This window comes from Sesamum indicum, linkage group LG5 (assembly GCF_000512975.1).
Source record: "Sesamum indicum cultivar Zhongzhi No. 13 linkage group LG5, S_indicum_v1.0, whole genome shotgun sequence".
NCBI classification, from domain to species: Eukaryota; Viridiplantae; Streptophyta; class Magnoliopsida; order Lamiales; family Pedaliaceae; genus Sesamum; species Sesamum indicum.
Genome location: NC_026149.1, coordinates 14,761,410 through 14,829,680, shown reverse-complemented (window position 1 = coordinate 14,829,680; position 68,271 = coordinate 14,761,410). Strand labels below are relative to the sequence as shown.

At 36.0% G+C, this 68,271-nt stretch overlaps 2 protein-coding genes and 1 pseudogene across 2 annotated transcripts; all 3 read left to right on the top strand.

The window, feature by feature from the left end:
• LOC105162766 lies at positions 7,757-10,898 on the top strand (annotated as a pseudogene).
• LOC105162652 (transcription initiation factor IIE subunit alpha) lies at positions 15,944-29,070 on the top strand. The gene is made up of 10 exons (XM_011080735.2): positions 15,944-16,348; positions 16,440-16,562; positions 18,377-18,497; positions 19,352-19,480; positions 20,899-21,008; positions 21,097-21,280; positions 25,083-25,280; positions 25,571-25,804; positions 27,702-27,909; positions 28,458-29,070. Exons 1-10 carry the CDS (start codon positions 16,323-16,325, stop codon positions 28,550-28,552), a joined length of 1,428 nt encoding a protein of 475 aa, XP_011079037.1. The 5' UTR covers positions 15,944-16,322; the 3' UTR covers positions 28,553-29,070.
• On the top strand, positions 50,259-51,095 carry LOC105162765. Its single transcript, XM_011080886.1, has one exon. The coding sequence runs from the start codon at positions 50,259-50,261 to the stop codon at positions 51,093-51,095; it is 837 nt and encodes a 278-aa protein (XP_011079188.1).

The window sequence follows — 68,271 nt, the reverse complement described above, 5'->3', positions numbered from 1 at the left end:
AAGACTTTTCAGTTTCTTTTTTTTTCGATAAACGTAAATTTCATTAAACAGAGAAAAGTACAAGAGTACAATACAATCATAAATCATAATGAAGCTTCACCCCCGACAGGCTAAGGGATCCGCCATAAGCGATATAGACCACATAAGCTAACAGAAAATGGTAGTTCAATATAAATAATTCGTTGCTTAACATCATCAAGAATAGTATTAGAAAGAGCACGTGCATCGCGGCGCACATTCTCAAACCGGCGCCGATTGCGCTCCATCCAAATGTGATAGACCAGAGAAGCAAGTAATTCTCTGTAGGCCGCATTAATAACATGTTTCCCTCTCCATCTCGTCGACGCCCATGTAACATCTGTAAACCAAGAACGGTTAGGCTAAGAAACCCGCATATGACGTTGAATCTTTGCCAAGCAGTGCGGGAATAGTAACATCGGAAGAATAGGTGGTTGAGCGTTTCCAGAGAGTCATCATCACACAAGATACAAGAGGTGCCCAAGTGAGAAAGCCACGGTTTGTCCAATGTGGACAGCCTGTCAAGGATAGCCAACCAAAACACAAAGGTGTGTCTTGAAATTTTAAAAATTCCCAAAAATAATGAAAACCATCCTACCGTGGGTCCGGATGAGAATAAAATGCGAACCAATGAAGATACAATCGGCGAGCCTGCGCCAGCAGTTTCCTTTTATCCTCAATAGAAGTTTTCGTATAATCCCTTGCAACTGTGTGCCTATAGGGATGTTCAAAACTTGGTCCTAGAGCTAGAGAATAAGCTCTAAAACCTTCCCCCTCGACAAACTGAAAAGGCAACTCACCAATGATAACCATTCTGGCAAGAGATAATCTAATTTCTTCAACATTTAGAACATTTCCTTTAGTGGAAGACTATCCTCAAAACCTGTATAACCATGCATAGTCTTTTGAGGCTTTTCTTTTCTGTATGGATATTTTTTACATGAATTCTCCAAATGTCCCCACAATGCACTAGTCTCATTATATTTTGGATGTGCAGCATAACTCAAACCATAATACTTACATACAATTTCTAAAGAAATTTCGGTATCAGAAGTTTGTTTTGAAACTACCTTTCATTCTATTTAACGTTAAAAAATAGAAAAAGAACCATCTAAATTAAATATCAACACTAACATATGAAGAAAAACATCAAAATCAGAAAAAATGATTAATAAATAAATAAAAACTTACTGAAGGACAAGCAATATTCTCCATGTTCTTCACCTGCCTTTTACTTGTATTGTCATGAGAAAGTAATATATCATCCAAACCAAGAACAACATCAGTATGTTCATGAGATTATAAAGGGCGATGCTACAACATCGAGCCGGTTCCTGGAGAAACAGATCAATATATCTGTTATGTAGCTTACCCTTTAGACCTTTTTGAAGAAGGTTCTGTTACTAACATGTTTACTTCCATTGTAGGAAATGTATTTGGATTCAAAGCCCTGCGTGCTCTACGTCTGGAAGATCTGCGAATCCCTACTGCTTATGTTAAAACTTTCCAAGGCCCGCCTCATGGGATCCAAGTTGAGAGAGATAAATTGAACAAATATGGTCGTCCTCTGTTGGGATGTACTATTAAACCTAAATTGGGGTTATCTGCTAAAAACTATGGTAGAGCATGTTATGAATGTCTTCGCGGTGGACTTGATTTTACCAAAGATGATGAGAACGTGAACTCCCAGCCATTTATGCGTTGGAGAGATCGTTTCTTATTTAATTTGGAGAAGTAATTATCAGCTGGGAAAAGTATTATTTTAGTCCGCTAAGTATGCCTAATTTTAATTTTAATCCGATAACTATGTTCATTTTTATTTAGATCCATTAACTTACGAAATTGCTTACTTTTAGTCCTTTGGCAGATTTTCGGACAATTTTATCCCTATGCAACATCTGAAAGGCAGTTTTAGTCCATATACACTCAGAGAGGTAAAATTGTCCGAAAATATGTCAGGGAACTAAAAGTGAGCAATTTCGTAAATTACTGGACCTAAACAAAAATGAACATAGTTATTTGACTAAAATTAAAATTAGACATACTTAACGGACTAAAATAATACTTTTTTCCTTATATGCTAAAGAGCATTCTATTATTAGTTGAATACATAATAATACAATTATTAGTTGAATACATAATAATACACACGCACACGCACTCAAATCACTTTACAAGCTTCAAGTCATAAAAATTAGCATACCGGGGAGGAAAGAACTAAAGACTGTAAATTAACACGCAAGCACTCCATCAATAACCCATAAACTTTATACCCGAAATTAAGATGGCAAATCCGTCAAAAGATATTCACAACTACAGACAAGAAGTAAATTGGTGTCTTCTTCTCCGCTGACTACATGCCAAGCAAGAGAATGGGAAAGTTCATTACCAGATAAAAAATTGGAGAAAAACGATAAAATATCATGGGCAATTGGTCCAATGGTAGAGGATAGGACCTCAGGGTGAACTAGCTAAGAATGCAGAGAAGCACACACACTCTCAAGAAAAATACAATTCTAGCTAAAAGGACACCTATTATTGTGACCCAGTCTTTAACCACTTTAGGAGTCAAAGGTCTATGTTGTCGAACTTCAATCCAAGTGAGGTAATGGGCATTAGAATCTGGAGCAATCACAACAACTCCAATGCCCCCCACTTGTTGAAAGAAAGTTGCATCAGAAGTTCAATAACTCCAGGCTAAAGAGCAGACCATGCAACATGAGCAGGGGTGTTCATCAAGCTGTGGTGCGGGTAAAAAATGACAAGAAATGAGTGGAGATAATTACAAGCAAATGAGACCGTCTGTTCAGGTTTCAGTTTATTAGCAATACACTTTGTAGCAATTTTCATTACTACATTGCATAGGTTAATCGGTCGGAAGTGAGCAATTAACTCAGATTTTTTGCATTTAGAATAAGAAGTATATAGGTAAAGTTGGGTGTAGGTTCAAGAGCATGATCATTCAGAATACTAGAACATATCTAATGACATCATGCTTAACGATATGCCAATATTGTGAGATGATCGGGGTCGTACCATCAGGACCAAGAGAGTCAAGCGAGGCCATATGAGAGATGGCTTTTATGATATTTCCTCGACAATGTATGGTTTTAAAGTTTTGAATTCATGTCCGAGTCCACTTTACAAGACAAAGCCTCAACTCCATGGATCGATGGCCCAGTTGCGCTAAAAACTCGTCCATACTGTTGGTTAATATGATGTTCAATATCTTAAGCTTCCTCAATCCAAATTCTTAAGTTGCTTAATTAGATTACACTTGAATGCTCTATTGGCTGGTGCATGCAAGAATTTTGTGTTACCATCACCCTCTTTAAGCCAATGAGATTTGGCCCGTTGCTTCCCAAAAAAAATGAATTGAATATAGAATATGTAGGTGAAACGGAATACGAGAGGTGGAAAAAAAATCTAAGAACTGAGAATGGAAAATATACTCCATACCTAATTTAACCCGAAAAAAGTTAAAATATAACAGAGCATGTACCAGGTAGATTTGTATAAATATGGTACTTGTCCCGTTACGAGATTAATTAACCTGAATATTCCGCCATAGGTCATCTAGACCCATTGCCATGCTTACCTACTTATACGAGGTGTAAGACAATTGAGCCGACATGACTTGAGCTTTTTCAAGCTTGAGCCCTGATACTATTGTTCACAAGCTCACGAGTTTTATTATTATTATTATTATTATTATTATTTTAAAGTTTAAATACAATATATTAGAATCACATTCAATTAATATTTTAGATTTTCAACCTTTTAATGGCTAATGAGATAACTGAGTGATAGGATAAGTTGATATTAAATTAATGATAAAAAAAATCTCAATATTAGTTGTAGGGAGTTTACTTAGTTTGGTATTATATGTGGGAATTAAATGAAACTCGTGTTTACTTCCTTTTATAACTTGAATGATAAGTGATTGTTTACTTGGCCTCATCTATATTGAGGGAACAAAAATATAAAATTCATGAGTTAAATCATCAATTTCACGTTTGGCCATTTGAAAAATCCTCATTTGCATCAAAGCCATTGAGGTTCAACTCCTCAGCCAAATGAATGAATCCGCTACGTTCAAAGTAAAAGGGTGTTCATTTTGATTAATCGAACAGAAAATTCGATTGATCGACATTTCGGTATATCAAATATCGAACCAAAAATTAGTTCAATAAAAAGCAAATTTGTTCGCTTATATTTTGTATCTAATTAACCAATTTAAAAAACTATAATATAATGTTAATTTGTTAGTTATAAATTATTTATTAATCAATAATTATAAGTATGTATTAATCATAAAATTATCTTTTTTTTATGAATACCGATATTAAGAATTTAATATTTAGCTATTATATTCTTTTATTATATTTTATATGTTTTAAAGTTCAGTGTTCAGTTTGGTATGATTAACCGATATAAAAAATCAAAATCGAACTGAATACCAATTGTTTTTTTTTAAAAAAAAAAAGATTATTGAACTGAATTTTTAGTTTGATATTCAATAAAAGTCGAACTTTCAATTCGGTCGATTTTCAATCGGTTAACTGAAAATTGCACGCCCCTATTGAAGTATTCAGTAAACGAAGATAAATTGGCTTCGTTCAACATTTAGTAGCTTTGAATCAAGGATCCACAATCGACCACTGGGTAAACGAGGCACTTAACACAGGAGGAGAGAGTAGAGAGGCAGTTGACAAAGGTCAACAGAATCAACAACATATCGTTAGTGTCAGAAGTGTTCCCCAAAGACTACACAATCCGATGTGTGGTGGCCAACACCTTATGATGGCCTTCGATTGTTCCCTCCATCTTCTTCTCTTCCACTATCTCATCTATCAATGAGAGCATATATGTCTATATATAGATTGATTGGGTGAATTAGGGTTTGGAATTTGAGGGAGATATAGACGGGAATTTGTCCTTAGTAAATCAATTGGTGTGTCCATTTCTCTACTATATAATGAAAATAAATGAATGGAAGATAATAGAAGACTGCAAGGCAAGTGGGTAATTTGGCAACAAAAATTTTTTGAATAAGATGGTAATTTCACCGTCTTGGTCAGTTGAGCTATTCCAGGCCAATACATAAACCCACCTAATGAGTCAGAATAGAAAATAAGCCCAAGTTTGGGCCATGAGCCCGGGCTTCCACCAATTAAAGTAACCATTAGCTTAAAGTGGATTGAGCTGGTTAAAAAACCCATTCCACAAATGGCACATTAATGGTTGAGGATTCACAATTTCATAGTTGAGGTGTTAGATTTAAAGCCAATTGGAACGTGTGTGATTTAAGTTAAAAATAGTATTTCTTAAATTAATTTCATATTACTTATTAAAAATTTAAATTTTCTTACCAAATAAGCTTGAGCTTGAGTTCGAAAAAGTGTCAAGCTCAAGGTTTTGTTTCGAACTCCAATCTTAAAATTTTGGTGAGCTCCATTCATTTGTACTCGTACATGTATGTTCTAAAGACTGCCATGTACTTAGGCCTAAACTTGTGTGCACATCAAATATATAATTGGATGATAATATCTTACCGACTAGATTAAAATATAATTTCAAATATTTCTCTCTCACACTAAAAGCGGTGAATTCTATGTTGGATGATCGCTACTCTTCCTATTACATTTGTATTACTTTGGCCGAATCCTGAACTCTCCCCATTTAAGTTTAGTTGGACCCGAACTCATCCGGACCCTAAACTTAGTGGGTCTAACTCGCAAGAGTAGATTAATTTTTCTTTTCTTTTTTTTAATAAATTGGGTTTTTTTAAAATAGATTATTGTTTATAAATTATCTAAATGAACTGTTGTTATGTTAAAAATATAATTTATTTACAAATATGTATTAAGTAAAACTATTTTTTTAAAAAAATAAAATATATTTGTAAATATAATTTGGAGTAGGTTTGGGAGCAAGATTTGAGACTCACCCCAAACCTATCATATTCAAAAGATTAAAATCAAATTCAATAATTTAGATTTGAATTCACCTAATTCGGAGCAGATCCCAATCTACCGGCCCCATATGCCATCCTCATTGATCCCATTAAAAATTGGATAAATTGCAATCAAATCCTCTGAAATTTGACATAATTATAAATATTTTTTTTTTGTTTGGAAAAATTATAAATACTCCTCTAATTTCAACATCTGTCAAACAACAAGCTCATTTTATTAGCCCCCCAATTTTCATCTAATTTTTGTGATAAGTTGGCCAAAATGTCCTTTTTGAATTATAAAGTATATGTTTATATGGTAATTTCACCGTCTTGTCCAAATGCACTACTTCAGTCCAACAAATAAACCCACCGAATGAGTCAAAATAGTAAATAAGCCCAAGTTTGGGCCATGAGCCGAGCCTCCATCAGTTGAAGTAACCATTAGCTTAAAGTGGACTGAGATGGTTAAACAACTCAATCCACTATAAGTAAACGACACCTTAATGGTTGAGAATTCAATATTTCATAGTTTGAGGTATTAGATTTAGAACCAGTTGGAGCGTGTGTGATGGGTGTCAAGACCACCAAAAAGAATTCCTACTACACTTGTAAAAGTGGGAGTAGGGTCGATCCACAGAGATTGATTTTAAGTTGATTTCTTTAAGAAAAAGGAAATAATGGGGGGAGATTGATGATAAAAAGAAGTAATCGAAAACTAAATAAACAATTAAAAATACCTGGTGAAGATACGAGAGAGATTTTTCGGTTAAGGCTAGGATCATGCTTGATTCTTATGGATTGATCATTGATGCAAGAATAACACATGTATAGACAATAAACCAGTTATGGTTGTTGGTACGACCTAACAACCTCACCTTTCCTTACCTTTTCATTAGCCAAGGTACGATTGTTGGCTAGATTCCTAATTAACAGACAACCCTGAGAACGTCCACAAGATTTAATCTATTAACAGTATTAAGAATTAGAAGGGCCTGATTCTAATCAACAAACTCCTACGAGGATAATTCGTTTAAACTAGATCATGCATTCCCCATAACATAACTAATTACTATGACATAATTAATCATACTACGTTGCTACTAAGCATTGAACTAAATAAACAATTACATGGATTTATAAAGTCCAATTAGCCAAGCAAACCTTCTTGATAATGAACAACCGACGGAATCATTCATAAATCAGACGTTTGTAATTAAAGCACAGAGAATAGCATGAATATTCATTTGATAAGTGTAGAACACAGATTAGATCTTACAACATAATGGGAATCAAGCAATCACCATACCTTAACTAGAAAATAAGGAATTTTTAATTGTTTATTTAGTTTTCGATTACTTCTTTTTATCATCAATCTCCCCCCATTATTTCCTTTTTCTTAAAGAAATCAACTTAAAACAAATCTCTGTGGATCGACCTTACTCCCACTTTTACAAGTGTAGTAGAAATTATTTTTGGTGGTCTCGACACCCATCAAATTTTGGTGTCGTTACCGGGGATTGGCGTTTTTAAGTATATTTCTTTATTTTTAGTTACTTGATTTTATCACCATTGATGTCAAGGTCTCCTCGTACAGGTAAATTGGTATACGACCCCGAAATCGAAAAGACCGCACGAAGACTTCGTCGAGAGACTAAGCAACAATTGGAAGGAATTATTTTTTGTGGTCTCGACACCCATCAAATTTTGGCGCCGTTGCCGGGGATTGGCGTTTTTAAGTATATTTCTTTATTTTTAGTTACTTGATTTTTATCACCATTGATGCCAAGGTCTTCTCGTACACGTAAATTGGTATACGACCCCAAAATCGAAAAGACCGCACAAAGACTTCTTCGGGAGACTAAGCAACAATTGGAAGGAACATCCGCTCCCTACGAAGACGAAAAAGTCACAACTTTGGAGTTTGAGGAATCCCTAAGCGAATCCGAAGAGGAGATAATGGCTTTGATTCCTGAAAGATCGATCAATGACATGACGTTGCCCGATCTAAACCAGCAGCCACTGTGCATTGAGTACCCTGACTTGGAGGTAAATTTTGAACTGAAATCTGGATTAATTCATTTACTTCCCACTTTCCGTGGCCTCGCAGGTGAAGATCCACACAAGCATCTGAAGGAATTCCATGTGGTATGCTCCGGAATGCGACCACAAGGCATAAGCGAGGAACAAGTCAAACTGAGAGCGTTCCCCTTCTCTCTTGCCGATCAAGCGAAAGATTGGTTGTACTTTCTACCTTCAGGATCCATTACAAGATGGAATGATCTCAAGAGACAGTTTATTGAGAAATATTTCCCTTCCTCAAGAGCCACAACGATCCGGAAGGAGATCAGTGGGATTCGACAATTCGCGGGAGAGAGTCTTTTCGAATATTGGGAAAGATTCAATCGACTAGTGGAAAGTTTCCCCCATCATCAAATCCCGAACCACCTGTTGATCCAGTATTTCTATGAAGGTCTATCAAATATGGATAGAAAACTGATAGATGTGGCAAGTGGCGGAGCACTGTTCAACAAAACCCCCATCGAAGCGCATAACCTAATCTCGATTATGGCGTCCAACACGCAACAATTTGGGGTTAGAAAAGATGATCCACCAAAGAAAAGCAACGACGTAAGTAATCTTGAATAACGTTTAAATCAACTCACATCTATTGTTGAAAAAGTTGTTGCAGAGAATTATCAACAAGTCAAAGCGTGTGGTATCTGCACTTTAACGGGGCACACTACCGACATGTGCCCAACTCTTCAAGAGTCAACTACCGAACATGCCGACGACGTAGGAGGATTCGTCGGACAACAACAGAGAAGATATGATCCTTTCTCCAACACATACAACCTCGGATGGAGGGATCACCCGAATCTGAATTACGGTAACCAACACTTTCAAAAACCCCAATACAGACCACCTTCGCAACCTAATCCCACGCCTAGCCCATCTCTCGAATACATGATGAAAGCACTAGTGACCAACACACAACAATTCCAGCAACAGACCCAGACGAGCATTCAACAGTTCCAGCAACAGACCCAGACGAGCATTCAACAGTTCCAGCAACAGACCCAGCAGTTCCAGCAACAGACCCAGATGAGCATTCAAAACCTAGAATTTCAAATCAGTCAACTGGCGTCGTCTGTTGGTAAGCTAGAATCTCAAGGTAAGCTACCTTCTCAATCTGTCATTAACCCTAGACAAAATATTAGTACTATTGTGCTTCGTAGTGGAAAAGAATTGCAGGAAAATGTGAACGAAGATGGCACTAAACGTGGGCACGGTGTGAAAAGAAAGCCGAAAAAGGAAATTGAGGTCCAACAAGAGCGAGCCGAACCCGAAGCGGACCATCCGAAGCCTTTGGTAACCAGACCCCCCTTCCCAAAAAGATTCACCAAATCAAAGAAGGAAGAGGAGGAAAAATAAATTCTTGAAACGTTCCGCAAAGTGGAGGTAAACATCTCGCTGCTCGATGCCATCAAGCAAATACCCCGCTACGCGAGATTCCTCAAAGAACTGTGCACTAGAAAAGGAAAACTCAAGGGAAACGAACGGGTAAGTATGGGAGAGAATATATCTGCCATTCTTCAAAGAAAACTACCTCCTAAATGCAATGATGCAGGTACGTTTTCTATCCCTTGCAAAATTGGAAAGATTGGAATAGAAAAAGCAATGTGTGATTTAGGTGCTTCTATCAATATTATGCCTCTTACTATATATGAATCTTTGAATGTTGGCCCATTGAAAGAAACGGGGGTCATTCTTCAACTTGCCGATCGTTCCGTAGTTTACCCCGAAGGAGTTCTTGAGGATGTACTTGTGCAAGTTAATGAATTGATTTTTCCTACTGATTTTTATGTGCTTGATATGAGGGGAGATATTTCTCCCAATTTTACATCCATCTTTCTAGGAAGACCATTCCTTAAAACCTCAAAAACTAAAATTGATGTTTATGCCGGAATTCTCTCTATGGAATTTGATAATGAGGTTATGAGTTTTAAAATTGATGGTGCCATGAAATATTCTAATAATGTACATTCTATTTTTCTCATTGATTCTATTGATCCTTTGTTGCAAAAAAATGCTATGTTCAATGGTAGAGGAGCATTCAAGACAACAATTGCCAAAAGATCGAGTCGAAGAACTTACAAGAAAAAAGTCTTTCATGACAACATAAGTTCAAGGAAGAAGTCATCCATGGACTGCCAAGTTCCCCTAAATCCACACCATCACCGGGTGCATTACATAGAAAAAGTGGATTTAGAGTGTCCAACTTATTTAAGTTGAGGAACAACAATGTTTAGCCAAAGACGTTAAAGAAAGGCGCTACATGGGAGGCAACCCATGAATTCTCTATCTTCTCCTTTCCTCTTTCGTTTGATTTTAGTTTTTGCAATTTTATTCAAGTTTTGCGATGCATGTCACGCTTAATCAAGCATCCAAATCTGTTTGGATAGCTAAATTGGAGAGATTTGAAGTTTCCACTAAGTGTGTCCACGCTTAGTCGATCTTTCAAAACTGTTTTAACTCACTTCACCAAGACAGATTTGAAGCTTCCACTAAGCGTGCCCACGCTTAGTCGCACTTCGTAGACTGTTATTCACTTTCATTTTCCTCCATTTATTTATTTATTTTAGTTATTTTTATTTATTTAGAAAAAAAAATCAAAAATTTGAAAAATCAAAAGAAATAAGGAAATCAGTCAAATCTTTCCATCACACTTCAAAATATTTGACCGATATTTTCTTTTTATCTTTCTCAGCTCATCCACAGCAACTTCAAATCCGCCAAGAACTCTTCATCTCTGTCAACAAAGCCATCTCACCGGAAAAGCTCCCCGTCGTCGTTTGTCGTCGTCGCTCGCCGAAAATTTGAACACTTCGGGCTGACACTAAGGCAACCACCCACACCATGACCTTTTCGCGACATGCGCTCAGGGACGCTTCCTTAAACTCTCTCTCATTTTAATTTTTAATCCTTGAGTTTAATGTCAATGTCCACATTGAGGACAATGTGAATTTTAAGTGTGGGGGTGTGGTTCTTGAGCTTATACATGATAATTTTTGTTGATGTGCTTGGTGGTAGATGAATTTTCTTTGTGCCTAGCAAAAATTTTTGCTTTTTCTTTTTCAAGTTGACTTGAAAAGAGAAACTTTTTGACAAGTTTTGGTGAAAAAACCCTTTCAATTTTGGACTAATCTTGGCTTGATGGTGCTATGTGTAAAAAGAATACATGTTTTATGTTTGAGGATAATTCACTAGTTGAAAGCTTGTTTTTACCAAAATTGTTTTATGTTTGAGGATAATTCACTAGTTGAAAGCTTGTTTTTACCAAAATGACTTGAGTTAAAATCTTCGAGCGTAGGATTAGTGGACTAAAACATACCTCATGAGATTTTGAGCTTGATATATCCATAAACAAAATTTCATTCTTTCTTGAGAGAATAACACTTTTATGGCTTTGTCTTCTTAGAACTTGCCTTGAACCACATCGAGGCCACACAAATGTGCATTTATTTGGATATGATAAAGGCATTAGAAACCACTTTCGGCCTTCTTTAACCACCCAACACATTTTAACGTTAGAGAACCCCTTTGAGCCTTTTGACCTATTTTATTGAATAACTCGTCATATACGAACCTATCCCGTTGTTTGTTTAAAACCTTGATTTTGATCCCTCTAAGAACTATTAGAGCATCAAGGGAAATGGGTTTATATTCAAAAGAATAAGTTCTCAAGATAGGGAATTGACATTTGTGATTTATGTGCTTAAAAGATGTATCTCGAAATGAGTGTAGGGGTTCTAAAATTGTGTTCTTCTTTACTTTGTGGGAGCCGACATCAATTTTCTTGGTCTATGCCTATTACAAAAAATGGAGAGGAGAAAAAGGAAACAAAAAAAAAAAGAAAAAAAATGTATGAACTCTCCAAAAGGAATAAGAAAGGCATAGTTTAAAAAATTATCGAAAGATCTTGAAGGGAGATGAGTAAACTTTGAGAGCTTCGAATTATTGTTCACTCAAATTTTTTGGTGCTCTAATTAGTTTCTTGGAATTTAACCTTATTGTCCTTTTATCCTACCCCAAACCAAAGCCCCATTACAACCAAAATTAAAAACCTTTTGATCCATATATGTGCATATTTCAAAAGTGGTGGAGATGTGGTGTATAGGCAAGCCTATGGTGAAGCATTGTCATAGTAAGTGTCGAGAGATACACTTGAGAGAATGAAAAGTGGAGAGAAAATAGTCCACTAGTTTTATGCGATTGGTTTTGATAATGACCATCACGTGAAAACTTATTTAATACATGTTGAATTACCTCCTTCATAAAGTATGTCATTTACTTTGCACATGATTACAAATTTCCTTGAGTAGTTTAAAATTTAGAGAAATTTTTGAATGCATCTTGATTTTCCTTGAGGACAAGCAAATTGCTAAGTGTGGGGGTATTTGATAACTCTGCAATTATCATGATTTTATAGCGATTTAATCTTTCTTTTTAAGCCAAAACATCCATAATTATGTGATTTTATTGCATATTCAGCAAAAAAGGAGATATGAGACAAAGATGGCAAAAATCAAGCCAAAATCGAAATTGAAGGCATCAAAAAGAAAAAAAAGGAAGATTACAAGGAAATTTCTGCAGAATTGACTAAGCGTGCCCACGCTTAGTGGAGTGGTCAACTTGGGATAAGGATAAGCACGAGCAATTTCCGCAAAAGATAAAGGAATGAAGTGTTTAGGTTTAGAAAGAATTCTTTAAAGCTTATCTCTTGTGATTTATTTACCTTTTTAGAGTTTATCATGTATTTACCCCCCTACGTCTAGATTCGTAGGAGACTTTTATTATAAATAGGGGGGTCTCTGCATTTGAAGGGGTCGTTCAGTTATTGATTAGAACTCTATAGAATTCTTTGTTCATCTTTTCTCTTTTATTTTTATTTTATAACCGGAATTAATGGAATTCCACTTTTTAGTGTGTTCTTCCATTAATATGTTTGGCTAAATTCCTTATTTTCTGATTAAGGTATGGTGATTGCTTGATTCGTAATATGTTGTGAGATATAATTTGTTTTCTTTATAATTGTTATATGAATATTCATGCTATTCTCTGTGCTCTTATTACAAACGTCTGATATTTGAATAATGTGGCCAGTTGTTCACTATCAAGAAGGTTTGCTTAGCTAATTGGACTTTATAAATCCGTGTAATTGTTTATTTAGTTCAATGCTTAGTGGCAACATAGCATGATTAGTTATGTCATAGTAATTAGTTATGTTATGGGGAATGCATGATCTAGTTTAAACGAATTGTCCTCATAGTTTAAATGGCGCCAAAATTTGATGGGTGTCGAGACCACCAAAAATAATTCCTACAACACTTGTAAAAGTGGGAGTAGGATCGAATCCACAGGGATTGGCTTTAAGTTGATTTCTTTAAGAGAAATAGAAAATAATGGGGAAGATTTGATGATAAAAAGAAATAATTAAAAACTAAATAAGCTAGAAAATAATTGAAATTACCTGACGAAGATACAAGAGAGAGATTTTCTGGTTAAGGCTAGGATCATGCTTGATTCTTGTGAGTTGATCATTGCAAGAATACGAATAAATCAGTTATAGTGTTGGTACGACCTAACAACCTCACCTTTCCTTACCTTTTCGTCAGCCAAGGTACGACCGTTGGCTAGATCCCTAATTAACAGACAACCCTGGGAACATCCACAAGATTTAATCTATTAACAGCATTAAGAATTAGAAAGGCCTGATTCTAATCAACAAACTCCTACGAGGACAATTCGTTTAAACTAGATCATGCATTCCCCATAACATAACTAATTACTATGACATAATTAATCATGCTACGTTGCCACTAAGCATTGAACTAAATAAACAATTAGACGGATTTATAAAGTCCAATTAGTTAAGCAAACCTTCTTGATAGTGAACAACTGGCCACATTATTCAAATATCAGACGTTTGTAATAAGAGCACAAAGAATAGCATGAATATTCATATAACAAGTATAAAGAAAACAAATTAGATCTCACAACATATTACGAATCAAGCAATCGCCATACCTTAACTAGAAAATAAGGAATTTAACCGAACATATTAATGGAAGAACACACTAAAAAGTGGAATTCCATTAATTCCGGTTATAAAATAAAAATAAAAGAGAAAAGGTGAACAAAGAATTCTATAGAGTTCTAATCAATAACTGAACGACCCCTTCAAATGAAGAGACCCCCCTATTTATAATATAAGTCTCCTATGAATCTAGACTTGGGGGGGGGGGGATAAATACATGATAAACTCTAAAAAGGTAAATAAATCACAAGAGATAAGCTTTAAAGAATCCTTTCTAAACCTAAACACTTCATTCCTTTATCTTTTGTGGAAATTGCTTGTGCTTATCCTTATCCCGAGTTGACCACTCCACTAAACGTGGGCACGCTTAGTCAATTCTGCAGAAATTTCCTTGTAATCTTCCTTTTTTTTTCTTTTTGATGCCTTCAATTTCGATTTTGGCTTGATTTTTGCCATCTTTGTCTCATATCACCTTTTTTGCTGAATATGCAATAAAATCACATAATTATGGATGTTTTGGCTTAAAAAGAAAGATTAAATCGCTATAAAATCATGATAATTGCAGAGTTATCAGTATGTGATTTAAAAATAGTATTTCTTAAATTAATTTAATATTACTTATAAAAAATTTAAATTTTGATACTAAATAAGCTTGAGCTTTGAGCTGGAGTTCGAAAAAGTGTCATTCTCAAGTTTTTGTCTTGAGCTCCAACCTTAAACTTTTGCTGAGGAACATGTATGTTTTGAAGACTGCGATATACTTAAACCTAAACTTGTGTGTGTACATCAAATATGCAATTAGATAATCAATATCTTACCTACTAAATTAAGACATAATCTCAAATATTTCTCTCACACACTAAAAGTGGTCAATTCTATATTGGATGATCTATATTGGATGATCGCTACTCTTCTTATTACATTTGTACTAATTCTGTTGCACCCTAAACTCTCCCCGTTTAAGTTTAGTTGGACCGCGAGCTCATCCCGTTTCCAAATTTGATGGTCTAACCCGCAAGATACGATTAATTCCTTTCTTTTTTTTGATTAATTGATTTTTTTAAAAAATAAGATTATTGTTTATAAAATATCTAAATGAATTATTGTTATGTTAAAAATATATTTTGTTTTACAAATATGTATAAATAAACTTTTTTTTAAAAATAAAATATATTTATAAATATAATTCGAAGCAGGTTCGAAAATAAGACTTGAGACTCACCCTTAACCTAACCACATTCAAAAGATTAAAATCGAATTCAATAATTTAAATCCGAGTTCACCTATTTCATAGTAGATCCCAATCTGCCCACCCCATATGCCATCCTTATTGATTATATTAAAAATTGGATAAATTACAATCACGTTCTCTGAAATTTGACATAATTATAAATACCTTTTATTTGTTTGAAAAATTATAAATACTCTTTTGATTTTAATGTCTGTCTAATGTAAACCCATTTTGTTAGCCCTCGATTTCCATCAAATTTTTATTATAAGCAGACTAAAATATCCTTTTGAATTATGAGGTATAAATTTATATAATTTTAAAAATTTTCTAAATAATTCTATGGACTAATGTGTCCTATAATTTATTTATTTTATCCATCCCAATGTTTTTAATATTCAAATATTTATAAAAAATAGTAATTTTTCACCCCACCTAATTGTTTAGGGATTATATAACTATTTTTTCATTCGAACACAAATTTGTAATATTTTAAATAATAAAAAGTATTTATAATTATGTTAAATATCAGAAGAATTAACTCAGTTTACCGCAAAAATTTAAAATTTGGACATGTTGTTGGCGTTTCCAAGTACCCAGCCCACCTATGTCACTTGGTCTAGTATTTAAATACACCGTTTTGTTTCTTCCTCTGCTTTCCGTTCTCTTTCGTCTCCACCAAATCAGAACTTGTGCATTTCCCTTCACCCTTCAGAAACCCAGCACTCAAAGCAGGAAATAATCAAGAAACCAATTTGAGAAAACCCTTAAACCCTTCAAACCGATTGCTAAAACGTCAAATCGCAGATATTTCGGCCGATCCATCCTCGTGGCGGTCATAACCTGGAACTTTGCATCGCCGTGTTGCGCCGCCGCGTAATTAGCGGCGATCCGGCTAACCCATGGTCCCAATTCGATTCATGGTCGAACGGATTGGGTTTTGAAGACGACAAGTCTGAATTTGGTTGAACACTTAAGAAATTTTCGATTGTTCTCAATCTTTATAGAAATCTTGGGAAATGGCTAGCATCGAACCATTCAATCGGTAATACGATAATCAATGTGATTGAAGTTTTAGTTTTGTTAGTATTGTTGATTGACACTTGTTCAATCTATTTTTTAACATATGTAAATAGCTTGGTGAAACTTGCGGCAAGGGCATTCTATGATGACATAACAACGAAAGGGGAAAACCAGCCTAAGGCTGGAAGAAGTGACAACAGAGGGATTGCTGTTGTCATTCTTGATGCTCTCACTAGGTAATTTCCTTTTTTTCTGTTTGAGATTCTTTGGCTAAAGTGATGGGTTATCTAAATTTCCTTCGAGTAGTATTACATGTTTGGTAGATTCATGGGTTCATTTAAGTGGTATTTTGAAAGTTTCTGCATTACTCTAAGATATGCCTGGTGCCTAAATTAAAATGAGACAAGAAAGATAGAATGAGAATCTATGTCCCAAATTGTTCTTTACATCAAACTGGAACACTGCATAATGAACTCTCTTCCTGGTGGTGACTAACTATTTTGTATTTACAGAAAATTGTTTTAAACTTATTAATCCCTTTTAGCTAAATGTATTTAGCATGAGAAGATAAGGATATTATGCCAACTTGTGGTTTGTCTATCAATTTGTAACACATTCTTTCACATAGTAGTGATGATGTGTCGCACCCTCATTTAAATGGAGAAAAAGTGAAATGAGGCGGATAAAGAGGATTGCAATGTGATATTTCCAATACTATTAGTCTTGAGCATCCGAACATCTAAAAAGCACTAGCATCAGAACTCAAAGGTTTTGGCAAAATTTTATTTAACAGCAGTGTGGTCTCATGCAATGGAGGTGAAGTTCTGAAAATCCACACGCGAAATTGTGTCTTTTTCACAATTTTAGGTAGTTTATATGTAGTAAATTTTGCAGAAGCACGGAATGCTCATACTTTCTCTTTCAGAAAACTTAAAAATTTGTAACCTTGTTCCTCCATCTGGGGTTGTGTACCATTCGGCCTTCTACAAAAGAGAAACATTACTTTATGAAGGGTGCTTAAACGATCCAGGTGAGAAATAAGGATGTTCCTGTGGCATGTAGTGCGTAGAGAGCATGGGTAGAGACCCTTTCTCCGGTTTCATTGGTTATAGGATCTAGAAACTTATTGGATCATTGACAAATGTAAGTCATGTGAACCTGGTTTTTGTGGACTAGAGGCTAGAGCATCAGAATTCTATTTCATTATATGGTTCTTTGAGGGCACAGCTGCAAAATGATCCTGGAAACATATTATTGCACAATCACTCCTGCATACAGAAGAATTAAAAAGATGATTTCTTATGTTATAGGTGAAAAGTAATGGAGTAGTAGTCTTTCCCACATGCTTACTTTCCATTACTTGACCAAATAATTCTGAATTTATCTCTTCAGAAGTCCTGCTAAAAAAGTACAGCGGAACAAAAACTAACCAAGGTGGTCTTTTCCTGAGGGACTCAAAAGACATAACTCTTCACAGCACTATCTTCTCTTATACCATTGATATGCGTTAAAAGAAAAAGAAAAAAAGGTCTAGTTCTGAAAACCTTCGAACTTTTGATAGCAACAACAAGTTGCATTATTTTACAGTACAATATATATGAAATGTTTGATTTAACTCTAAAAGGTGTTAAGAACTTTGGTGCTACTTAAGCCTTGTCCACACGTCCAAATTAAGCTCAAGGAATTCTTTCGCAAGTCTTATTTGAGTATATGTCTTCTTTAAGATTTTATTTATTTATATGGAACATGAAAGACATAAACCAATGCTAGATTTGGTATCATCGGTATCAAAATGAAAAAGAAAGTCTACATATTAAGTTCGAGGCAGTTTGAATGGCTTGTATTGAACTTGGCTCTTTTATTAAATCACTTACTGTTTGTGTTTTCTGTGATAGTTCAAGTAGAGAATTAGTTATAAGTTATTGCTCATGCAATTAGGATTGAAGATTAACTTTATCATGAAATTGATTAATTCAACCTTTGGATTTTATTTTGCCTTTAATCTTTCTCTTATGAACAATGGTTGGACTTTATATGATTTTTCTTCTAGACGTCAGTGGATTAGGGAAGAGGATTTGGCTAAGGACTTGAAACTTCACACGAAGCAACTTCGTCGGACTCTGAGATTCTTTGAAGAAGAAAAACTAGTCACTCGTGACCACCGCAAGGAGGTTTATTCTGCTGGTTCAGCATTGTTGCCTAGATTTTTGTCTCCTTCTACATTATTTTCTGGTCATTTATTACACTTTTCTGATTGCTAAATCTCATGCATTTGTTTTACTTTTGATTTTGATAATGATCACTCCAGATAATTGACGTTCAGCCTGGAGTATAAATTTCTAGAGTGTGTGAATATATTATATGCACATGCACACAAACATATGTCTGCTGTTTATACTTAAACTCATGCACTTCGACAAGCTATTACATGCACGAAAGTGTGGCAATCTATTTTAATTAGTAATCTGGTGTTTTGGAATTCACTCCTCCAGCAATTGAAAGGAGAAGGGTAACAAGAATGTACCAGGTACAATCTACACAATTATTGAAAATGAGTGCCAATTGTGAAAGAGAACAAGTCACCTATTCCTCCATTATTATTGTTGACGATGGAATATCTTTGCTCTTTTTAAGGGAATGAACCATACCCATGATTATCTTTTTCTGCTTGTTCTGATCATATCCCAAAAGGTAGATGGTAGAATATTGGAATTACCATCTTGGAATGGCCACCCTGTAGTACCAAATATGTCTCTAGTTTTTTGCAGCATCTGGAAATTATATTTGGCAAAAGTGATTGCTTTGAAGTGTGTTATGTTACCTGGAATTCATGTTCTCATTAACCTTATTTTCTGAAATAGCTCAGACTAGAACTAAATTTTATTACTAGATGCAATCTGCTTATTAAGAGACGTGATTTGTCACCAAAACCTGATTCCGTGGTTAGTAGGTTTTTGATGGTAGTTCTCCTTGGTTATATTTCTTGTTTCGTTGTACCCTCATTGGTATTGTTTATCTCCTGCAGTCTTCCAAAGGTGCAAAAATTTACAATGCTGCAGTGGCTGCCACAGTTGATGGTCAAAAAAATGGACGAGAAGGCGATGAAAAACTTAAAATGCACACACAGTCCTATTGTTGTTTAGATTACTCCCAGGTTTTTATCTTTTCTAAATCTCCGTAAACAGAAAAATACATTGTTGTAGACTGATAATGCTTGCTGTACACAGACACTTTAATATTAGTGGAATTCGTGATCTAATTTTGTATAGACAGTGCATATATTTGCATATGCCAAGTTAAAAGCATTACATGCCTAGGGAAAACAGCTAAGTAAATATTATATCAAGAAGTCTACATATTTGTGAAGAAATTACGTTTGTGAAAAAGATTACTATGGGGAAGTTTAGTTGCTGACCTTTCTTTAATAGAGATTGGAGAAACAAGGGTTTGCTTCATGGTGATTAGAAAGAGCGGGGAAGAATTTACAAAGGAGAAAAGAACTTAGACCAGTGGAGGAGTGGGTGGAGAAAAAGTAGGATCAAGGTGGAAGGTTGATAGGAAGCAGTTTGTACACAGAAGAAGAGGCGGATGGTTTCCTTCTAGGACTTGGGCAGGAGCAAGGGGTAATAGGTGGGTCAAAGAGTTTTAAGTATACCATGACTTTTATGCCAAATGTTTTCCTTAATGTCTTTTTTGACAAAAGCTTATTCAATATCTCTGGGAAATATGGACTTGAAATCATCTTTTTGATCAATTTGCATTCATGTCAGGTAGAGCGAATTGAGACATGAAAATTTGAAAATAATTTGGTGAAGAGTGGATAGTTTCATTAGTGAATTATGTTGATGCAGACAGAAACAAATATGTAAACAAATAACAAGAGAATGTCTGTAGATGCCAGTCTCGTCTCCACCTGTCCACCAAGTGCCATTTTAAACGTCACTCCCTCCCCAATCTCCTCCTATCAAAGCTGAAGTATCCAATTTTTTTATGGGTTCATATTTGGCTGTGTGGCCCTTTTTGAACCACTTGAAAAAAATCCTCGGAGAAGGTGAGGTAACTGTGAACCGTCGATGGTGAATGTGGATGTGAAGAATGACATTTCTGTTAATGGGTGCATCAACATAGAATGACATGGTTTCTTTTAACCATTTGGTCCTTGTTTTGTACGATGAACTCAACTCAACCCAACAACATACGTTGTACCATTGGCCATAATTATCTATGGTGGGATACATTTATCCTTTTCTTCAACACAAATCAACTAAGTGTTTTTTGTCAAGTTTTAGATAACTTATGACAAGCTTGCGCAATTATAAATTGGATGTTGCAGTGCCGATAACATCATAAAATTCTATTCTTTTGAGAAATTCATTAAAATGTATTTCATTAGCTTAAATGGTTTTAGTACTTATCATCTGTTGTATGTCAGTTGATTGCTAGTATTAGTACCAGCTTATGTTCATCTGTACTCTTTGCTCCCTTCATAATGCTTTATAGCATGATGTAACCTTTGGTGATATAAATAGCTATTGTAGATGTATCTAACTGTTCAAATTTATTGCCTTGCAGATATATGATGTGGTGAGATACAGATTACATCGCATGAGGAAAAAGCTGAAGGATGAACTGGAGAGCAAAAACACAGTTCAGGAGTACATATGCCCTAACTGCAATAAGAGGTATCTCCTGGCAATTTTTCTTTATTTCTTTCTTGCTTTTGCTTCTTGTACTTTGAAGAATTTGATAATGTCTTTGACATAACTGCAGGTATACTGCCCTTGATGCACTCCGGTTGATCTCCCCCCAAGATGAATACTTCCACTGTGAAAGCTGCAATGGGGTCCTTGTGGCTGAGAGTGACAAGTTAGCTGCTCAAGAATTGGGAGATGGAGAAGATAATGCAAGCAGACGTCGCCATGATAAATTGAAAGACATGCTAACAAAGATGGAGGTTTGTCTTCTTCTTTATTCATGTTTGTATTTTTGTAGTTGCTACTCAACCTCTTACCTCTTATATCAAATTTCTTTGAGGAGAGGAGAGCTAAGCACTTTTTCCTTTGCTAAGGACTCTTACAGCACATTTGGCATATGGGTGTTTCTCCCTTTCGATAAGGCTGATTCTAAGTTAGTCAACCAACCAACGGGAAATTAAGATAATTCAAACCCTTTTCCTGTGTTTGGGTCTGGTTTTGAGCCAAATCTGGATTTATGTTTGGCCATATTTCCCCGAAACAGATTTGGCCCATCTTGTGATGTAGAAATCCATCTCCAATTACTTCACATACATATTTTTTGTGTTTTTCTAGAGATTCTTGTGATGTCTTGCCCTGTCCTCATCATAATTCTCCTTCTCTCCTGTCTGATACTTCAGTCTGTATTGCTCTCACCCCCTTCTCCGCCACTGTCTTCACCAATTCATATTGTCAGTTGGATTTTCAGCCCCTCGCCCCATTCTCCATCACTGGCTTAGATTTCTTTCCTGATTATGTCTTCCATGTTATTTCCTGCCCCTCGCTCCTTGTCCTTCACCATCTTTCATTTCTTTTACCTGATGGGGATAATTGACACGGGTTCACTGCCGTTTGCGGTTTTGATTTTGGCATGCCTGTGTATTTTACTTGGGTTAAAAGTTTGGAGTACAATGGTTGATGTGATTTATTGACAGTTTGTTTGGATGACCCTTTGAATCCATCTACAATCTGATTATGGAAGTTTTTGCTTTAAGGTTATAAAACTAGCAGCCTGTTTTGTGTAAAGCTTCTGTGATGGAATATCTGCCACATTTCGCAGTAGTAATATGTGCGGGCGTACTTTTTAACGTATGAATGGTGGGGCTTTTAGTCGATTGTTAGACCACAATGTACTGCTGCACCTCATATTTCTTCTACTGCACATCAAGAATATTTGTTTGATTTGGAAATTTGGGCATTTTCTGGCATGAAGCTCGTGCTTGGTCAATGTTTTCTAGTCGAACTCACACATGTCTGTAATGACTTGCACATAAATGGTTCCACATTTACAACTTTTAAATATAATTACGTATATATATAATCACATTTGTTAGAATTTATATGTATTTATATAATTTATGAATTACTTACGTTAAAAATTAAATAAATAATAATTTTTATTTTATTAATTTTTTAAATGTAAATTATATTTCATAAATAGTAAATACATTACATAAATTATAATTATATTATAATTATCAAATAATCGTTCAAATTATATGTATAGCTTGTATATATAAAATTTTTATACAATGTGTATGTTATATTCAAAGTAATATACCTGGTGTAAATCAGCAGCTATAAAATTGTAGTTGTATGAATACATTGGTATGAATTATATTAATTTATAAATTAATAAATTGAAGGCCTGTGTATTGTTCATTCATATAAATTATAAAATATAACCTCCGCTATCTGTATATGTATTTATATAAGAAATAAATTGAAGGCCTGTGTATTGCTCATTAATATAAACTATAAAATATAACCTCCGCTATCTGTATATGTATTTATATAAGAAATATTTCATGGAATGTAATATTTTTCATCCAATATTAATATTTGTAATACATTCATTTTCTAAATAAATAAATACAAATAAGATATAATACACAAAATCCTGAAAATTAATTCCCAAAAATTAAATATGCTATTATATGTATACCACTATTCATGATGTGACATTAATAATGTTTTTTCGTCAGAAAACAAATCCGAACATGCGGCAACCTATCTCAAACTATCTCTCTAAAAATAAATCCAAGCATGTAATACAAACCCCAAAACACACCCACATATCTCCAACTTTCTCTCTCTACTTTTAGTCTTTTACAAAACACAACAAACTTTAACAAAAATGGATCCAATCACAATGTTATTATTCTTTCTTGTTTCAGTTTACTAGCAGACTTCTATCATGATCACCAAGACCATGCCTCCCCAAGACTGGTTTTGTTTTACAACCTTTCTTTCATGTCATAATGAAAGGTGTCCCAAATTTATTACAACTATGTTTACGTGGATATTGTGAGGGTTTAGTTAATATAGAGTTCTTGACTGTTAAGTTGAGTTTGTTGTTTATATATGTATCACATTCTGGTTATGTTTTCTCCGTGTCTCTTCTCTTTCATTCCATCTATCACCGTTAGTATACACAAGTATATGCAGTAATGATGGTACTGATTGTTTGCTAACAGATAAAGTACATTTGGAGGTTTTGGTATCCTCTTGATCTGTGGGTTAGACGAAGACAAAGACGTTTTACTTCTAGGATTTCTTATACTGAAGCAATCTGTGGGTTAGACAAAGACAAAGACGTTTTACTTCTAGCATTTCTTAATACTGAGCCATAGTCTTTAGTGGGTGACTTGTGTCCTCCACCAGTGTTGTTACTGTGCAAAGACTTTAGTGGATAACTTGTGTCATCCACCACTGAAGCTCAACCAAGAAGAATTTGAGGGATTAACGTTGACTGTGGAAGTTAAAGGTGAGGACTCTCATTGGATCAGATATGCTGCTGTCTTTGGCAGCGTAACTCGGAAAGTTTTATGACTAGATCATCCCGCCCCTTCATCTCTTTCAAAAGCAGCTACAGTTGGTTCATAACAGTAGTTTTTGAAAGAATACCAATGCTGTGAAGCAATACTCATGCTCAAAGCATAGATAGGTAGAGGCTCACTAGTCATAAATGGATCATGGAACATCCTATTAGGAATTGACATTCACTCGAAATGATGCTGAACTTTTGCGATTGATATATTGGCATTCATAAACCTTAGTTGTCTTTAAGGAGGAATGAAGTAAACCAGGAGTTTGGAGAGAAAAACAGCCTTAGGTTCTTTAAATGGGACAGGATGTGATCAGGAGTGGACTCAAGTACTGATGTTCGGTGAAGAAAATGCTTTCAAATTAGTTAACAAGTTAGTGACTATGTTATCATTATGGCTAAACAAAAGACAGTTTTTTATGACTTTGTAAAGAAGTTGACGTGCAAAAAAAAGTTAGATATCCTTTAGGAGAAAATGCAATTTTATTCCCATAGAATAGGAGTTATGCGCATTTCATCTCACACATTACTGGATTATTTAAGACATCCCAAAATTGAAAAAATTGTAGGTCTAGTCCCAAAACTTCAATTTCCGTTTGTTTCATAACAGAGAAGACCACGGCATACCATGTCCTTGTTAATTTCAGATTCGGTGAGGAGAATGTGGATTAAATTGAGTTTTTAGTTTCATATGATAAGGGTCTTAGCATCTGATGCAAAATTTTACAAAAAGGTCCCAAATTGCTTCTGCTCAGTCACTAGGTAACATTTCCGGTCTTGCTCAAAATCTCTTTTACCTGAAATTGTATCCATTACGTGAGTGCCAAATAAAAGTGACGTGATATTTATTATTGATGCTGAGAGGTTTTCTTCTATTACTAAATATTGTAACAATTTAGTTGGTCGAGCAAAGAAACCATAATGTCTTTATAGGGAAGTAAGAAAAGTCTATAATTGCTTACTGTTGTATAGATTCTGTGCAGTAATATGTGATGGTCTCATTCATGAGAGAACTCCTTATTCACTAGTTACTCATGCTAACTTATGCATAAATTATACACTAAGATTTGAGATTCTATTTTGGTAATTTATGATTAGAATCTTTTGGTTACTCTTTTTAATTAATGAATTTTTACTTTTGTGTTCTTCAACAGTTTCCACTGTTACTAAAATTCTGAAAGTTTGCTGAAGCACAGGAACAGCTCAAGCCACTGATAGATCAACTTGGAAGAGTTAAGGATTTGCCGGCTCCTGACTTTGGAAATCTTCAAGCTTGGGAACTTCGAGCAAATGCTGCAGGCCGAGCTAATGGAGATCTTAATGCCAATGATTCTAAATCTTTTAATGGTCTTGGTTTTGGTGGAACTCCTATGCCTTATGTTGGAGAGACAAAGGTTACCTTATTTCCTTTACTAGCAATCTAACGAATCTGATAGTAACCGTGGGAGTCTAACCGTTCTGTTATTAAGTCACTTTGTGTGCTATTTGAACTGCTATAAGAATAACTAGTGTGTTTCTGCTGTTTTGGAGTAAGAAATGATTTGGAGTTGGCCATTTATCAACCTACTCGCACTCTGCTGTGGTTTCTTGTAAAGGATTTTTCTTATCATCATGATTATTAAGAGAATTTTACTCATTAAAGAAACTTTTGCTACTTCAAAAACTTAAAGCTTGAGTTTGGCAGGTTGAAGTTGCGTTCTCAGGCACTGACGAGAAAGGAGAAAATGTTAAATCAGTGAACACAAATGCACCTATGAAAGTTTTGCCTCCATGGATGATCAAGGAAGGAATGAAGCTTACAAAGGAGCAACGTGGAGAAACAGGGCAGGAGGAAAAAATGGGTGGTTCTTCAACAGCTATGGGGCTTCACGATGACAAGAAGTCCACAACTGTAAATGAGGACACAAAGAATATACAGGTTAAATTTAGGTCTTGTTTATCTATTTCTCCTGTGACTTCAATAAGACCCTTCTAAAAACATGAAATTACACTTTCCGAAAAATCTTCCGAAGTTACACTTACACCCTTCTGTAATTTCTATATTTGTTAACGCAGAAGGAATAGGTGCAATTCCAATTTTACTAATGGTTTTAAAACATAAAAAATAATTAAATGATAAAAGTTATTAAATAACCATTATGCTACTAGATCATAGTTGTTAATGGTGCGCCATGGCGCAAGGTGCACCTGCAGCGCCATTTTGTAGAAATGGCACTGCCATGGCGCAGAGGCGCTCTCTTAAGCTCCAGCCCTTTTGGGCTGGGGCTTAAAAACCTGGGCTTAAGTGTAAATAAAGGCTGGGCATTTTGGCCGAGCCATTGATTCAGTTATTTAAAAAAAAAAGAAAATGAATAAAAATTTAAACAAAATAGGGGCAGAACAATTAGGGCTTTTGCACATGTTGTAAACATAAACTAAAACAGAGAAAAAACGTAAATGGGAGAAGATTTGTTTTTGTTTTATAATGATTATGTAGGTTCATTTAATCATGTTGCATATTTTGAACTCTTTTTTTTTTTTCCTAAGACTTCTTATTTTGCAAATTTATTTTATGGTATGATGATTAAATAATTTCTCGTGTTTATATTTAATTATTTGTGCATTATTGATGTGAATATATATTGATGTATGAAATACGTAATTTATCTCTGTACATGTGAACCGTGCTTTGAAATGGTGCGTGCGAAGGCATGCACCGTGCTCCAGGGCTCTAGGGACCCTTGCTCCATGGCGCGCCCTACGCTTTTAATAACTATGTACTAGATGTATTGGTAATGTTATATTTTAAAATGGATGGATTTGTTATATTTATATATTTGAAGTGATGTTTATGGAAGTGCTTTTCTTCCTCAATATTTTGAAACAATACCTATACATTAGATTAGAAAATTTTCTATACTTACTAGTTACTACTAATGGCTAGAATGAAAAAGTAAAAATACTCTGATATAGAAGGGTATTTGCATATTTTCTTCTAAGAAGGGTGTTTGTAATATTTTTCCTAACAGGTAGCAGCTTGTGATATTGAAATAGTGATAGATGTAGATGCATATGTAATATTTACAATTCTGAAAAAAAGATTTTAAGTAACATACCTTTTCTCTATGAAGAGAATAATTGAAACATAGGGAATAAGTTGGTTCCTATTGTGGTTACAATACTGAATGAATTCCCTAGAAAACAATCTTACAAAAATTGGCGCTTGAATGAAAATTACTAATATTATTAGGTTTATTACAAATAACTTATGGAACATGTGTGAAATGACCTACCAAGATTTGAGATTTATTACATTTACCCCTATATTCATATTACTTCTGAAAATATTTTGTTTTTTGGAATAAAATATTTTGTGGTAGATGTAAGAATAGCAATAATATCACTCTATATATATATAAGAAGAAAACCTTTCACAGTATGTATTTTATTACATTTACCCCTATTTAACTATATGACATTACATTTACACCCCTTGTAAGTTTCAAAACACTACCAAGGATAATTTGTGCCAATATGAAGAAGAGCGGCAAAATTAGAAGTTCCACTTAAATGTTTGCTGATGTCAGAATTTCTGTCCAAAACCCTAATGGTAAGGGTGCGATTGTAGATGGAGTATTTTCAAAAGGGGTGTAAGTATAACTTTAAAATTGTTTGGGAGAAAATGTAATTTTATATTTCTAGATGGGGTCTAGGTGTATTTAACCCTTCATTATTTTTTCAGTGCTTAGAAGATTTTGTGATTTTAGTGTTGGCATCTACATATGGTTAACACAACTCCCTTTTGATATTTATTTATTTATTTAATTATTTTGTAGGATGAGTATGTTAAAGCTTATTATGCGGCTCTACTTATGCGTCAACGTGAACAAGTAGAAACGGTCAAGAAGGAAGATGAGTCACCCAATAATACAATCCTCAACGAAGTCTACAACGCACCCACCGAGCGCCAAGTCGGCATGAAGTCGAAACGTGATGATGATGATGAAGGAGATGATGACGAGTGGGAGGAGGCCCCTCCTATAGGTAAATACTGTCATCTAGCCACTATCTTTTATTTGCAACTTTTTTCTACGATTATTGTTTTAGAAATAGCAGATTGTTTTATCTTCAACTTACTCAGATCATTGGAGAACTTTGGCAGGATGCCCCAACGACAGGACTAGCCAATATTTGACATTAGGAAGTCTTTGTCTAACAGAATTAATTGCTAATGACATAATTCCTACGATAAAAACTATTTATTACTCTGAGCTGGCAACTTGAGATACAGAACAACTTGTAGATTACCATCTTATATACGGGTCCTCATATTGTTGAGGTTTCTGTTTTAGGAGTGTATCCCAAGGTTTCCTTTATAGTTTCAATACCTTATAGATTGTGATGATGCTGCAATGAAAATTTTTAATTAAAAGTAAAATGACTTCGTATGGCATCAACTACCATGGTTGGTATGCCTAGAGATTTTGAATTTGATCTGCTGTAAAATCTACCTGGAGAAGGGATTGTGATTGCTATAGGGAGTTGCTCTGCGTTTATTTTTCTTCTGACAATTTGTGAATTTGCTTTTGCAGGTAGCACATCTGACCCTTTTAAAGTTAACGACTTAAATGTAGAAGCAGATGCTTCTGAAGACGAGGAGGATGACAACGACTGGGAGGATGGGTAAAGAACCAAATTGTGCAACTCTTGGAATCTCTACGTGTTTCCAGCTTCGTTTCTGGCATCAAAGCTAATTTATTCCTCTGGCATCTGCACACCGTAAGCATCTGGTTTTGATTGACTACCTGTAGTTTTTCTGTGCACTTATCCCTGAAGGCCTTGCTTTTGTTATGATGTGGCTGAGTTGATAAAAGCAAACTAAAGAAGACCAAGATACTCACAACAAAGTGTTCAGACCGATGCAGATGGATGGAAGAGTGGTTTACATTTTCTTGTGATACATTTTCATGTGTAAGAAGTACATTTTACCAATAGCGATATTTTGTTAGCTTCGGCACTTCCTTTCATATATCGACTTCTGATTGAAATGGAAATTTTGTCGGATTTCAGCCATCTCAGTTGCTACTGAGTTGCTTTACTCTATTTTTGTCTTACTTTTTTTAACCAAAGTTAATGTCTTTTATCTCCTGTTACACTAGTATGTATGTTGGAATATATGATATGGACTTGGGAGCAGAGTTGGTATTCTGAGGATTTGAAAGTTATAGAGACTCGGCATTGCTCAACATGAAGAAGGGAATTTACTTCCACTTCTTTTGCAAGCTATTGATTGATGCAACACATTTGTGTTGAACTTGTTAGCATTAGTTGAGCTAGTATCTGTCGTGAGCTTTATGGCGGCCGGGCTGGGCCGAAGTGGTCGGTGCGCTGCCGGAGATGGTGGCTGTAAACAGGGACTCATGAATTGTGATTGAGGTGGACAATTGCGGTAGAGGTGGTCTTAGAGGGCAGTCTGTAATGGCAACGCTGGTGGAATATAATTTATTTGGACAAAATGCATGAAACCTCCTGTGTTTTAATATATAATAATAATATGTTTTTAAAATTTTAAATTATTTATATATAATATAAATTAAATTATTTTGTTGAATCTAGACATTTTGTTTTTTTAAAATCTAATGGTTGAGATTAATTGATTAGATCTAACGATCAATATTTGACCAAAAAGATCCAACGGTCATTAAAATAAGAAATAATATATATTAAATAAGGGTATAATGGTCATTTTTTAAAAAATTAACACCGTAAGTTGGATTTAACGGAGAGGGGGCGATTGAGCTGAGTTTTATAAAACACATCGGAGCGTTTAGCCTATTATGAAAATAGGAGGATTTTTTTTGCAGACTTTTTAAAACACAAAGGGGGTTTTATGCATTTTGTCCTAATTTATTTATTGGTCAATTATACTTAGACCCTTCCAAATGCGAATTCACACTTTCTTTTAGAAAAATTTTGAGAATAGAATAACACTCCCTTAAAAAATTTTCTGTTTACATCTAAATTGTTTTTTATTAGGAGTTGGACGAAAAATACCGCCCTTAGCAAAAAAAAGGCATAATTTTTAATTTTATTTATCATTTAATGTTTTCATTTAATCATGTGCTACTTATGAAGGAAAGATAGTAAAGATGTTATATATAAGAATGTTAAATAAGGGGCGAAATTAAAAATTTATGCAATTTTTTTGCTTACTTCAGTATTTTTTTAAACTGAAAATTTTTAAAGAGGGTTTAACTTTAAATTTGTTTTTTGAGAAAGTCTAATTTAACATTTTTGGAGGGAATTTAAATGTAATTAAAGCTTATTTTAACTTTATCAAATTTTTTGGTTCTTCTAATTATTTTTCAAATTAAACTGTCAGACATCATCTAATCTTAGCAGTTTTTAATTGCAGGAAAATTTACAATATTCAAATAATAATTTTTTGGGGTTAAATCTATTTTGACCCCCTGTGATATAACAAAATATCAAAAACCCCTTTATGAAATTTTTAATGTAAAAAATCATCCTTATATTACGAATAAATAATCACACCGTCTTCTAGTCAATTTGAGTCTATTTTTTTAGAAACAATGACTAAAATACTCCTTTTAGTCAACCGATCAACTAGGCTTATTAATATATAATTATTTTAATTTATAATATATATCATTTATAATTATTAACATATATATTATAATTATACCCCACCCCCCACCCCCACCCCATCTTCTTCCCCACCCCTTTCACCTCCCTCCCCCTCCCTTTTTCTCCCGGCGACCTTCCCTCCCCTTTCCTCCATCCGCCGCCCATTTGGGTGACGCGGTCGCCCTTGCTGGATGGGAGACCGCATCACCCAGATGATGGGCGACGGCCCTCCTCTTCCGCAGCGATGGCGTCGACGACACCGTCGTTGCTGTTTTTTTTTTAATTATATATAAAATTAGTTTTAATTTAATTAAAATAATATTTTATAAATTAAATAATTAAGTAATTATTATATAAAAGAATATTTTATTATTAATAGAAATATATAATATTTTAATTAAATAATTATTATATAAAATAATATTTAATTATTAAATACATATATATAATATTGTATATTAAATGCGAGAGAAGGGCAAAAATATCAAAAAAAAGGTATTTTTATAAAAAAATCGCGGTCAAAGCGCGTGTGGCCCAATTTTTATACGGAGAGGTTTTTTTGAACTTTATTTTATAAAATAGAAGGGGTATTTGATACTTTAATTTTCATAGGGGACTTTTTGAACATTCCTATTATCACAGGGTGTATCTGGATTTTTCCCTAATTTTTTGAGTTGAAAAAGAAATTGTTACAATAAACATGAGATATCTACAGTTTTTCATAAAGTAACTCAATTTATAAAACTATGTCAACTTAATTACTCAATTAGAAGTATTTGATCAAGATTTTGTTCTTAAATTTCTATAAACAATTCTCCAAGAGGATTAAAATGAACAACAATTAACATTAGGGACTACAAAATAATAAATCAAATATTAGAGATAAAATGATACAAAATCATAATTAAAGATCACTAATGGTATTTGAGCTAAATCTTTACATTAGGCTAAACCTAAACGTGTAAAATGTCCACATTTTGTTCAGATATTTCGCATTGTAATTACACAAATAGCCTTTAACACGATAATTAACCATTTTGATATTCAAGGACGAAGCTGTCGAAGTTCTGCAGTTAAGACAAGATAATTTGTGAAGCAAATAATTCATTTACTATGATACTCAGTTAGAAGTCGGATTGAGTTTTTTATGTATGTTCTTACTACATTTCCTATTCTATTTAAAATATACATTTCACGTGTGTATTCCTTTTAAAGGAATAGTTACACTCCCCTTCCTAAAGTTTGGTGTAATTACATGCAAAATTTTTGGGGTTTGAAAAATTACATCTAGTATCCATAAAGTTTGCTTCCATCTAATAAATAAGTCCCTTCATTAGTCAAAATTCACCAAAATTTGATGATAATAACAAAAAAATTGGAAAAAAAAATTATATTTACCTCCGATTGACTTATTACTGATCTATCACAGGTCAAATAAATACTTTTATGATCAAATTATCCCCATACGTCTTCACGAATTAATGCATATGAGGATGCATATTACCGTTATAAGGGTAGTTTAGTCAAAAAAATTATTTGACCTGCAATAAGTCGGTAGTAAGTCAATTGAGGGTAAATATCATTCAATTTTTTTGTTAATATTAGCAAATTTAGTGAATTTTGACTAATGGATAGACTTATTTGTTAGACGAAATCAAACCTCAGGGGTGCTAGGTGTAATTTTTCAAATCATAGGGGGGTTACGTGTAATTACACCAAATTTCAGGAGAGGGAGTATAATTATCCCCTTTTTTTTAAAAAAAAGATGACATAATCTTTATATGTACACATATTAGTGTACATATATTAAATAGAACATAAATGTTATATGTTTTGAAATAGAAAATTCAATCCCATCAGTAGCCCACATCTCACGAGGCACTTTCCGCAAAGCGCAACGTGTGGCTAGTAGTCCGCTAACTACTTCCGCCAATCTCGACACACACTCCCGCTCGGCACTAACGCGCGCGCCGACAGGAATCACAATACGAAAGCAATAACGCAACGACAACAATTCGAACACATGATTTCAGAAAGTGGATTGCATTAAACTGAAAAGTGCATATACAATGATCAACGATGTTAGAGCAAGGGGATCGCCTTGATGGGGACTCTAACACGTCACTAAGCCAAGCTTCTTATACTCATTCTCCCCTATAATAGGCTTAAAAAAATAAATCCTATTGAAAGCAGTAGATATTAAAATAACTAAAAAATGCACCTCAAGAGGCGTAACGTCCCCCTGAGCAATCTAAACAATAGAAAGTAAATAACAAAGCAGTAAAAGACCAACACCTAAGACTCTAAGACTGCGGATGTCCAACGTCTGCCGATGAAGGTTGAGTGATCAGCCATGTAGAACGGTTGAGTGGCTGAAATGCACGTCAAGAGAGCCGAGTACGCGGGCGGCCCTTGACATTCTCCCCCACCTGAGGTAGCAACGTCCCTGACGCTAGGGAAGTATGGTAAGCTTCGACAAGAGGTAGGAACGCCTTTAGGTTCGTTATTCACTCCTAAGTGTTCTCCTCACTGCTGCATCCCCTCCATTTCACCAAGTACTCTGTGTGGTCTCTTTTCGCAGTACTCGTCACTTGGTGATTCAGGATTGCTTCAACCACCTTCTCCTTAGTCTTCGTCAATTCAAGCTGCGGGAGGCTGGGTTGATTGCGGGTGTCGTCCTCCTTATCTACTGAATACTTCTTCAATTAGCTCACATGGAAGACGCTGTGGATCTTCCACCAGGGTGGCAACTCCACCTTGTATGCCACCATTCGAATACGCCTAACGACAAGCAACGGGCCAACATACTTCTGCATCAACCGAGGATCTCTCCCCCTTGATGACTTTGATAATCTCAGATCCGAGACCTTCACCAGCACCAGGTCTTCCGCATTGAACTCGATGAAGCGGCGATTCTGATCTGCATAGTTCTTCATCCGCTTCTAAGCTTTCTCCAGGCAACTTCTATCGATATCAACGTTCTGCTTCCACTCCTGAGAGAAACTCCGAGCGAAAGGGGATCTCACACTTTGTGGGGTGTCAAGATTGTGAGGAAGGAGTGACTGCTTCCTAGTAACTATTTCAAAAGAGCTCTTGTTGGTGGAAGAGCTCTTTTGAGCATTGAAACACAGCTGAGCGATATCCAGGAGCTTCACCCAATCCTTGTGCGCACCTCGCACAAAGTGCCGAAGGTAGTCCTCCAATATAGAATTAAAGCGTTCTGTCTAACCATCGGACTGTGGATGATAACTCGAGCTCATAGAAAGTGTGGACCCGAGGAGTTTGAACAGCTCGGTCCAGAAGACGCCAGTGAAACGGGAGTCTCGATCACTGACAATATCCTTTGGCAGTCCCCAATACTTGACAATGTGCTTGAAGAAGAGATGAACCGTCCCTTCCGCCGTAACATGTTTGGGAGCTGCGACAAATATACCCCCAAAATCTTCTACCTTTGATTCAAATCGAATTTCAAATGGAGGAAATCCAAAGATATTTACAGCTAGAGAGATCTCAACAACACGACTTCCTATATCCACTTATCTTTCAGGAGTATATTTATGCATTTGCTCATGATCGTGGTTTCGGTCGATCGATTTTGTCTGAAAATTCGGGTTATGACAATAAATTCAGTTTACTGATTGTGAAACGGTTAATTACTCGAATGTATCAACAGAATCATTTTATTATTTCTCCTAATGATTCTAACCAAAATCCATTTTGGGCGCGCAACAATGATTTGTATTCTCAAATCATATCAGAAGGGTTTGCTTTTATTGTGGAAATTCGCATATTTGGACAATCGGTCCACCACGATGATAATAGAGCCTAAGTCCCCGACCTTAGGCAACCCTGAAATATAATCCATGGAGACGCTCTCCCATGGTCGCTTTGGGATGGGAAGTGGTTGCAGCAAACCAGCCTTCTTTTGATGGTCTACCTTGTCCTGCTGGCATATCAAGCAGGTGCGGACACACGTCTCGACATCGTCCCGCATCTGTGGCCCTCTGCACCAAGGCATATTTGTGCTCCTGTCCTTGGTGTCCCGCCCAAAAGGTGTCGTGACATTCCGAAATAAGTGACTTCCGTAGGTCCCCGCCTCTAGGCACATACACACGATTTCCCTTGGTCATCAACAATCCATCCTCAAGCCAAAATTGCCGAGCTTTGCTGCTCGACAAGCCGAATCAGGCCCTACACTGTGGAATCTCTCGGTAGTAACTCCTGCGCCTGATCCTTTACAGAGATAGTAACTGCGCTAGAGGAGAGCGCTGCTATCGGCTCCAAATTTGCCAAGTCCGCCCTGCGGCTCAAGGCGTCTGCTGCATGGTTGCTGGAGCCGGCCCGATACTCGAACACAAAATGAAACTCGGACAGCAACCCTTGCCAATGTGCCTGCCTACTGGTTAGTTTCGGCTGCGACATGAAATGACTCACTGCAGTGTTATCCGTCCTGACCACGAAGAGAGAGCCTAATAAATAATGCCGCCATAGTCGAACGCAATAAACTACGGCCAACAATTCTTTCTCGTGCACTGAATAGTACCGTTTATCATCCTTCAACTTTCTACTCTCAAAGGCAACTGGATGGCCGTCTTGCATTAGGACTCCTCCTAAAGCAAAGTCTGAAGCGTCTGTCTCCACCACGAATGGCTTCGACATATCTGGTAAGGCCAACACATGATCTGTCACCATCGCTTTCTTCAAATCATCAAAGGCAACTTGGCACTGGGGCGTCCAATTCCAAGTCTCAGTCTTCTTTAGTAAAGGTCTCCACTCCTCAATAGCCTGTACTTTCTTGGGGTCAATCCGAATGCGTCTTCTCTCCACAATGTGCCCCAAGAAACTGATGCTCTCCCGAGCAAACAAGCACTTCGACACCTTCATATATAGCTCATGCTCGCGGAGTCTCGTCAGAACCTGTCGCAAATGGTCCTCATGCTCGACCAAGGTTTTGCTGTACACCACAATGTCGTCCAAGTACACCACCTCAAATTCATCAAGAAAACCGTGAAGTACCTAGTTCATTAGAGTGCTGAAGGTTGTGGGAGCGTTAGTCAGGCCGAAAGGCATGACAAGAAACTCGAAAGCTCCATACCTCGTGTCAACTATCGTCTTCGCCTCATCGCCCTCCTTGATTCGGACCTGCCAATAGCCCGCCCTCAAGTCTATCTTTGTAAAATAGTTCACCCGACTTAAACGGTCGAAGCAGTCTGCCACCAACGGTATCGGGTACTTGTTCTTCACAGTGATCTTATTCAGCGCTCGATAGTCACAACACAAGCGTAGGGAGCCGTCGGCCTTCTTCTGAAACAGAACCGGCGCTCCATACGGCGACTTAGCGGGTTTGATGATTCTGATCTCCAGCATATCCTTCAAATGCTTCCTAAGCTCCACAAGCTCAGGTTGCGACATCCTGCACGGTGCCATGGCGGGAGGTCTCGTGCCAGGCACCAACTCAATCTCGTGATCCATTGCCCTTTTCGGCGGTAGCTTCTGAGGCAGCTCGTCTGGCATCACGTACTCAAACTCTTTCAGCAACTTTTTTATATCGCCAGGGATGGGCCCTAATGCCTCCTCCATCTCCTCAAAATGAAGAGTACACAAGTAGGATAGCTTATTCCGCTTGTGCCCCTTCTCAAACTGCATGGCCGACAAATTCTTCTCTCCTGTGCGTCCGGCCAATGTGGGGATGATGCAAGGCTTGGCTCCCAACATCATCAGCGAATCAACGTGCGGCAAGATCCGGTACGCGTGTCCTACAAAAATTCAAGCCCGAGGATAAGCTTGAAGTTGTCCATCACCACGACAGAAAGATTGGTCTTTCCCTCATAAGCACCAACCTTAATCAGCACAGACTTGGCCACACCAGCAATGGGTTGTGCGGCCGAGTTGATCGCCTTCACACGCCCAACTCCCTTCTCCAGTACGAGCCCGAGTCTCACCACTTCGGCGCTCGCAAGGTAGTTGTGAGAGGCTCCTATATCAATCATGGCACGGATCGGCTTGTCATGAATCTTTACATTAACGAACATCAACCCTTTCTTCCTAGGATTTCGGGGCTGAACTTTTTCTTCCGACTGTTTCACAGTAAGAGCCGGGGTAGTCTTTCTCGCAAGGGGTGGCACAACTCTCTTTGCTGCCACCATGGACAATGTACTACACCATTGGGATATGGCACCCAAATTGTTCTCATCCTCCTCTGAGTCATTCTCGCCACCTGCCGATGCTTGTGGCTCCATACTCTTCGAGGGCGACGCCTTGTCGGTAAAGGCCGCCAGTGCATTCAGCAATTGTTTCTTTGGGCAATCCGAAAATCTATGTGGACCATTGCATAGGAGGCACCCATTGCTCCTCTGCGGTGCTCCCTGCCTGTTCTCATGGGGCTTGTTCCTGCCTGAACTGCCCCGTGAGCTACTCTGAGCATGGGGCTTATCTCCCCCACCTCTGTTGGAATTACTTCTGAACGATCTCGCTCCACCTGGCTTATTCTGCGCGGGACTACGCATCGTCTACCTATCCCTCTGAGTCTCTGGGTTGAAATCCGCCAAGCATTCGGCCGCTGTCATAGCCGAACTCAAATCAGTCATCCGTTGGCGCTGCAACTCAAGTCTCGCCCACGGTTTCAAGCCTTCCATGAAAGTGAACAACTTGTCCTTCTTCGACATGTGTCGGATATTCAGCATCAGCGCTGAGAAAGCTTTCACATATTCCCGCACGGAACCTGTATGCTCCAGCTTTCGCAATGCCCGCCTGGCATTGTACTCAACATTTCCGGGAAGAATTGCTCTCGGATCGCCTCCCGTAGAAAGGCCCAGGTATCAAGTCTCACTTGATGGGCCTGTATTTCCGTATACTTGGTACGCCACCACAGCTTAGCGTCACCAGTCAGATACATGGTTGCAGTCGACAACTTCTTTGTCTCGTCCTGCACGTCTACCGCAAGGAAGTACTTTTCCATGTCAAAGAGGAAGTTCTCGACCTCCTTCGTATCATGAACACCACTATAGGCCTTCGGTTCGAGAATTCTAAGCCTAGCACTTCGGTTCATGAACACCAACAGGCGTGCTACTCACTGCACGCTGGAGCAAGCCAATCTGGATAGACATTTGCTCCATGTCATGCCGCATATCGGCGAAACCATCACCTCCAAAGGCACTAACCATCTCTTAAATCACCTGCCGACATTCGTCCAATTCTGAATTCAACACCGTGATCTCAGATTTCAAGGAAGAGACCTTCTCCTCCAATTCAGTCAATCGGGAGTGTCCGTCCTCCGGGTTCTCAGCTTGCTCGCTAGGCTAGGCTGCGTGTCGCAGGCTCTCCGCATCTTACCCTGACACTCTCGCAGCAGCATTCGCTTGGGTCACCGCAACCCGCCTTGGCCCCATCTCGGCACGAGGCTTTGATACCACCTCTCACGAGACGCCTTCCGAAAAGCGCAACGTGTGGCTAGTAGTCCGCTGACTACTTCCGCCAATCTCGACACACACTCCCACTCGGCACTAACGCGCGCGCCGACAGGAATCATAATACGAAAGCAACAACGCAACGATAGCAATTCGAACACATGATTTCAGAAAGTGGATTGCATTAAGCTGGAAAGTGCGTATACAATGATCAACGATGCTAGAGCAAGGGGATCTCCTTGAGGGGGACTCTAACACGTCACTAAGCCAAACTTCTTATACTCATTCCCCCCTATAATAGGTTTAAAAAAATAAATCTTATTGAAAGCAGTAGATATTAAAATAACTGAAAAATGCACCTCAGGAGGCGTAACGTACCCCTGAGCAATCTAAACAACAAAAAGCAAATAACAAAGGAGTAAAAGACCAACACCTAAGACTCTAAGACTGCGGATGTCCAGCGTCTGTCGATGAAGGTTGAGTGGTCGGCCATGTAAAACGATTGAGTGGCCGAAATGCACGTCAAAGATGCCGAGTACGCGAGCGGCCCTTGACACCACATCAAGAAAAGCCATTGATTTTTATTATGAGTTGGAGTATCATTTACTTGTGTTTAAATATTTAATCAAGAAGCATTTCTTAGTGGATCTTTGATATAAAATCTCCTGCAATAATGTCCAAATAAGAATGTAATTCCTTGAGTCGGTCAAATTATACTTTTAGTCATATAGAATAGGAAGTTCAATATTTTAAGTATTCTGCTTGATAGAGGATCTTCAATACAATAAGGCCTATACTTTACAGAATTTTCAAAACAGTTTCAAAGTTAAAGAATCAATAGATTTAGTTTCCTAAATTCAGTAAAGTGGTGGACTAAATGTCTCGAATTTTTTTAATTTTATGATCATTTTGAAAATTCTGTAAAGTAGAGGCCTAAATATGTCGAGCTTTTAAAATTTAGGGACTATTTAAAAAATCTCGTAAAGTAAAAAACTAAATTTTTTTTACCCCACTATGCTATATGGGACTAAAAGTGTAAATTTTACCTCCTTGAATCTTTCCTCATATTAAGCCTTCAATATTTTCATGTAAAAAATTACTCTCTCTTTGCCATTTTTGTTTCTTAACTTAGTCTAATTGAAGTATTTGATAATACTGACAAACTGATGACTCTCTACTGATGCTGCTGTTGAACGTCGCATTCTTGCCCCATTTTTTTTCAATTTGCCGATTTATATACAATTACAATTGTTCCGTTGAAATTTGTCGTGATTACAAATACCCTCTTTTTGTTTAAAAAATTATAAATACCTTCTAAAATTACAAATACCTCCTACAATGAGCTGTCACAAGAGAATATTTGTAATTTCAGAGTGGCATTCACAAATTTTCAAACAATAAGAAGATATTTATAATTACGACAAACCTCAAAAAAGCTGGTAGAAATTTATCCTATATATATATTGTTGAATTTTCAGTTTGGTTGGCTGTAGTTTTAGAAGGCAAAAGAGGGGGTCCTATTGTGGAATACAAACGAAGAATTGCTGTTCATTTTGAACATTATACTTTTTGCTGGAAAATTTTAATTCACTGCAAGAAATATAACATTTAATCATAATTACGAACGTTATTGTGATTTTTACTAGTATGGTTGGAACAATCATAACAATTATTGTCATAATAAACTAAGTATTTGCATCTATTTTTCTAATTGTGGTTAATAATGATCATTTATTATGATTTTTAGTTCATAATCATTAAAATATAGACAATAGTAAATATTCTTCTGGTAACTTTATAATAATTTTGTTAGGCTAAATAGTCACATAGGTGAAATTTTCGGTTTGGAGAGACGAAATGAATATTTGGATAAATTAACAATGGGTTCATATGAGATTTGTTGTAATTTTAAATATTTTTTGTTGTTGTTTGAAAAATTAAAAATACCCACATTAAATTAATAATTATTTAATAAATATTCCCTACAATGGGGCTGTTACGAAGGGTATATGTTAGACGATCTTTAATTTTTTAAGAAGGTATTTGTAATTTTTTAAACAATAAAAGTATTTATAATTATGGCAAAACTTCAAGAGAGTCTATCATAATTTCCCCTAAATATTTGGTTCATATGAGAGAGTAATATAATTTAGGAATTTAAAAGCGGCAAAATTTTGTTTAATTTACAATGCATAATTTTTTCCCAAATTATATATACGGTAAATTATAGTCACCTGTCATGCAATTTGGTGTAATTACGAATACTTCCTCATTGTTTAGAAAATTATAAAAATTTTCCCTTCGTTTTATCGTCCATCCGTCTAACGACTAGCCCATTTCGTTAGATTTCAATCCAATTTTTGTACCGAACTGATCGAAGTGCCCTTCTAAATTATAAATTATAATTTTATATACTTAGAATTTTTTAAAATATTTTTATGAACTGATATGCCGTATGAATTATTTACTTAATTTACTCACAACCAAATTCTATTACGCTGTCTCAAATTTTTTGTATTAAAAAAATTAATAAAAATAATATAGTAATTCCCACCTCACTGTATAAGTATTACAAATCTTATATGTAGGACTCATAATTTTAAATATTCTTTGATGAAGAAATAGGAAAAAAAAAATTATTTGGACGATATTTTGTTGGGTTAATTATATCTTTTTGTTCTTTTACTTAGCCACAAGTTTCACCCCTTAAAATTTATCAGTAGTCTTCCCATTTTTTGTACATTTTTGATTGCGTTATTAATTTGAGCAATGATATATATATATATATATATATATATATCAAAATAATGGTTGACTACAATTCAGCCAATTCTGACAAATATTAATTTTTGATAATTCTAAAATTTTTAATTATTAAGAAAAATCTCATTGGTTAAGAATATCATATATTTTAAATTAAATTTGTATTTATTTTACCTATACTAAACTCTACCTTAAAAATTAGGATGCTAATTCAATTTGTATTTATTTTAAACACATTCATATTTTTGGTTTAATTTTTCATCATAAAAAATATTTATCTTATCTAACCATTTATTTTCATTTTTAATCAATCTTATATCTTTCAGTCACTAAACTTATATCAATCTTTCGGTATTTCTCATGCAATAATTTAAGTTTTATAGTTAATTAGGTAAAATTATTAATTTTTTACAATTTATATCTTTCATTAACGTAATTTTTATTGGTTCAGTAATACGATAAAGTAAAAATATTTTAATTTTTTTTCTTAGTTTTTTGTGATTGGATTTATTTTTTAATATTTCATTGTTATTCATGTTTGACAAATCATAACTATTATGTTTTAAAATTTATGTTACAAAAAATATTTTGTCATTTCCTCCCATATGAATAACTTTTGCGAATGTTGCACTATCAAAATTTGAACATTGAATCGGTTGTAAATTTCATAGGTTTGAATTTATTGTTATACAAAATAGGGGAAAAATGCAAGTAACTTCCTTGTGATATCTTAAATGAGCAAATTACCCCCTTATGAAAAAATAAATAACGATTTACTTCACTATATTTTTTAAAATACAACAATTTACTCCCCATGATTTTTAAAATGAAGCGATTTACCTCCCTGTATAAGGAGGTAAATTGCTTCATTTTAAAAAGTACAGGGGATAAATTGCTATATTTGTTTCATAAAGGGGTAATGTACTCATTTTTAATATCAAAGGGAGGTAAATTGTTATTCACCCTATAAATATATGATTTTATGAATTTAAAATTTTGTTTATAATTATTTTTAGAAAATAAAAAGGTTTCTCAACATATAACATGATAGTATATATCTTGTTGATGTAATGGGCAACCTTTTTTTGATGCATTACCAATTTGTTTTTCTTATTATTTTTGCTTTTTAGTGTCCAATTTACTTCACTTATGTATATATTGTTTTGTGTTTTGGAGAATCTATTCTTATATTTACTCCTTAAAAGTTTTGTATTTTTATAACTTATTTATTTTATCTTATTATTAATTTTTGATTAATAAATTAACATATACTTTTATCTAATAATAGCTCACAACATATTTAGAAAAAAAAGTTAAATAAAATCTTGCATTTTTTGCCCTCTTTTTTAGGTACGGAGATATAATCGTGAATATTTTGTTTAAATTAATTTATATATTTTTATTTGTATTAAACTTCTCCAATTTTTAAAGTTCTATTCATTAAATTTCATATTTATTTATTTAAAACTCTTGTTGAATTATATGTATATATTAAAAAGATTGTAATTAATCTCCACCAAATTCTTTCATCCATTTTAGTTTTCATTATTAGGTATCCGTTATTTTCTTTTCATATAATTATTACTATCTACTTAGTTTCTAATTTAAAAATTCAAGGTAGAAAATATTCAACTTGGTAGAAGGAATTATGTACTAAAAATCATTTCATTATTTTATCTATGATAATTACTGGGCATGTACTAGAATTTTTTTTATTATGTATTTACTTTTATTATATCTTTGTTTGTAGTGTTTTGAATTTTTTACTGTATAAATGTATTCTTAGCATATATATATAATTTAAGAATATAAATATTTTCACTTCTTATGAGTTTCAAATGCTGTTAAATTCTTGTGCGCTTTACCGCTTATGGCAGATTCTTTGGCCTATCAAGGAAATCGCTTAGATTAAACAAGTTGTATTGTACTATTATACTTTTTTTTTTACTTAATGAAAATTATCTTACCGAGAAAAAAAATGCTGTTAAATTTGTAGTTTATGAAGAAAATAAAAAAGTGATACCGATTCTCTCTCTCTCCCTCTCTTGTTTTTCGGAAACTTGATTACCTATTCAGAATTATATTTTTTTCTAAGAGAAATTCGTTTATATCATAGGGCAAATACGATAGTATTTTTTATATAATGTATTTATATTTATTATGTTTGATGGCGTGCCAAATTCAACATTTGTGAGAGTATGTACAGAGATTAAAATTTATGAGTTTATTATTTATTTCTATTCTTTGGTCCATCAAAAACAAATAAAACTAACAAAAGGATGAAATAACATTATAGACAATTAATAAGTTTAGTATCAAGTGAAAAATATGACTTCAGGTTGGAAATTCAACATGGTAAAAGGAATTATTTATAAAAAAAGTAGTTTAAACTACATAAAACCCTCTTGTATTTTAAAAAGTCAACTAAAAGCCCCCTCCTGTCTTAAAAATAGGCGAACCCCACTGAGTTTTGTAAAAGTCAGCTTACTTGGCCTTTGTTTAATCTAGCTTTAACGCTGTTAAATTTTATCCCTATATGACCGTTATACCCTCGTTTAATTGACTGGCCTTTGAATGCTACAACCAAACTCAGTAAAATCAAAGAGAGAGAAAGAAGATGAAGAGAGAAAAACTACAAAGGGTGAAAATTAAGGCTTTCGCGTGAGATTGAAAGGGAGAAATGTTAGATTATCTTCAATTGTTGCTGCTTCAATGGTGGATGATGATGGTTCAGAAGCTTCTTCTGCAGAAACTGGAGTTGGAGTTACCTCAGACTTGTTGGATCAAGGATGAGCGTCTTTTGCCAAGGAGAAAACGTGTTTTCATCTTTTATGTTTTTCAAATTAGTTAGTTAGTTTTGTCCAGTCATTTATTTGGCTCCTCATTGGTCCACGTCATATGAGGTGGCTGTTGTATATTGGTTAGAGGCTTGGCGGGTTTGTTATTTAAACAAACAGACGTATTCTTCCTCAAATACTCTTTAATAAAAGATTTCTGATGAAATGAAAGGAAGTATGACAGTTTTCTATTTTTCTCTCGATCAATTGAGCTTCTTATTTTTCCACATGGTATCAGAGCCTTCACCTTGAAGGTTTCTGGATACTGGAACTTGTATATTGACGCACAAAATAGTTGAATCATAGCAGTATTTTTAGGATGACAGATACGCCACAAATGGCGGAGGATCAGTATCAGAAGGATGTACTTTACCTTCATTGTTGATATACGTTATGGCCCAGGACCCAAAATTGTTGGTAGGCCCATTATCTCGGTCCACTAAACTAACAGCCTACTTGGAGGCCCTCACCAACTCGGACTCAACCCATTTACCCGGCCCAGGTATTTTGGTTATATACCTACCCTAACCCTAAACCAAATCAGTCTACCTTTTTTTCTCGTTCTCTTTGCGCCGCTAAATATCTTTCTTCTTCTCTTTCTGGAACTGCCTTCCATGGCAGAGATCTCCTTCCTTGTCCACCACCATTAATGGTGGTGGCTTTCCTTAGCCAAATCAATGGCTTAAGGAAAGCCAACCCCTAAACCTAGCCTTCTAACGGCTCCTTTTCTCTGAGTATATATCCGAGTTACTCCCTCCCTGTTTGACACCTTGAAACCGAGCAATATTATGAGATTCCTAATCCTTACTTTGTGAAAGTTCTGAGTGAACAAAAGTAGCTGTGTGTGCCGGTATTTCTGGGTTTCGATCTTTGTGATCCGACAACTCTGAGTGAGGTGCAACCGTGGGCTGGATGTTTCTATGGGTACGGTGCCAAGTGTCTGATTACCCTCGTGTCTGAATCTGGCTTGTTCCTGAGCCTCTTTCAAAATACGATTCATTCTGTTTATTTCTTTATCCTGTGTATTCTTTATTTATTTTGTAATCTTGGTTAGTAATCTTAAGGAGTTTAGTACTCCATATCTAGTGTAATAGTTGGATAGTTTTTTCGGTGATAAAGAATACCACTCGGGTTTCGTACCCTACAGTGGTATCAGAGCTCTGTTCTGATCCGCTCCGCACCGTGGTGGTGGTAAAATCTAAACCCCTCCTCTCTCTGTTTTTAATTTTTTAAATTTCTGCAAATTTGTCGTTAACTATTAACCGAGGATTATTTCCCCCTAATTTCCACTTGGTCGGACCCTTGAGGTCGCGGGTATCTGGTTGATACTTAGGTTGGAAAGGCCTTGGTCCTGCTAATTTCATATCTCGTTCTATTGTGATATATTTTTCTGAGATCTGTTGTGATCAATGGTATAATTGTGCTCGACATATTCCTGCGATTTATTATCTTGATCTGTGATTTTTTAAATCATGATCTGTGATTTATTATCTTGATCTGTGATTTTTTAAATCTTGATTTGTGATTTTTTAAATCTTGATATGTGATTATTATCTTGATCTGTGATTTTTTAAATCTTGATCTGTGATTATTTACTATAATATGAGAATACTGTCGATTATTGGTAGTCTGAGAACACTCGTGATTTATTTACCCATTACTCTCTATCATTTGATATTATAACTCATTTTCTTGTTCCTGTGTGATCTTCTCTGAAATCTGTGATTGCTGTTTTTTAAAGTTTTAACTTTGCTTAAAAAACCAAAACACTTTTCCAAAAAATCGGTGACCCCAATTTTAAATTATTTTCAAAATGGCCGGATATAGTTTACAACCCTTTGACGGGAAAAGCGATTTTTCTATCTGGCAACAGAAGATGAAAGGTATTTTGATTCAACAAAAGGTGTTTAAAGCTATTGATGGAAAATACACTGATAACATTTCTGAAGAAACGAAAATGGAAAATGATGAGTTTGCCTATTCATCCATTATTTTGAATCTTTCTGACAACGTTCTTAGGAAGGTAGGAAAACAAATCTCTTCTAAAGATCTTTGAGAAAAACTGGAGGATTTATATACTGAAACTTCCCTACCCAGTAAGCTGTTTCTTTTGGAAACATTCTTTCGTTATAAACTTGATTTATCCAAAAATATTGATGAAAACCTTGATGACTTTACCAAACCGATTCAAGATATCAAACTTATTGGTGATAAAAATATTGATGAATATTCTCCTATCTTGCTCTTGAATGCTATTCCCGAATGTTATTCTGATGTGAAAGCTGCGATTAAATACGGTAGGGATAGTGTGAATTTGGATACTGTTGTTAATGGCGTGAAGAGTAAAGAAATGGACCTTAAAGTTTCTAAACCTAGTCAGAACAATCATGAGGTTAATCTTGCTAGAGGAAGGTCTAAATTTAGAAATAATGGTTTTAGGAACAACAGTAGAAGTCATAGTAGAGGTAAAAGCTGAAATGGCCGTGGTAAATTTAGAACAAGAGACAACTTTTATAAGGATGATAAAGCCAAGGAAAGACGTTGCTACAACTGTGGTATTAAGGGACATTATATCAAAGACTGTAGGAAACTAAAACGTGATAACAAAGATAGAAATTTTGATGAAAAGGAAAAGGTGAATAACGTCTTTGATGAAAATGGTGAAGTCTTTACGGTTTATGAAGCAAACTCTGTGCATTCTGTGAACAAATTTGAATGGCTTATTGATTCTGGTTATACTTTCCATATGAGCCCTGTTAAAGAAATTTTCTCAAACTTTCGTTATGAAAAATCTGGTTTTGTTTCTATGGCAAATGAAAAGAAATGTGAGATTGTTGGTCTTGGTGACGTTTCCTTAAATTTCAAAGAGGGTTATAGGTTAATCCTGAAAAATGTGAGATATGTTCCTGATTTGAGTCACAACTTGATTTCATGTGCTGCTTTAGAAGATGATGGTCTTGAAGGTAGATGGGGCAAAGGCCTCATGAAAATTATGAAAGGATCACTTGTTGTTTTTAAAGTTGAAAAGAAACGAAACCTCTATCTATGCTCAGTTACCTATGATTCAATGACTGCTTCTGTGAATGAATGTGATATGACTGCATTATGGCATAAAAGGCTTGGCATATGAGTTTAAAAGGTCTTGAATTTTTGAAAAAGGATGGAATTTTAAATGACAAAATCGAAAAACTGGATTTTTGTGATGATTGTATAATGGCTAAACACCATAAAGTTCATTTTCCTGTGTCATCCTCATCACATCCTTCTATGTCTTCATGCGTTTTGGATTATGTACATGCTGATGTATGGGGTCCTTCTAGTGTTCCTATGCATGGTGGTATCGTTATTTCTTGTCCATTATTGATAACTTCTCTAGAAAGGTATTTGTTTTTCTTATGAAATACAAGTTTGAAGTTTTTGTGAAATTTGAGAAATGGAAAATTTTTGTGGAAAATCAAACTGGAAAGAGATTGAAATCCCTTAGGACTGATAATGGGCTTGAATTCTGCAATAAAGAATTTTCGAATCTTTGTGAAAAATTTGGTATAAAGAGGCATAGAACAAACCCCTATATCCCTCAACAGAACGGTGTGGCTGAACGTATGAATCGTACCCTACTTGATAAAGTTAGATGCATGTTTATAAGTTCTGGATTGCCTAAGTCTTTTTGGGGTGAAACTATTCTTACTGCTGCTCATTTGCTTAACTTGTCTCCATCTGTGCCTCTATCTGGTAAGACTCCTGAGTTTATGTGGACTGGTAGAAAATCTGACATTTCATATTTGCGTGTTTTTGGATGTTCTGCATTTGTTCACCAAAACCTAGACAAGCTAGAACCTAGATCGGTTAAGTGTGCTTTTATTGGTTATCCTGAGGGAATAAAAGGGTATAGACTTTGGGTTCATAGTCAACCGGGTTTCAAAGTGCTTATAAGTAGGGATGTGACCTTTAATGAGAATGAGTTCCCTTGCTTAGATAAAACTCAATATAGAGAAAAAGAGCCTACTTTCAGTAAGGTGGAGGATCACCTAGGGGATAACCAAGAAGGGGAAGAGAATAATGAGAATCTAGTTGAATCAACGACAGATAATGAGGCTAGAATCACCGAAAACTCTCTTAATGACTATCAATTGGCTAGAGATAGAGTTAGAAGAGAAACTAGGATCCCCCTTAGACTTAGAGATTATCAAACTGCCCTAAATACTGAATTATGTGAACCCACTAATGTAGAAAAAGCAATGAAATCTGACAAATGGCTTAGTGCAATGGAAGAAGAAATGAGATCACTAAAACTGAATGAAACTTGGACTTTAGTTCCTAGACCTAAAACCTCTTCAGTAGTTGACTGTAAATGGATTTTTAAGATTAAACAAGAAAATCCCATTAAGTATAAAGCCAGACTAGTAGCAAAAGGTTTCACCCAAAAGGAAGGTATTGACTATAATGAGATATTTTCTCCCGTTGTGAAGTACACCACTGTCCGTATCATTCTTGCTCTTACTGCACATTAGAATTGGGAATTGAAACAAATGGATGTTAAGACTGCTTTCTTACATGGTGATCTTGATGAACACATTTACATGAATCAACCTGCTGGTTTCTTGGATAAACTCAAACCTGATTATGTGTGCCTCCTTAAAAATCCTTGTATGGTTTAGAATAGTCCCCAAGACAACGGAACAAGAAATTTGACTCTTTCATGCATTCTTTAGATTTTAAAAGAAGCCATTATGATCATTGTTTATATTTTAAGCATGTTGACAGTGCTCCTATCTTCCTTGTTCTTTATGTGGATGATATGCTCATAGCTAGTCCTAGCTTACATTTCATTAATTTTTTGCAAAAGGATTTACACAAAACTTTTGAAATGAAAGATCTAGGTGACGCAAAACGTATTCTTGGCATGAACATTGTTAGACATAAAGAAAAGTCTACTATTTTGTTAAATCAAAAGTCCTACTTTCTTTCTATCTTAAAAAGATTTTCTATGGAAAACTCCAAGTCAACTTCTGTGCCTCTTGCTGCTCATTTTCAACTTAGTAAAAACCAGTGCCCTAATACGGATGCTGAGAAGGCTAAAATTGAAAAAGTTCCTTATTCTAATGTGATTGGATCCATTATGTTCCTCATGGTTTGCACAAGGCCTGACATCGCATATGCTATTAGTTGCTTGAGTAGATACATGTCAAATCCTGGCCCTCCTCACTGGGAGGCCTTAAAATGGCTTTTGAAATATCTGCATGGTTCTGAAAATGTTAGCATTTTATTTTCTAAAAGGAGTGAGAACACCCAACTGGTTGGCTATGTTGATTCTAATTATGCTAATGACCGGGATAGTAGAAAATCCACAACTTCATACATTTTCACTCTTTGTGGGTCTTGCATAAGTTGAAAATCCCAACTACAACATATAGTTGCTCTCTCTACTACAGAGGCAGAATATATTGCCACAACGGAAGCTTTCAAGGAGGCTATTTGGTTAGATGGTCTTATTAAAGAAATCGGTTTCGCTAATAAAAAACTCACAGTTTACTCTGACAGTCAATCGTCCATACAGCTGTGTAAGAATCCCGTGTTTCATGATCGAGCGAAACACATAGATGTGAGGTATCACTTTATTCGGAATATATCGTCAGTAAAAAGGTAATAAGTTTGCAGAACATCAGATGTGAGGACGATCCTGCAGATATGGGTACTAAATGTCTGCCTCTTGAAAAATTTCAGACATGTTTAAAAATACTGCATTTATTCCCAGACTAACATGTGCTTCCAAGTTGTTTGATCTTCTTTGCAGGTACGTCCACAGAGAACTTCTTTTTGGCAATGATGAAACAAATAGATTCAGTTAAAAACTCCAGGACCACTTCCCTCTTATTGGGTCTTGGTCCAAGGTGGAGAATGTTGGTATGTGTTATGGCCTAGGACCCAAAATTGTTGGTAGGCCCATTGTCCCTGTCCACTAAACTAACAGCCCACTTGGAGGCCCTCACCAACTCGGACTCAACCCATTTACCCGGCCTAGGTATTTTGGTTATATAACTACCCTAACCCTAAACCAAATCAGTCTACCTTTTTTCTCGTTCTTTTTGTGTCGCTGAATATCTTTCTTCTTCTCTTTCTGGAACTGCCTTCCATGGCAGAGATCTCCTTCCTTGTCCACCACCGTTAATGGTGGTGGCTTTCCTTAGCCAAATCAATGGCTTAAGAAAAGCCAACCCCTAAACCCAGCCTTCTAACGACTCCTTTTCTCTGTGTATATATACGAGTTACTCCCTCCCTGTTTGACACCTTGAAACTGAGCAATATTGTGAGATCTCCTCATTACTTTGTGAAAGTTCTGAGTGAACAAAAGTAGCTGTGTGTGCCGGTATTTCTGGGTTTCGATCTCTGTGATCCGACAACTCTGAGTGAGGTGCAACCGTGGGTTGGACGTTTCTGTGGGTACGGTGCCAAGTGACCGATTACCCTCGTGTCTGAATCTGGCTTGTTCCTGAGCCTCTTTCAAAATACAGTTCATTCTGTTTATTTATTTATCCTGTGTATTCTTTATTTATTTTGTAATCTTGGTTAGTAATCTTAAGGAGTTTAGTACTCCATATCCAGTGTAATAGTTGGATAGATTTTTCGGTGATAAAGAATACCACTCGGGTTTCGTACCCGACATTCATCCTTCAGATAATTCTAGTTTTGTACTGGCTTCAACATCTTTGAAGCAGTGTACGTTGTTCTAGGATGAAAAATGAAGCTTGCCTTCATTGACGGGTCGTTTCCTCAACCACCAACTGGATCCGCTCTGTTTGAACAATGGAGAAGAGCAGATCTCATGGTGACATCTTGGCTCTGGAACTCAATCTCGAAACAAATCGTGGAGGCCTTCATGTATCTAAGTTCTTCGTTAGAGTTGTGGCTAGAAATTGAAATGAGATATGGACAAAGTAGTGGTCCAATGATTTACCAGATACAACGTGAGATTTCATCTATTTCACAAGGTGATATGACATTAACCTCCTACTTGACTAAAATAAAGAAGTTGTGGAATGAATTGTTTTGCTTAGCCCCTTCCCCGAAATGCACTTGTGGAGGTTGTGTTTGTGGAATTAACAAAGCAATTGGAGAGATGTATTCACCAATTCAATTGATGCAATTTCTCATGGGGCTCCATGAGAGTTTTAACAAGGAAAAGAGTCAATTATTGATGATGGATCCGCTACCAGATTTGGAAAAGGAATTTTCAATGATTTTTGTTGTTGAACAACAACGGAATGTGCAAGATCAATTTGCAGATAATGCTAACAATTTAGCCTACCTGGTTACGATGAGAGATACCAGAAAGGAAGGTATGAAGAAACAAGTGCAGAAACGAAAACCATATGTTGATAAACGATCCTTGGTGTGTCCACACTGCCATAAAATAGGTCATCTACGTGACACATGTTTTCAAATTCATGGAACTCCAGAATGGTTTAAGTTGTTGAATGATAAGAAAAGGCAGCATGGAGGACAATATAATTTTTCTGGTAATCTAGAAGCCAAAGCAGTGAATAAAGTGGAGAATGCAGCTTCTAGCAGTGAATAAAAAACTGATATGGCGAATTTGGTGACTGAGTTATTGAAAATGGTCAAACAGAAGGAGAACATTTCTGATCCAATATCTCATTTCGCGAACTTTGTACACTTTGAAGATCAGTTCGCAGGTAACACTCTTGAGCCTTATGCTTTAAATTTTGGTAACTGGATAATTGAGTCAGGAGCTACAAATCATGTATGTGCATCTCTGTCATGTTTTGAGTCATATTCCATTCCATCTTGTGCACATTTTTTGTTCATTTACCTAATGGAACCAAAAAGGCAGTATCCTATGTTGGTGTTGTAAAGATCACAGATAAGCTTTGCCTTTCCTCTGTTTTTTTCATTCCTGACTTCAATGTAAATCTTCTCTCAGTGAATCAATTGTGCCGTGATAGTGTTTATTCATGTGTATTCAACCAGTCCAGCTGCATCTTGCAGGACCAGGAGACTAAAGAAGTGGTGGCAAGAGGGGTCTTGATGAATAAACTTTACATTCTGAAATCTACTACTTCCATTTCTCTACTTAGTGCTGCTGTATCTACACCTCATTCTTGTGGTGCTATGATTGACTGTAATGAATTTGTGTGGCATAAAAGAATGGGACATGCTTCTATGTCTACCATCAAACACATTCCTGAATGTAAAATCTCGAAGGATTTTGTGGATATGCAATGTGATATATGTCCTAAAGCTAATCAGTCCAGAATCAGTTTTAAACCAAGCCTTTCACAGTCTATTGTTCCCTTTGAATTAGTTCACTTAGACCTTTGGGGTCCGTATAGAACACCCAGTATATCTGGCTGCAGCTACGTTCTTACTATCTTGGATGATTTTAGCAGTTCCTTGTGGACATTCCTCATTAAACATAAGGACCAAGTTGTTGCCACACTCACTACTTTCTCAGCCATGATTGAAAGGCAATTTGAAACTAAAATAAAAATGTTGCGTTCTGATAATGGCTCCGAATTTATCAACCTGAATTGTCAAACGTTTTGTCACAAGTATGGTATCATCCATCAGACCTCGTGTCCTTATACTCATCAACAAAATGGGAGGGTAGAAAGGAAACATAGGCATTTACTAAATGTTGAACGAGCTCTTCTTTTTCAAGCTTCCCTTCCACTTAAATTTTGGGGAGATTGTATTCTTGCTGCCACATACCTTATAAACAGAACACCTACTGAAACTTTGGGTTGGTTAACTCCTTTTCAGATGTTATTTGGACGTCCTCCTACTTACTCACATCTCAAAACTTTTGGTTGCCTTTACTTTGCTACGAATTTAAATCCTAGCAAAACTAAGTTCCATAAGAGAGCTCACAAATGTGTTTTTTTGGGATATTCCATGACACAAAAGGGGTATAGAATATATGACTTAGAAGACACACTGTTTTTACTTCAAGAGATGTGATCTTTCATGAGGAAATGTTTCATATGCTCAAAATGACTCTACAGAAACTTTTGATTGCCCTCTTCCTACTGTAACCGCTGGTACTGACATTGCTCCTCCTTTGTCATCTATTCCCTCACCTACTGTATAATCACAAATTGTACAACCTAAAACATCTCATGATTATTTGACTTTTGCAAATATTCCTCATACAAACACACCTATACGTAGGTCCACTAGAACAATTCAGAAGCCACAATGGCTTAATGATTTTGTGTGTCAACACAATTCTTCCGTGCTGCATTTTAAGTCTCCTGCATACATTGCTTTTGTAGCTTCTTTGTCAATTGTGTAGGAGCCTCGCTCGTTTGCAGAAGCAGCTCAATATCCGGAATGGAGGGAGGCCATAGATGCAGAGATTCAGGCTCTTGAAAGGAATCGTACTTGGACACTAACACCACTTCCACCTGGGAAATGAGCTATTGGTAGTAAGTGGGTGTTTAAGACCAAATTACGGCAGATGGTAGCATAGAGCGCCACAAAGCTCGTCTTGTCGCCAAAGGCTATAACCAAGTCAAAGGTGTCGACTTTACTGAGAGATTTTCCTCAGTGGCGAAAGCTGTAATGGTACGTCTTTTTCTTGCTGTTGCTGCAGCAAAAGGAGGGTTGCTTTAGCAATTAGACGTTAATAATGCGTTTGTCCATGGGTACATAGATGAGGATATCTATATGATTCCCCCGGCCGGTTATCATGTGAATTCAGGCCTTGTGTGCAAATTACAGAGGTCCTTGTACGGTTCGAAGCAGGCCTCACGCCAATGGAACGTTGGATTGATAATGAAACTACAGCAATTTGGGTTCAATCAGTGTGCTCATGATCACGGTTTGTTTTTTCTCCGAACTGACCATGGTTTGGTTTCTCTAGTAGTTTATGTCGATGATATTCTCCTTGCTGGAGTTTGTGTTGAAGAATTGCAGAAAGTAAAAGCTTATCTTCATCACTTATTTACCATTAGAGACATGGGGGATGCTCATTACTTCTTAGGCATGGAGATTGCACGAAATTCTGACGGCATATATTTAGCTCAAACTAAGTATATACTTGACATTATTGCAGATACATGTATGAAGGAAGCAAAATCTGTTGCCACGCCATTTCCTGCAGGACTTAAATTGAATTCAGACACAAGGGCTCTGCTTCAAGCGCCTGATTCATATAGACGCCTAATAGGGAGACTGCTCTATTTGAGCTTCACACGACCCGAAATTTCTCTCTCCATACAACAATTGAGTCAGTATCTCAATCACCCTTGTGACACTCACTGGAATGCCGCTCTTCACGTGGTGAGATACCTTAAAGGTTGTCCTACGCTTGGGTTACTTTTTCCTGCTGCAAATACTTTGGATTTTCATGGTTATTGTGATGCCGACTGGGCATCGTGCTTTGATTCTAGGCGTTCTCTGATCGGTTTTTGCATCTTCCTTGGGAAGGCCCTCATCTCATGGAAAATAAAGAAGCAATCAACGGTTTCACGATCTTCTGCGGAGGCTGAATATCGCAGTTTAGCAGCCACGGTTTGTGAGTTACACTGGTTATCATTTCTATTAGCAGACTTTGGTGTTTCTTTACCTCTGCCTATTTCACTGTTCTGTGATAACAAGGCCGCACTTCACACACTTGCGAATCCTGTATTTCACGAACGTACTAAGTACATTGAGATTGACTGCCACCTTGTTCGAGATGCATACAAGGATGGTTTTATTGCCCCTGTGCTCATTCGTAGTTTTGTTCAACTTGCGGATCTTTTCACTAAAGCTCTGCCCTTGAAGCTCTTCAGTACGTTTCTGTCCAAGTTGGGTCTTGTGTGCCTTGCCCCCAGTCCCACTTGTGGGGGGGATGTTGGATTATCTTCAATTATTGTTGCTTCAATGGTGGATGATGAAAGTTCAGAAGCTTCTTCTGCAGAAACTGGAGCTGGAGTTACCTCAGACTTGTTGGATCAAGGATGAGCGTCTTTTGCCAAGGAAAAAACGTGTTTTCATCTTTTACGTTTTTCAGATTAGTTAGTTAGTTTTGTCCAGTCATTTATTTGGGTCCTCATTGGTCCACGTCATATGAGATGGCTGTTGTATATTGGTTAGAGGCTTGGCGGGTTTGTTATTTAAACAAACAGACGTCTTCTTCCTCGCATACTCTATAACAGATTTCTGATGAAATGAAAAGAAGTATGGTAGTCTTCTATTTTTCTCTCGATCAATTGAGCTTCTTATTTTTCCACAAGAAATCAAAGTCATTTGGGTGAAAAACTATCACAACTAGTTTAAAAGAACAATTTTCGGCTTTGTAGGGTAGATTTGTGGGCTGTGAAAGAGGTGGAGGTGAAGCTGCATAGTTTCGTGTCATGTTCTTCATGAACGGGTAATTTTTTGTTTGTAGTTATTTATTTTTTTGTTTTTTATGTTGAGATATTTTGTTACTATGGGTATTATATTGTTGTTTTTGGTTGCTGGAAAATATTGAGTTTTCCCCCCCCCCCCCCCCCCCCCCCATTTATGGTGCTGTTTCTAATGGATTTTCCCCTTCCCTATTTATTCTTTATTGTTTTTGTGGAATTTGCCCCCCTCCCCCCATAGTTAATTGTTTATTTCTGCAAATGAGGTTTCTTTTTCTATTTTTTGTTGTATTGCTACAGATATGATATGTATTATTATTGTTATTTGCAGATAATGGTGTTAGGGAACTATGCAGATTTTTTTGTGGTTAGGTGGGGTTATAGAATAAGTTCCAACCATTAGGTATGTTGGGGGATAAGGTCTTATTTTCTGGAATTGATAAAGCAAGGTCATTCTATGATAATCTAATAGCAAATGTCTATAAAAATTTTATAAGGGGATCGGAGTATTAGGAAGCTATTAAGAGACTGCAAGGACTGTAATGTTATATTAATTTATATTGAAGAAAACAAGGTCCTTTATTGTCTACATATGCAAATGGTATATCCTTAACATTGATGAACAAGTACCATTATTACGATAGTGTTGAGGGTGCAAAGAATAATGAAGGGGCTGAGTGTGCTGGGGTTGAAGAAGTGGCTGAGGTTGGGAATGTGGAAGTTAGGGTTGAGACAGGGGTTGATTGAGGCGATTATGGTGATAATATGGGGGTTGAGGAAAGGGATGAGGTAGGGGTTGAATTGGGGAGATTATGGGGATATGTAAGGGGTTAAGGAAAGGGATGAACAGGGGTTAAGGTAGATGTGCAAACTGGGGTAAGGGAGAGGTTCAAACAGGGGTTGAAGGGTAGAATATGGCTGAGGAGGGAAATGTGCCTGACAATGAGAATGATAGGGGCAATAATAAATCCAATAAATTTTGATTCATCATTGGTCTCTATTTGTCCTTTATAGATGTTAGAAGACTTAGTCAGCTCTTGGGATGATGATATCTTCACTAGTAGGCGTAAAAATTATACAAGAATAATGTTGAAAACACTAAGGTCTTTAATGAGAGAAAGAAGAAAAAGAACAAAGCAACAACAACAAAGTTAGAGGGGTGAAGGGAGTAATAGGAGAGGATTATAGTGGTTTAGTGACTGTGAAGATGAAGAATTAAAATCTATTAAAGGGTCTGATGATGAGAGGCATAGGTATTCCAGTTTGGGATGACAAGATGGATATTGGGGAGGTCGATTTGGCAGTGAGTATGAAGTTAGAGACAAGACCAAAACTTAGGGATGTTTTTTAGGGATTCAGCAAGAAGGAGGTTGAAGTTGTTGAAAAATGAAAAACACTTGATAATTGCAACATGTGAGAATGAGTGTACTTGGAAGCTAAAGGCATCTTCAGTCACAAAATCTGCAACATTCCAGATAAAATCTTTCAAAGGGCCGCATACTTGTGCACTCAAAGTTGAAAATAAACAGGCCAATTTTAAGTATATTGGTATGAGAATTGAATGCTTTATAAGAGAATCAAAATGAGTCTCTTCAATTATTAAAGAACAAAGTCAGAAGAGAACTGCATATTGATGTTTCCATGCATAAAGTTCACAGAGCTAAAAAATATGCTCTTGCATCGATAGAGGTGATGTGAAAGAACAATATGCAAGACTGTATGACTACTGTCATATCCTGGGAGTTCCCTAATAATGAAATTGAACAAAGACTTCAACCCACTTGTTTACAGAGAATGTATTTTTGCTTGAAGGGGTTGAGAGATGGTTTCATTGAAGGGTGTAGGACATTAATTGGGTTAGATGGGTGCTTTCTGCAAGGGCTATACAAGTGGAAATTGCTGGCTGCTACTGTGAGGGATTCAAATGACAACATATATCTAATTGTTGTTTCATATGTAGAGGTTGAGAAATATGATAGTTGGGAATGATTTCTGAACCTTCTACTAGGGGTGGCAAATGAGTCGACTCAGCTAGCGAGCTTCGCAAGCCGACTTGATTTTGAGCTGTACTCGAGCTCGAAAAATTTGAGCTTGAGCTTCTCTCTATTCAGCTTGCGAGCTTTTTTTATTTATAAAATTTTTTATATATTTAATTTCATATACAATACTTTATCAATTTTATACTCAAAATGACCATATATTATAATTATTAGTCAATATCATACATTTTATTTTGGACAATAATAAATTGTGGTACTTTTATTTATACATTTAATCTTTATACAAAAATAAATTTAATCAACAACTTAGTAAATTTTGATATTTTTTATAATTAAAATTATTATTTTACTATGACATATATAGACTTTATGTTATATGTTAATATTTATTTGTATTGTGTTATATTTTTTTTTTAAATTGACAAGTAATTCAGTTATGATTTTTATTATCTATTTCTAAATTTTATATTTATATCGAGATACATACTATGTATTATGCAATTTATTTTATTACTTATAAATTTATGTCGAAAGTTAGTGATTCCTATGAATTAATCTAAAAATAATGATAATAATAATAATAGTGATGGTTGAAAAATTTTAATTATTTTAATTATTATTTTATTAATATATATAATGAGATCAAAAAGTTTAACCATTAATTACAATATTTTAAAATCAGGGCACTCGATTCATACCAAATTTAAATATATATATAAGACCATGTCCATTACATCATATCAGACGGTATGATTTAAAATCACATGGCATGATTCAATGATACATTGACTTGAAATACTCTTATGTTCTGAGTGTGATATCTCGACATCCATACATCCAATAAGTCTAAAACTTTACCAAATGTATTTTCCTATAGTTTGATCATATCTAACGGTTTGATCTGAATTTTGATGGTCCGACAAATCCATGTTGTTCAACAATATAAGATGATAGTTACATCAATATAATACTATCATTTATAAATATATAAATTTATTGCAGATTGTGAACATATATTAATCTCAACTATAAAATAATTTTATGTATTTCAATTGCATTGTTCTAGATAATTGATACTTTTATATAATTTTAAATTGTTCAGTATAATTTTTTTGGTATATTTTACTAAATTATATTACTATTAAACTAATCAATAGTTTATATTTATAACAATAAATTAAAATTTCATACTATATTTTGGTATAATTATAATATAGTATACATTATGGAATCTATTTTATTACTTATAAATTATATAAAAATTAGGTGATTTCCATGATTTAATCTAATAATAATAATAATAAGAAAAAAAAATAGCTTGAGCCAGAAAATTCAAAATCAAGCTCGAGCTCGAGCCACCAAAAAAGGTCGAGCTCGACTCGTTTACATGCCTACCTTCTACTAGGAGATATAGGGTTACAAAATGAAAGGGATTAGGCTTTCATTTCAGATAGACAGAAGGGTTTATTAGAGGCTACTGTTGAATTGTCACTTGGGGTTGAACATATATTCTGTTTGAGGCATAGGTATAAAAATTTTAAGGGAAAATTTAAGGGGCAAGAATTGAAAAAACTATTCTTGAAAGCTGCTTCAACTTATAGTGTTAACCAACACTCAAAAAAGAGTATGGCAAAAATTCAAAGAACATACTTAAAGAGAGGTGGAGAACAAACACCATATGAATGGTTGGCTGAGATAACTTCAGAGCACTAGGCAAGATATTTTTTCCCAACTAAAACAAGATATGACGAGCTAGTCAATAATATGAATGAATCACTCGATCATATTATCATGGAGGAAATAGAATTACCCACAATAGAGATGTTTGGGTGGATAAGGAAAAAAATCATGGCAAGAATCCAAGTCAAGAGGGAGAAGATGGAAAAATATGAGGGGGTTGTGTGCCCAAACATCATGAAGAAAAAAGGTTAGTGAGTAGAAACTTTTTTCCTTCATGGACTGGGGAAGACATGGTAGAATATGTGACCAGAAAATTAATTCAATTGGCAGTTTTGAGAACCATTTTACAATCTTTATGAATGTGGTGTTATCTTAATGAATGTAGTAAGCATTCATCTGTGGCACCATGTGTTTGTTTTGCTTACTATTTATGTTGAACGATGTTTAACGTCATAACAAATGCCCAAAGACCAATTGAATAACCCATGTAGTTGGGTTGCACATTGGATGACAGCTATGAAACCAACTTCTGAGGGTTGGTCTGAAACATTCCAAGTCGAGGACCTCAAGACTGGGCATCGAGAGTCCTATAGAGACTTACACTAAGTATTGCATTCATTGGATGAGTGTCGTGTTTCATCGGCGACAGACATGGGATGTCTATTCATTTTTAGTAGATTAGTTAACAAGGTTGGTAGCTGATTGAACTGATTTGCGGGAATTGTCATATGAAAGCTTTGGAGGCTTGATCGGTATTGTTAGAACTGGTGACCAGAAAGCTAATTGGATTGGCAGTTTTGGGAATCATTACGAAATCTTTATGAATGTGATATTATCTTGATGAATATCGTAATCATTCATCCATGGTACCATGTGTTTGTTGTGCTTACTATCTACATTGAACGGTGTTTTAACGTCACAATAAATGCCCATAGACCAATTGAATAACCCATATAGTTAGGCTGTTATTAGATGACAGCTATGAATCCAACTTCTGAGGGTTTGTCTAAAACGTTCCAAGTTGAGGACCTCGAGACTGGGCATTAAAAGTCCTATAGAGACCTGCAATAAGTATTGCATTTATGGATGATTGTCGTGTTTCATTAGCGACAGACATGGGATGTCTATGCATTTTTAGTGAATTAGTTGACAAGGTTGTTAACTGATCGAACTGACTCGTGGGAATCATCATATGGAAGCCTTAGAGGCTTGGTCGGTATGACTTGAATTCCCAACTTCGATAGTACAGGATTAGTCCTTAGACTTGAGAAATCATGGCAGTCGCATGCATATGATGGCTATATCTTGGATCTGGCGAGAGATGACTATGTCTTAAATGTGGTCATTATAAGCCTTTTTCAGTGTAGTCGGATTATATATTGAGGACGATGGATTTCAAGATAGAATTCATCCCTTATTAATATATGATGGATATATCTCCTATGCGCTCTCAGATGGTTTAGACACTCTAAGTCTACGGCCATAGCGATTGGTTGAATAGGAAATGGTTTTCTTGTCGATCAATAGAGTAAAGACATCTAAAGTACTCAGCATAGTTGCCTGGTCTAGGATGGCACCGAAGCCTAATTCCATGCCCTAAACTAAGCTGGGAGATGGTTGATGGAAGGATCGTACCTGTATGGAACTCGAGAGCCTAAATGTTCATGCCAACATTCACCTAGAGCTCTAGTACCATTGACCGTTGTAAGACAACCACCCATGGTTATGGGCATTTTCGATTAATGGTTAATTAGAAATAATTAATTAAATTAGATTTAATTTATTATTTAAGTTGGACACAATGCCCAAATCTAGCTGAGGGTGAATCTAAAGAGCACACACAATTCACTATGGAATTGGTAGAATTATTTGGAATTAATTCGAGAAGAAATAAATTAATTTAAATGGATTAAATTAATTCAAAGAGAATATTTAAATAATTGGATCATTTATTTAATAATCAATTTGATGGATGACTCAAGAATTAATTGATTGGGTTAATTAATTTTGGGCTTAACACCTTTAAATTAGTTGGATTAATTTATTAGGTTTGACTTAATTAATTGATTGGACTAATTAGTTAGAGTTTGAGCTTAGATTTATTTAAATGGATTAAATGAATCTTTGGACTTAGTTGGGCTAAAATTAATTTAATTAATTATTGTCCAATGGACTTTGGTTGGGCTTAATTTAATGTGATTAAATCAAGCTTGGTCCATACTTGAAGTCCAATTCCATTTGAGGGAGGTTGGAGCAAGTTAAGGAGGAGGAAACTCCTTACCATGATGAAAATAATGGAGTGATTATTCCATCATGGTTGGAGGTTATATATATGCGTGTGTAAAGGTTGCCTTGGAAGCAAGCTTGGTAGTTATTGAATTTTTAATTCAATTATATGTAATATACAAAACTACACATATATCAAACACAACCAACTAATGAGTATTTCCTTTGTTCTATATTGAATTTGATTCAAGTTAGAACATAAAGCAATCTAAAAGCACTGAACAATAGTGTTAGTTTGGAGTTATTTTTCTTCTTGTTCTTTGTTCTATCTAGCAGTAGAGAACGAACTATATCTTTTCATAGTGTGGTGTGGACAAATTAGAGGGGTTCTAATTTAGATCCTAAAGTGAACGGAACGGGAGAACAAAAAGTGAAATAACGGACGTTGCTGCTCATCTAAAGGAACAAGAATGGTAAAGTTTCATGTTATATTTCTCTGTCTTTTTGTTTCATCCTCTAGCTATTTGTCTAGCATATTTAGTATCTTCATTATTATGCTTTTGACAAACACCGAACGCTCGAGAATTTAAAAAAAAAAACACCCCTTTGAACCATTTTAAATAATTTTTTTTTATTTCATGCTTCTATTGCGTTCCCAAGCTATACTGATTCTTTCAGTGGTATTAGAGCCCGGTTCGGTGTTGTGGCTTTAGGATTAACATGTTATTATGTGTTGAGCTTGAAAAACGTGTTTAATTTGCTTTCTTGGAAAGCATGTTTTATGACTTTGAAGCATGATTATATGTTTAGAAAATATGTATCAATTTTTTGCTTTTAAGTTATGGATATCTCTACATTTTTTGAAAATTAGATTTTCTGTAAATGCATGGTTTTATTTCAATTTTTAAGTGTAGAAATTCAAAAAAAAAATTGAAAATCGGAGCAGTTCGGCCGTTGATGCCCTGCTGGCCAGCCACTGGCATGCAGGGCGCGCACAGGCAGTGGCCTGCGTTACGCCCTATGTGCTGCCTGGCACGCTCGCTCGTTGGCATTTTCAATTTCAGTTGTAATGAGTGTAGTTAGAATTGTGAGGTTTCATTTATTTTGAATAAATGCAAGCTTCCAAGGAGATGAAGACCTAGGCCCGTTGGACGGAGCTCACGACGAAAGAAGAACATAGAGGAAGGCCCATTAGAATGCTAATGGGTTACTATTTTGGAATTAGTTAGGCCACACCCTAGATTGACCATAGACTCACTGCGAGCTTAGTGGGTCACTTAGAATTGGGCTTGTGATCATCCAACAGGGGCGTGCTTGGCTTGTTTTTGCATGTGTTGTATGTTTTAATATTGGAGTATGATGTGTTTGGAATACATTTGTTTATACTCAATAATTAAAACTGATGCATGGAAAATCTTATAATGATGAGGTCTCTGTTACAACAAACTTAACTCTCACTTGGACTGTCCAAGTTAAATATTAGGCCCATAATGGATTGAAATCAAATGGTTTGATTAAATCCAAGCCTTCCATCCACAACAATGTGGTGTGGATGCTACGTTCACCCATTCGTGGTCTCACGATTCATGGCACGTTTGGGATGCAAAAAAGCTACACTATTGTTGTGAATGGATGGAATATAAACCTGTTTCCCTATCCCACGAGTCGTGGGGGGTGGCAGTTGGGGTATTCGTTTGGTTGATGGGTCGGGCCTAACGTTGAGTAGCGTGATTCCATTGGAGTCCTCAGGATCACGTGAACAGGCAAGGAAAAATAACTTGAGGATCTCATTGGATGAGAATGGTATAGGTTACATCCTATAAAACCTTTGTCCATGTAAATTGTAAAAGTGGGGCATGGAGAATTGTGTTTGTGGACTCCAAGCCCACTAGGAAATGATTTTTCGAAAATCCTACTTGAGAGTGGTGGGCTTTTTGAAGAAATAGTGGGATGGGTTAATGATTGAAGATCAAGTCTTAAACTTGATTTATAATATTACAATAATCTACTAAATTTTTGTTTACATTTGATGTAGATGTATAAGAACCCACTCACTGCAATTCTTGAAACTAATAAATTTAACGAAACAAAGTACAATGTTTAGTTGCGAAATCTTAGGATTTTTCTAGATTTTGAGAACAAAACCTATGTTCAGGATAGGTCTCTTCCTCGGGCTTTGCCAAAAAGGTCCACATGCGAAGAACGTTTGATGTTCGAAAAGTGGCATGAGGATAACAGGAAGGTTTGCAGTATCGTGCTGGTGGCAATGACCAATTTCATCTAGAAATAATACGATAGGCATGATGATGTCCAATCGATAATGCTATGCATGAACCAGGTTTATGCAGTTTTGGACAACATATTATAAATGCTATCACAAAAACATTTTTCGGTGCTAAGATGATTTAAGGGTCTTTTGTACAGGAGTATAAGGTTAAGATGCTATCCCTTGTGGAGAAGCTCAAGGACCTCAAAGCTGATCTTGAAAAAAAGACGTACATTGACGTGATCCTTTAGTCTCTTCATCCCTCCTTTAATCCGTTTATCATGGACTATAGCATGAATGGGCTTGACAAAGACCTTCATAAGTTGATAAACATGTTAGTCCAGTACGAGGCAACAATTGAAAAGTCTGCACCGTCGGTATTGGTAGGGAAGGCTTCGACCTCAGAAGTGAAATGACTACTACTGCACTTCTTGGGTATCGGATACTAGCTGTAAAACTCAAATCTACAAATGATTGCAGGTGGTGAAAAGGAGTAGAAGGCTGAGACAAACGGTCCTGAAACTTAGCAATGGCATGAGCAGTTGCTACTATGGTTAAAGGACTAGATTGGCTTAGCTATTAGTGATCATGTTAGGATAAAGTTGATAGGATATAATTATGTAAACCTAGCATGATCAATTTATGTTTTTTATTTGTTGGACTATATAGATTACATGAATTTGATCAATGATGGTTATTTCATACAAAGAATGGTTATTCTTGTCTGCTAGGTTGTTTACATAATTATTTCAACACTATCTCGTAATTGGATTATGAGTGCTCAAAATAAATGGTAAAATGGATAATCAAGATAAACTTACAGATTCGACATGCGAATGTAGGTCACATTTCTCTAGTTAGGATAAAGAAGTTGGTGAATTTAGCGAGTTTAGAAATAGACAAGTTGAGTCTACAAGCTTGCAAATCCTTCCTGAGCAAGATGAGGACCATGAAGCACTTTGTAGGACAAAGTGTGCTTGCTCAAGGTATATTGAATTGGATCAAATTAGACATCTATGAGTTATTGAATACACAGAGCCAGAAGGGGGTTCACATGTCTAAGGACATTTGGAAGGTCCGGAGAATTAAACTTGAAGTGGAGAACCAAACTGATTGCAAAATTAAATCCTTCAATTGGATCGAGGTAGTGTGTATTTAGTGGGGGTTTTTAAAATATCTGACGAGAATGGAATTCTCACTCCGTGGAGTTCTTCTTTCGAGTGCCACAATTGTATGGTGTCTCTGATAAGGGATGGATCGAACCTTGATGGACTTGGTTCAATTGTTCTTTTCACTGAACTACCTTGGCCCATGTGGCATGGCAAACCTGTTTTACACAACGTACTTTAGTATATAGGATGGTCCTGCATACGTGAAAGGACGAGTGGGAGAAAAACTAGGTTTGTACAAGTTCATTTATTATTGTAAGGGAAATTGTATTTCATTGGATAACTGACGTGAGGAGGAGCTCCTTGAGGAATCGAAGTGGAGAGACACCTCAGTCAAATGTAGCAAACATGATTTGTAATCAAAATTTTCCACTAACTCACTATATTCCAGCCTCCCGAGGGATGACTAGAACACTTTAGTTACCTAATAGGTACAAGTTTCTAAGTCTGCCCAGTCAATTGGATTAAACACATTAAGGAGAAGTGATGTACGACATCGGGTTGGATGAATGGCTTGGAGCCAAGAGATTTGACATAGAGTACAAACTAGGTTTGAAACTTCCTATATCTGGAATAAGAACGAGGTCACAACAACTACTTCCGGGTTTTATTTCTTTCAATTTTGAACTATTGCTGCAATGAGGGAGGTTATCGAGGGTGGTCAGTGGTTGTTTCAGGGACAACCTATTGTGCTGCAAAAAATGGCAACATGGTATGGCACTTCGTAAGCATTGCCCCACTCACGTGCCTATTTAGATTAAGCTTTGCCACTTTCCAATTGAATTCTGGACATAAGAGAGTATGATAGATAGTGGAGTTGGCTGCCCACTCTACCGTGATGCTATTATGAAGGCATACACGAGATTGGACTTCACTCATGTATGTGTAATGCTCACTTATAACTCTAAGTTTCCTGAACACAATGCCGTCATGCAACCTTACAGAGGACGGCGTTGAGACCCCTTGTAAGATTGATATAGTGCACGAGTGGATTCCTTCCCAATCCACCACATGTTGCTCTCTTGGACATTCGGTCAAACAATGTCCTACCATTAAACTCCCTGTCAAACCTCCAGTGATGGTGTATGTTTTGAAACTAAAACCCCCTATGAATGTGCCTAAACAGAAGCAAGTACATATGACTCCTGTGCCTCGGCTTGTAGATGAGTGAGTGGGAGATGTTGCGGTTGTTTCACATGATGTGCATTCAGATAAAGGCAAAGCTATCGTGGTGCATAGCTCATTTCAAGCACTTGATGAGTTATTCTTGATGATGATGTGAAGATCTCTGAATGTGACACTTCCATTGGTCCTAGTACAAGCAACCCCTCACTTGGTGTTCCATGATCCAAGCAACCGTATGGAATGTCCGTGGCCTTAATAGAGGAAACGACCAATAGGCAGTGACTATGCTAGTTAATGAGTTCCACCTGCATTTTATTGGTATTCTTCAGATGAGGGTCACTATAGCTAATCTCACTCGTGTTAAGGTATGCTTACTCCAAGACTGGAAGTGGTTTATTGATTATACTGTGCCTGGTAGTCTTATTTGGTTAGCTTGGAACCATGCTGAATTAGATGTTGAGATTCTGGATATTGGTGTTCAGTACTTGCATTGTAGAATTACACATCATCATTTGCATAAATCTTGTTACATTTCTTTTACCTATGGTGCAAATAATGTGATTGCTCGTCGTGGCTTATGAGTTGTGTTATGTGATTTATCATTGTGCATTGTTGATTTGCCATGGCTAGTTTTAGAGGATTTTAATGTTGTGCTTGATATGAGTGAAGTATGTGGTTCCTCTGGGAATATAAGGATGGCTGTGGAGGAATTCAGTAATTGTATCATATCTACTGGTTTATTGCATCTCCCAGTTGAAGGGGCTCGGTTCACATGCCATAATTGTAGTGATGGAGGTCGTAACCTTTGGAAGAGGCTGGATAGGGCGCTTGTTAATGACATGTGTCTTAACAAGTGGCCAAAACCACTATATTGAGTACCATGCCCCAGAAGTTGAATCATTCAGCCTTGGTGCTACAAGGGAGCACGGTCTAACGGAGGCTATGATGTTTCGATTTGACAATTACTTAGCTCTTTCTCATATATTTCTCTCCAAAGTGGCATATGTTTGGCAGAATGCCATCTATGGAACTGTGATGTATTTGCTAATGAGGAAACTAAAACTATTGAAATCGGTTTTTCGACAGATGAGAAAGAAGAAGGGCGATCTTGCTACTATTGTTAAATCGACATCTGAATTCTTGGCCATTGTGCAGCAACACTTGATACAATCAAAACATATCCTTTCCTTATCCAATTAGAATGAGTTTGCAAACTTATGGTGGCTAAGACAACCAAGTTGGAGCAGAATATGCTTAAACAACGGTTAAGATTGCAATGGTTGAAAGGAGGTGATCAATGCACACGCTTATTATTTCGAAAAGTTGTGGCACGGATGACTTCGTTATGAGTATTTCAAATTAACAACTCGAGAGGGGAGCTGCTCACGTCTCCTTAGGATGTCTGAAATGAATTTGTTGGTTTCTATGAGCAACTTCTTGGAGGAACGGGCGCGTGATTGTCCAACTTGATCACTTACGACCATGGACCCATCATTTGGTCACAGAGGAAGAGGGCATAGCTATGGTTCAGCAAGTTTCTCGTGCTGAAATCACATCTACTTTCTTTGACATTGGTGAGGATGATGCCCGGGACCGGATGGATACTCTTCGGGGTTCTTTAAAGATACTTGTCCTATTGTGGGAGAGGAAACGATTGAGGCTATTATGGAGTTCTTTCACTTCGAGGAAGATTCTTAAACAGCTTAATGCCACCTTAATAACATTGATACCTAAGGTACAACTTCCCTCTAATGTTGTGGAGTATCGCTCTATTTCTTGTTGCAATGTGTTGTACAAGGTTATTACTAAAATTTTGGTGCTATGCATGAAAAATGTAATGAACTTGATTGTTAGAACGACATAGAATGCTTTTGTGTCAGGTCGTAAGATTTGTGATAAAATATTGCTTGCACAAGAACTTTTTTTCTAGTTAAGACAGAAACACCTCTCTCCATATTGTGCTTTGAAAGTTGACTTGCGGAAAGCATATGCTTCCATAGAGTGGGATTTTCTTATTTGCTTCGTGGCGTATGTTTCGGTTCCCTGAACGATTTGTGTGTTGGATTCGGGAATGTCTTACTACTGTTTCACTTTCTGTTTGTTTTAAATGAGGAATCACATGACTTCTTTGTTGGTAGTAGAGGTTTACAGCAAGGTAACCCTATGTCCCCATATGTGTTTGTTCTATGCATGAAAGTGCTTCATTTGCAAATGCATAAGAATATTATGGAGAGTAGTGTGTTTTGGTTCCACTGGAGATGTAAGGAGTTGGAGCTCTTCAGCCTGTGTTTTGTTGATGGTTTACTTCTGTTTTGTCGAATTGTTGTTGCTTCAGTGCAGGTGCTTAAGTAGGGGTTGGATTGATTTTCTGGGGTTTCTGGTTTGCAGGCTAACCAAAATAAGAGACAGTTGATTCTCTCAAAATCTGCTAAACATTTACGACCTAGTTTAGATCAGGTGTTGGATTTCCAGGAGGGTGTGCTATACCTCAAGTATTTAGGTTTTCCATTGGGACACTCTCAATTGACGATTCAGGATTGTCAACTTTTGCTCTTAAAGGTGGACAAGGGTATTGTAGGATGGGCTGGTATTCCTTTATCTTTCGCAAGGGGGTTACAACTTTCAATACCGTTTTGAGTGCAGTACACAATTATTGGAGTGCAGCTTTTGTCCTACCAAAAGGGGTTATAAAATTGATTGAGAAAAAGCTATGTAGATTCCTTTGGCAGGCGACTTCGGACCATGAATATGCTAAGGTGGCTTGGTCGCAGGTGTGCTTACCTTATGATGAACGAGGGCAAGGCATTCGAGCTATTACACTGGTAAATCAAGCCCTCATGATTCGGCACTTGTGGAATGTCTTACAGCATTTTCCTCAATCCATTTAGGTTCAATGGATTTGGCAGTACATCATACATTCTACATTTATTTGGGT

Excerpts from the sequence above, each read along its gene's own strand:
- LOC105162652 (XM_011080735.2), top strand. The coding sequence starts at position 16,323 with ATGGCTAGCATCGAACCATTCAATCG. Across the intron at positions 16,349-16,439 it reads AGCATCGAACCATTCAATCG|CTTGGTGAAACTTGCGGCAA; the intron begins GTAATACGATAA and ends ATATGTAAATAG. Across the intron at positions 25,281-25,570 it reads CTTATGTTGGAGAGACAAAG|GTTGAAGTTGCGTTCTCAGG; the intron begins GTTACCTTATTT and ends TGAGTTTGGCAG.
- LOC105162765 (XM_011080886.1), top strand. The coding sequence starts at position 50,259 with ATGAAGCTTGCCTTCATTGACGGGTCGTTTCCTCAACCACCAACTGGA.